General features: G+C 45.7%; 2 protein-coding genes across 4 annotated transcripts; both read right to left on the minus strand.

Annotated features, from left to right (window-relative positions):
• Window positions 1-14,440: 14,440 nt before the first annotated feature.
• ORP1D (OSBP(oxysterol binding protein)-related protein 1D) lies at window positions 14,441-41,787 on the minus strand. Of its 3 annotated transcripts, none has more exons than XM_048673230.2 (8): window positions 41,223-41,787; window positions 40,544-40,900; window positions 39,726-39,810; window positions 38,930-39,378; window positions 19,426-19,449; window positions 17,066-17,374; window positions 15,469-15,813; window positions 14,441-14,892 (listed from the first exon to the last, which is right to left on the minus strand). In XM_048673230.2, exons 1-8 carry the CDS (start codon window positions 41,607-41,609, stop codon window positions 14,734-14,736), a joined length of 2,115 nt encoding a protein of 704 aa, XP_048529187.1. In that variant the 5' UTR covers window positions 41,610-41,787; the 3' UTR covers window positions 14,441-14,733. The 3 variants fall into 3 exon arrangements, with proteins under 3 accessions (XP_048529187.1, XP_048529186.1, XP_087381979.1); XM_048673229.2 differs by having other exon boundaries at window positions 19,337-19,492; XM_087525853.1 differs by lacking the exon at window positions 19,426-19,449.
• Window positions 19,531-20,861, minus strand: LOC147970977 (uncharacterized). The gene has a single exon (XM_087525854.1). It carries the CDS (start codon window positions 20,846-20,848, stop codon window positions 20,246-20,248), a length of 603 nt encoding a protein of 200 aa, XP_087381980.1. The 5' UTR covers window positions 20,849-20,861; the 3' UTR covers window positions 19,531-20,245.
• Window positions 41,788-72,089: the final 30,302 nt, after the last annotated feature.

Raw genomic sequence — 72,089 nt, forward strand, 5'->3', positions numbered from 1 at the left:
ACCGAGGGACCGAAAAGGCCTCGTGTGTGTTGCAGCCCAACACCCTTCCAATTTGGCCCAAAACCCACCTAAACCTCTTCCATCATCTCGGTCGTTCGATCACGATCGCATGGCCGCAAACCGCACCTCATTTGGACTCTCCTAGCTCCCTCCACCTATATATATGTGTTCCACTCCGAAATTCGCGGTGCAAACCCTAAAAAACCTTCCCCTCGCGTCGCCGGACGCGTCCACGCCGCGCCGGACGTGTCCATCTGGGAGCGTGCCACCTCAGCGCCGCCGCCTCCCTCCACCTATCCCACGCCACCACGTCACGCGCCCCGCCTCCTCTCTCTTGCCCCGCGCCGCCGCGGCCCTGCGGGCCCGAGGCAGGCCCACCGGGCCCGATCTTCTCCGCCGCCGCCTGCACAAGGCCCGCGCCCGCTGCTCCCCGCCGCCCACGCCGCCCGGCTGCCCGACGCTGCCCGCCTCCGCCGCCGCCAGGCAACGCCGCCTCGCCGCCCGACCGCGCTCGCCGGCCGCCGCGCCGACGTGCCGCCGTGCGCCGCCACCTCGCCGCGCTTCGCCGCCATCTCCGCCTCCCGGCCACACCCCCACATCGCCTCGGCCTCGCCTCCTCCTCGCCACCAGGTCGCCGGAGCTCCACCGGCCATCGCCGGAGTTCGCGCCTCGTCTCGCCGGAGCCCGTCCCGGCCGAATCCACTCGGGGTGGACCAGATCCGCCAAGCCCACCAACCAAACAACCTCGCGCCGCTCGGATCCCTCCGTCCCGGGATATCCTCGTCCCGTTGACTTTTTACACAGGGTATAAATTTCTACTAAGTCCTCGGAATTCCCAGATCCTTGTGCTCCTGTTCGTGGCCTCGTAACTTTGCATCCATAGTTCCGATTCTTGCATATAGCATATCAAAATGTTCATCTCAGAGAGTACATCATTTCATTCGACTGCATCATTTTCATTTGAGTTCATCTTGATGCCTGAAATGCTGTTAGAAGAGGGCTACTTGAGTTAATTGTCAGATCTGCTACTTCGTTTAGGTTTTTGTCATTTTTGTCATGATTAATGTGTGCATGCTATGCCCATGACTTCTACACGTGTTTTGTTAAGGGTTTTGTCATCTTCACAGAGGTGCAACCCATGTATTTTTGTGATGTGCGTGGTGACTTGTGCAAGCTTGCAAAGTGGTGCACTTGTTAATTCTGTTTTCAGGGACTTAGTAATTTCACTAAGTCCTGCAGCTTTTTACCTCATGTTGCCATATGTTCATGTTGTTTCCTAGTGATCCGTGCCTCTTTTGAGGATGATCAGTAAGGATGTTTTGTTAATTTTGTAGTTCTCTTTCCATCCATGTATTTTTTTGCAATTATGGAGCACCCTAGCTTGAGTCAATCGAGCTCTACTTTTGCTACTTTGTGAATCTGGGCAGATTGTCAACTTGTTTGCAATTTTGCCGGTGATGTTGTAGTTAATCCGTGCATGCTATGCTATTGTTCTTGCCATGTCTAGAGTGCATTTTGTGCCTTCTTGATGGGTGTATGATTGTATTGCCATGACTTGCACCGTATTGAGTGCATCGAGCTCGTAAACATGCCTACTTGAGTTATGTTTCAGCATGTGCCAGTTTTCACGAAGTCTGTGATCTGATTCTGTTTTTTTGCTATGTTCACATGCTTGCAATTGTATTTTCTGATCCCTTTTGGCTCAAGGTCACTAAGGGACTTTTGTAAGCTCTTTGAGTAGCTCCATGCCATGCTTTACTTTGCCATGTTCAGGTCCTGTAGCATGTAGTTTTGTTGCTTCGAAGAGGGCTACCTGATCTGAAATTCCAGACAAGTGTTAATTTCACTAAGTCTGAGATCTGTTTGTCATATGCATTTTTGACATGCTTGTTTGAACCTGTTAATGGGTGAATTGGCCGTAGCTCAGTGATAGACTTTTGTTAAGAATATTGTGTGCATCCCTGCCATGTATTTTGTTGTCATGTTTGGGTGCTATAGCATGTTCATTTCGTTGCATTTAGATGCCTACTTGCTGTAAATCGCAGACCGGTGTCATTTTTGAATCGCTTGCCATTTCCAAACCGTAACTCCGATTCCGGCGTTCTTTATATCGTTTTCAAGCGATTTCATCTCATCTTTCCAGTGGCACACTTGGATTTCCAAGCTGAGGCCAGGTTCATGCTTCCTTGTCAATTCTTGCATATGCATCGCATCCCGCATCTCGCATGTCATATCATGTTCATGTGTTGGTTGTTTACTATGTTGTGTGCTTCTTTTTCGGTGTTTGCTTCTTCGGGTTGGTTCCGGTAACGTCGCGTTTGTGAGGACCCGTTCGTCTACGTGCGTTTGTCTTCTTCATGGACTCGTTCTTCTTCCTTGCGGGACTTCAGGCAAGATGATCATACCCTCGAAATCACTTCTATCTATGCTTGCTAGATGCTCGCTCTTTTGCTATGCCTATGCTGCGATACCTACCACTTGCTTATCATGCCTCCTATATTGTTGAACCAAGCCTCTAACCCACCTTGTCCTAGCAAACCGTTGATTGGCTATGTTACCGCTTTGCTCAGCCCCTCTTATAGTGTTGTTAGTTGCAGGTGAAGATTGGAGTTGTTCCTTGTTGGAACATGGAGATGTTGTTCCTTGTTTGGAACTTGTTTTACTTGTTGGGATATCACTATATATCTTATTTAATTAATGCATCTATATACTTGGTAAAGGGTGGAAGCCTCAGCCTTATGCCTGGTGTTTTGTTCCACTCTTGCCGCCCTAGTTTCCGTCATATCGGTGTTATGTTCCCGGATTTTGCGTTCCTTACGCGGTTGGGCTATAATGGGAACCCCTTGACAGTTCACCTTAAGTAAAGCTCCTCCAGCAATGCCCAACCTTGGTTTTACCATTTGCACTAACAACCTACCACCTTCCCTTGGGTTTTCGCGAGCCCGAGGGTCATCTTTATTCTAACCCCCCCGGGCCAGTGCTCCTCTGAGTGTTGGTCCGAACTAGAGTCCTGTGCAGCGCCCCCTCGGGGAAACTCGAGGTTTGGTTTTAGTTGTACGGAGCGCTCATCTGAGTGTGCCCTGAGAAAGAGATATGTGCAGCTCCTATCGGGATTTGTCGGCACATTCGGGCAGTGTTGCCGGTTTAGTTTTACCCTGTCGAAATGTCTTGTTGTACCGGGATACCGAGTCTGATCGGAACGTCTCGGGAGGAGGTCTATTCCTTCGTTGACCGTGAGAGCTTGTGATCGGCTAAGTTGGGACACCCCTGCAGGGATTTGAACTTTCGAAAGCCGTGCCCACGGTTATGGGCAGATGGGAATTTGTTAACGTCCGGTTGTAGAAAACCTAAAGTAGACCTTAATTAAAATGAATCAACCGCGTGTGTAACCGTGATGGTCTCTTTCCGGCGGGGTCCGGGAAGTGAACACGGTTGTTGGAGTTATGCTTGACGTAGGTTGTTTTAGGATCACTTCTTGATCATACTTTTATCGACCGTGCTTTGCCTTCTCTTCTCTCTCTCATTTGCGTATGTTAGCCACCATATATGCTAGACGCTTGCTGCAGCTCCACCTCATACCTTTACCTTACCCATAAGCTTAAATAGTCTTGATCGCGAGGGTGCAAGATTGCTGAGTCCCCGTGGCTCATAGATACTTCCAAAACCAGCTTGCAGGTGCCGATGAGTCCGTGCGGATGACGCAACCAAGCTCAGGAGGAGCTCGATGAAGATCTTGTCCTTTGTGTTGTTTCGTTCTAGTTGATCAGTAGTGGAGCCCAGTTGGGGTCGATCGGGGACTTTTGCCACATTTGGGGTTCTTCTTTTATTCTGGCTCCGTAGTCGGGCCTTGATGGTATTAGGATGATGTAATGCTTTATTCATGTAATTGCATGAAGTGGCGAGTGTAAGCCAACTATGTAATCTCTTCCCTTTTTATATTACATGGGTTGTGTGAAGATTACCTCACTTGCGACATATGCCTTCAATGTGATTATGCCTCTAAGTCGTGCCTCGACTCGTGGGAGATATAGTCGCATCGAGGGCGTTATAAGTTGGTAATCAGAGCCTTCCCCGACCTTAGGAGCCCCATTGCTTGATCGTTTTTAGCGGCCGAGTTGTGTCTTTTAGGAATTATATATCGGAGAGTTAGGAATTCTTTTTACTTCCCAGTCTCCTTCATCGCTCTGGTAAGGCATCGTAGAGTTTTGACTCTTCTCTTCTCAATTTCACTAAAAAAAATTAGGATCACGTGGGTATCTTAGAATCGTTCCGATGGTTTTATGATGAGAACATTGTCTTGGTGCCTCCTGTCAGGGGCTTAGAGGAAGTGTCCTGGGGAGTTGAGCTCTGAGGTGTTGTCATCATAATTTTATCGTTGCAATTCTGGAATACCTGAGTTTAGTACGCCGACATCGAAAATCTCTTTTATGCAGTTCGTTGGTGAGATAACCTCGACGCCACCCAGTACTGGGGCGGGAGTATGGGAGTATCGCCATAATTTGTATAACGGATGTTTTTCGAAGGTTGAGGTAGATGATTTCCGAAGGTTTTCTTGGTTATGTGTTGAAGGATGGATACAGCTGGATGTAGGATTTGCTAGATTTGGGTGAGATATTATGCTTCCCCTGTATCCCCAACACCTGATTGCATAACCGGAAAGGTTCAGGAGTTTCATAGGTGGGAATTCAAGTAGCTCTTAGGATATTTTCCCGACAGATGTATGATATGAAATTGGGGTTCGACGTCTAGTGGTCCGCCTATTCACGGTTGATTTTACAGTGGTCTCGTTGTGTCTTAATGTAACACCCCGGATGTAACTTTCCCTATTTGTACTCCAACTCTTGTCGTTTCCGGCGTTAAGTTATATTTATTCCTTGGGTTCGGGTCTTTTTCTCCGTGTGTTGTTTTCTTTTCATGCATCTCATATCATGTCATCATGTGCATTGCATTTGCATACGTGTTCATCTCATGCATTCGAGCATTTTCCCCGTTGTCCGTTTTGCATTCCGACGCTTCGTTCTCCTCCGGTGGCCATTTCTAGCTTTCTTTCATGTGTGGGGATTAAACATTTCCATATTGGACCGAGACTTGCCAAGCGGCCTTGGTTTACTACCGGTAGACCGCCTGTCAAGTTTCGTATCATTTGAACTTCATTTGATACTCCAACGGTTAACCGAGGGACCGAAAAGGCCTCGTGTGTGTTGCAGCCCAACACCCCTTCAATTTGACCCAAAACCCGCCAAACTCTGCTCCATGTCCTAGAGCGTTCGATCACGATCGCGTGGCCGAAAACCGCACCTCATTTGGACTCTCCTAGCTCTACTTATGCCTATATATACAACCCCCCTCGTAAATCCCGGGTCTCTACCACCCCTAACCCTAGATCCATCTCTCCCGCCGCCGCCGACGAAACCGCGCGAGGCGGGCATGTCCGGATAGCCCGCCGCCGCCACGTGTCACGTCGTGATTCGCCCTGCCGCCCCGGTCCACATCGCCGCCTCCTCCCACCGACGCGGGCCCGCAGGCCCAGCGCCGGCCCGTCCGCCGCCCTCCGCCGCCTGTCCTTCTTTCCCCGAGCCGACCGGCCGCGCCGCCGTGCTCCATCAACGCCGGTCGCCCCGCTCCGCTCCGGCAAGCCGCCGCCTCGCCCTCAAGCTGCTCCGCCGCCCGAGCCGAAGCTCACCTCGCCGCCGCCCCGCCCGACGTCCTCCGCCGCCGTGCGCCAACCAGGTCGCCGGATCCGGCCCCAGCGACCGCTTCCTCAACTCCGGCCGGCCAAGTTTCGGCAATCCCCATCTCCGTCCGGCGATCCTCGAAGGCCACACCGCTACAGTGCATCTCAGATCTGAGATCCGTTTTAACCTAACGGTTGACTTTTTCCTCTCCCCCTTAATCTTTTATGCATACTTTGACCGATGATATCTCCGCATCCGTAGCTCCGTTTTGTACGTACAATATATCAAAATGTTCGTATCGACGAGTACATCATTTCATTCCATTGCATCATTTTCATTTGAGTTCATCTTGATGCCCAAAATTCTGCTAGAAGGAGGCTTCGTTAGTTAATTGTCAGATCTGCTAGTTCATCTTAGACTTTTGTCATTTTTGCCATGATTAATGTGTGCATGCTATGCCTGTGAGACCTTCATATGTTTTGTTAAGCATTTTGTCTTCTTTCCATAGGTGCAACCCATGCATTTTTAGGATGTGTGTGGTGACTTGTGCAAGCTCGCAAAGAGAGGCACCCGGGAAATCTGTTTTCAGAGACTTAGTTGTTTTCACTAAGTCTGGGATATTTTAGTTCATGATGCCATATGTTCAGCTTGTTTCCTAGTGATCCGTGCCTCTTTTGAGGATGATCAGTAAAGGAGTTTTGTTAATCATGTTATGCTCTATCCATCCATGTCTTGTTTTTCAATTATGGAGCACCCTAGCTTGAGTCAATCGAGCTCTACTTTTGCTTCATGGTGAATCTAGGCAGATCGTCAACTCGTTTGCGATTTTGCCGGCGTTGTTGTAGTTGATCGGTGCGTGCTATGCCATTGTTCTTGCCATGTCTAGCTTGTATTTTGTGCCTTATTAATGGATGTATGCCTTCCTTGCCATGACTTGCACCGTGGTGAGTGCATCGAGCTCATTTACATGCCTTCGTGAGTTATATTTCAGCATGTCTCAGTTTTCACTGTCTGAAAACTGATTGTGTTTTAGCTATGTTCGTGTGCCCGTTAGTATATTTTTTGAACCCTTTTGGCCCCAGGTCACTTTGGTCTTTTGTTAAGCTTGTTGAGTAGCTCCATGCCATGTTCTTACTTGTCTTAATCAGGTCATGTATCATGTTGTTTTGCTGCTCCGAAGAGGGCTTCGTGATCTGAAATTTCAGACTAGTGTTAATTTCACTAAGTCTGGAATCTGTTTTGCATTTGCGTTTTTGTCATGCTTGTTTGAACCTCATAATGGATGAATTGGTCGTGGCTCAGTGCTAGTCTTTTGTTAAGCATCTTGTGTGCATCCCTGCCATGTCTTTTGTTGTCATGTTTGGTGGCTGTAGCATGTTCATTTCGTTGCATTTAGATGCCTACTTGCTGTAAATCGCAGACCGGTGTCATATCTTAAAATGCTTGCCATTTCCAAACTGTAACTCCGATTCCAATGATCTTTATATCGTTTTCACGCGATTTCATCCCCTCTATCCAGTGGCACCCTTGGAATTCCAGGTTGAGGCCAGGTTCATGCATTTCCTGTCATATCTTGCATTTTGCATCCCGCATCGCATTCAGTATAGCATATCATCATTTCATCATATTGCTTGGTCTTGCATGTGGTTGATTGTATCCTTGTTGCTTGTTTGTCTTGTTTGGGTAGAGCCAGGAGACGAGTTCGCTACCGAGGAGCCCGTTGAGTTTGCTTGTGAGGATCCAGTCAACTCTGACAACAGTGCAGGCAAGATGATCATACCCTCGAAATCACTACTATATTTGCTATGCTAGTTTTCTCGCTCTTGCTATGCCAATGCTACGATGCCTACCTTTTGCTTGTCAGCCTCCTAAACCCACATTGTCCTAGCAAACCGTTGATTGGCTATGTTACCGCTTTGCTCAGCCCCTCTTATAGCGTTGCTAGTTGCAGGTGAAGATTGGAGGCCGTTCCTTGTTGGAACATCATTTATTTACTTGTTGGGGATATCATTATATTGCTATGTTATCTTAATGCATCTATATATTTGGTAAAGGGTGGAAGGCTCGGCCTCTCGCCTAGTGTTTTGTCCCACTCTTGCCGCCCTAGTTTCCGTCATATCGGTGTTATGTTCCCGGATTTTGCGTTCCTTACGCGGTTGGGTTATAATGGGAACCCCTTGATAGTTCACCTTGATTAAAGCTTTTCCAGCAATTCCCAACATTGGTCTTACCATTTGCCACCTAGCCTTTTCTTTCCCTTGGGTTCTGCAGACTCAAGGGTCATCTTATTTTAACCCCCCCCCCCTGGGCCAGTGCTCCTCTGAGTGTTGGTCCCACTGAGCGATGTCCGAGGCTACCAGGGGAAACTCTGGGATGGCTTACCCGACGTCTGGCTCATCTGAGTGTGCCCTGAGAAAGAGATATGTGCAGCTCCTATCGGGATTTGTCGGCACATTCGGGCGGTGTTGCTGGTCTTGTTTTAACCTGTCGAATTGTCTTGTCGGATCCGGCCCCAGCGACCGCTTCCTCAACTCCGGCCGGCCAAGTTCCGGCGATCCCCATCTCCGTCCGGCGATCCTCGAAGGCCGCACCGCTACAGTGCATCTCAGATCTGAGATCCGTTTTAACCTAACGGTTGACTTTTTCCTCTCCCCCTTAATCTTTTATGCATTCTTTGACCGATGATATCTCCGCATCCGTAGCTCCGTTTTGGACGTACAATATATCAAAATGTTCGCCTCGACGAGTACATCATTTAATTCCATTGCATCATTTTCATTTGAGTTCATCTTGATGCCCAAAATTCTGCTAGAAGGAGGCTTCGTGAGTTAATTGTCAGATCTGCTAGTTCATCTTAGACTTTTGTCATTTTTGCCATGATTAATGTGTGCATGCTATGCCTGTGAGACCTGCATATGTTTTGTTAAGCATTTTGTCTTCTTTCCATAGGTGCAACCCATGCATTTTTAGGATGTGTGTGGTGACTTGTGCAAGCTCGCAAAGAGAGGCACCCGGGAAATCTGTTTTCAGAGACTTAGTTGTTTTCACTAAGTCTGGGATATTTTAGTTCATGATGCCATATGTTCAGCTTGTTTCCTAGTGATCCGTGCCTCTTTTGAGGATGATCAGTAAAGGACTTTTGTTAATCATGTTATGCTCTATCCATCCATGTCTTTGTTGGCAATTATGGAGCACCCTAGCTTGAGTCAATCGAGCTCTACTTTTGCTTCGTGATGAATCTGGGCAGATCGTCAACTCGTTTGCGATTTTGCCGGCGTTGTTGTAGTTGATCCGTGCGTGCTATGCCATTGTTCTTGCCATGTCTAGCTTGTATTTTGTGCCTTCTTATTAGATGTATGCCTGCCTTACCATGACTTGCACCGTGGTGAGTGCATCGAGCTCGTTTACATGCCTTCGTGAGTTATATTTCAGCATGTCTCAGTTTTCACTGTCTGAAAACTGATTGTGTTTTAGCTATGTTCGTGTGCCCGTTAGTATATTTTGTGAACCCTTTTGGCCCCAGGTCACTTTGGGTCTTTTGTTAAGCTTGTTGAGTAGCTCCATGCCATGTTCTTACTTGTCTTAATCTGGTAATGTATCATGTTGTTTTGCTGCTCCGAAGAGGGCTTCGTGATCTGAAATTTCAGACTAGTGTTAATTTCACTAAGTCTGGAATCTGTTTTGCATTTGCGTTTTTGCCATGCTTGTTTGAACCTCATAATGGATGAATTGGCCGTGGCTCAGTGCTAGTCTTTTGTTAAGAATCTTGTGTGCATCCCTGCCATGTCTTTTGTTGTCATGTTTGGTGGTAGTTTTTGACGCTGATAGTAGTGTTACTATCTACATAGCTAGACTTGTCGAAAAAGGTTTTGACAAAGTTCAAGGTGTTGACTACGATGAGATTTTCTCACTTGTAGCGATGCTTAAGTCTGTCCGAATCATGTTAGAAGATTGCCACATTTTATGAAATCTGGCAAATGGATGTCAAAAACTACATTCCTTAATGGATTTCTTAAAGAAGAGTTGTATATGATGCAACTAGAAGGTTTTGTCAATCCTAAAGGTGCTAACAAAATGTGCAAGCTCTAGCGATCCATCTATGGACTGGTGCAAGCATCTCAGAGTTGAAATATACGCTTTGATAAGTTGATCAAAGCATATAGTTTTATACAGACTTGTGGTGAAGCCTGTATTTACAAGAAAGTGAGTGGGAGCACGACATCATTTCTGATAAATATATGTGAATGACATATTGTTGATCGGAAATAATGTAGAATTTTCTGGAAAGCATAAAGGAGTATTTGAAAGGAGTTTTTCAAATAAAGACCTTGGTGAAGCTACTTACATATTGAGCATCAAGATCGATAGAGATAGATCAAAACGCTTGATAAGTTTTTTCAATGAGTACATACCTTGACAAGATTTTGTAGTAGTTCAAAATAGAATAGTCAAAGAAAGAGTTCTTACCTATGTTACAAGGTGTGAAATTGAGTAAGACTCAAAGCCCGACCACGACAGAAGATAGAAAGAGAATGGAAGTCATTCCATATGCCTCAGCCATAGTTTCTATAAAGTATGCCATGCTGTGTACCAGATCTATTATATACCCTACACTGAGTTTAGCAAGGGAGTACAATAGTGATCTAGGAGTAGATCACTGGATAGCGGTCAAAATTATCCTTAGTGGAATAAGGATATGTTTCTCAATTATGGAGGTGACAAAAGGTTCGTCGTAAAGGGTTATGTCGATGCAAATTTTGACACTGATCCAGATGACTCTAAGTCTCAATCTGGATACATTTTAAAAGTGGGAGCAATTAGCTAGAGTAGCTCCGTGTAGAGCATTGTTGACATAGAAATTTGCAAAATACATACAGATCTGAATGTGGCAGACCCGTAGACTGAACTTCTCTCACAAGCAAAACATGATCACACCTTAGTACTTTTGGGGTGTTAATCACACAGCAATGTGAGCTAGATTATTGACTCTAGTAAACCCTTTGGGTGTTGGTCACATGACGATGTGAACTATGGGTGTTAATCACATGGTGATGTGAACTATTGGTGTTAAATCACATGGCGATGTGAACTAGATTATTGACTCTAGTGCAAGTGGGAGACTAAAGGAAATATGCCCTAGAGGCAATAATAAAGTTATTATTTATTTCCTTATTTCATGATAAATGTTTATTATTCATGCTAGAATTGTATTAACCGAAAACATAATACATGTGTGAATACATAGACAAACATAGTGTCACTAGTATGCCTCTACTTGACTAGCTCATTAATCAAAGATGGTTAAGTTTCCTAACCATAGACATGAGTTGTCATTTGATTAACGGGACCACATCATTAGGAGAATGATATGATTGACTTGACCCATTCCGTTAGCTTAGCACTTGATCATTTAGTATGTTGCTATTGCTTTCTTCATGACTTATACATGTTCCTATGACTATGAGATTATGCAACTCCCGTTTATCGGAGGAACATTTTGTGTGCTACCAAACGTCACAATGTAACTGGGTGATTATAAAGGTGTTCTACAGGTGTCTCCGAAGGTACTTGTTGAGTTGGCGTATTTCGAGATTAGGATTTGTCACTCCGATCATCAGAGAGGTATCTCTAGGCCCACTCGGTAATGCACATCACTATAAGCCTGGCAAGCATTGTAACTAATGAGTTAGTTGTGGGATGATGTATTACGGAACGAGTAAAGAGACTTGCCGGTAACGAGATTGAACTAGGTATTGAGATACCGACGATCGAATCTCGGGCAAGTAACATACCGATGACAAAGGGAACAACATATGTTGTTATGCGGTTCGACCGATAAAGATCTTCGTAGAATATGTAGTAGCCAATATGGGCATCCAGGTTCCGCTATTGGTTATTGACCAGAGAAGTGTCTCGGTCATGTCTACATAGTTCTCGAACCCGTAGGGTCCGCACGCTTAACGTTCGTTGACGATATAGTATTTATGAGTTATGTATGTTGGTAACCAAATGTTGTTCGGAGTTCCGGATAAGATCACTGACATGACGAGGAACTCCGGAATGGTCCGAAGATAAAGTTTGATATATGGGATAATAGTGTTTGGTCTCCGAAAGGGTTCCGAAATTCACCGGAAGGGGTTTCGGATCTTTCCCGAAATGTTTGGGTACGAGAACACTTTATTTTGGCCAAAGGGGAAAGCCACAAGGTTTTTGGAAAGCGCAAAAGGAAGTTTTGCGGAGTCCAGCCCTGGCGTCTGGGTCCAGACGCCAGGAACCCTGGCGTCTGGTCCTGGAGTCCGAGAAGGACTCTTGCCTTTTGGGTGAAACTGACTTTGTGGAGGCTTTTACTCCAAGTTTCGACCCCAAGTCTCAACATATAAATAGAGGGATAGGGCTAGCACCCAAGACACATCAAGAAACACCAAGTCGTGTGCCGGCAACCCCGTCCCCTCTAGTTTATCCTCCTTCATAGTTTTCGTAGCGCTTGGGCGAAGCCCTGCGAAGATTGTTCTTCACCAACACCGTCACCACGTCGTCGTGCTGCCGGAACTCATCTACTACTTCGCCCCTCTTGCTGGATCGAGAAGGCGAGGACGTCATCGAGCTGAACGTGTGCTGAACACGGAGGTGCCGTACGTTCGGTACTTGATCGGGACGGATCGTGAAGGTGTACGACTACATCAACCACGTTGATAAACGCTTCCGCTTTCGGTCTACGAGGGTAAGTAGACATACTCTCCCCTCTCGTTGCTATGCATCACCATAATCCTGCGTGTGCGTAGGAATTTTTTTAAATTACTACGTTCCCCAACAGAAGAGGCGGTGCGAGAGGCCACCGAGGTGGGCACAACCCACCAGGGCGCGCCTAGGCCCCCAGGCGTGCCCAGGTGGGTTGTGCCCCCCTCGGGGCACCCCTCTTGTACTTCTTTGGCCCAAGTTGTGTCTTCTGGTCCATAAACATTATTCAAAAAGTTTCGCTGTGTTTGGACTTCGTTTGGTATTGATTTTCTGTGATGTAAAAAACAAGCAAAAAGCAGCAACTGACATTGGGCACTATGTCAATAGGTTAGTCCCAAAAAATGATATAAAGTTGCTATAAAATGATTGTAAAACATCCTAGAATGATAATATAACAGCATGAATACTTCATAAATTATAGGTATGTTGGAGACGTATCAGACGTCGGTCGTCCGATGACTGGGACTTGTCGGACGTCCGGAGGTTGGCGGTCATCCGGGCGCTGTAGTTGGCAGCATCCGTCCTTCTGGTCGGTTGGGTGTGGATGTGTCAGACATCCGGGTGCGCTCGGCCGTCCGGGCCCTGTAGTGTCGGACGTCCGGTGGTTTCCGGTCGTCCGGCCACTATAGACTCTACAGCTCCGTCTTCTTCCATCTTCGTTTCCATGCTTCCCTCGCGGATGGTGTAGGTGTTCCTTGGCGCTTGCACTCCTCCTCGTCATCCATGAAGCTCCGACAATACCTATGCATGCACACGAGAGGAATGTCAAGTAGTATACCATCCTCAAAGGGGTCAAGTGAGCACGTGTAAAGGAGATGATTCACCTTTATGTATGTGAAGTAGATGTCGCACATGTCACTTGCCAAACGGACTCTTGACATGGTGATGTCCGTAGAATGCTCCGCATCACATCATCTTGTGTTGATTCTTGCGCCCCCGATGTGTGGTAGCTGAATATTGTACTCACGATCCTCGTATGTGGAGTAACAGCGGCGGCAATTCATCGATTTCTAAAGTGGCAGCGGGGCGTCCAATCTCCTCGTCAGATGAGGCGGCTCTTGCGGCAGACATGGAGCGCTCGCGGCAGGGGCGTTCAATCTCCTCGTTAGATGAGGCGGCTCCTGCGGCGGAGACATGGCGCGCCGGCAGCGGGGGCGTCCAATCTCCTTGTCAGATGAGCCGGCTCCTGCGACAGACATGGAGCACCAGCAGCGGCGTGCGTGGACAGAGGCCGGAAGAGGAGAGCACTGGCAAGGGGGCGGCCGAGAGGAGGGATCGTGGGAAGGGATATCACGGACCCATTGCGCAATTGGTAGACGGTGGCAGAACATTTCCTGTGCACCGTTTGATGGGGAGGCGGACCACAAAGTAATATTAACTCTTAAATTTTGTTACTTGGATCAGATCGATGGATCCTGATTAACCTGTGTACACTTTGTGAGGTGGTTTTAGGGGAACTTAAGGCCCTGTTTGGAGTCACTCCAGCTCCTAGCCGTTCGATGGGGGAGACAGAACACAAAGTAATATTGACTCTCAGATTTTGTTACTTGTATCAGATCGAAGGATCCTGGTTAACCTATGTACACTTTGTGGGGTGATTTTAGGGGAACTTAAGGCCTTGTTCGGAGTCACTCCAGCTCCTAAGAATACGAGGAGCTGCCGAGCATCTATTTCCCAGCTCCGTGCTTTTTAACTCCAGCTCCGGGAGCGGAGTGGTGAAGTGGCGGGTCTTCGAATAGGGTCTAAGTTTGCTCTTTTAATAGTAATAGAGATGATTGCAGTTTCCCGCAAAAAAAGTATGATTACAGAATTCACAAAACTGCTAGACAAACATCCAGAGTGAAAAAAGGGATCAAATTGTTCCAAAATAAGTATATTTCAGCCGAGCCCATAATTGAATTTTGCATGCATTAAACCTACCTACTTAACCGCATTCCTACTACTACCTCCGTTTCAGTTTATAAGTCCTACGCGTATACTTAGGTTGTCAATTTTATCACCTTAATATAAACTATATAACACAAAAATTATACAGTTTGAAAATAGAGCATCTGAAGTTTATATTGGTATATTTTTTGTAATATATGACTTGTATTAAGTTGATCAAATTAACAACCTAGGGGCACGCACATGCCCTGTAAACTGAGAGAGAGGTAGTAACACAATCTCATCAAGTATTTGCCAGTACATTCTGGCTACGTGAAACCTCCAGTAAATTGGCATATATTCACATTTTCATTTTGTGCCAATCAATGTTCCGTGTAAAGGAAATGTGGACACCACTACCATAAAAGAAAGAGGCGCAGGGTTATAGCTGCGACTACCCGGTCGATGCACTGCTCTGGCCGAATATATGGGGGATCCCGTCCCAGTTTCCTTTTTCCCTCGCTTCCCAGTATCCCCCAAGATAGCAGTAGCTGTCGTCCTCGTCCTTCCTGAACCACCTTGGTTGCCAGCCTTTCTCTTGTAACCTTCGAGCCTGTAAATATAAGCCATTACATGTGGCACCAGCAGGAGTGAAGCCCAGCCAAAAAATGAGCCTGGTGATAAACACAAGTAATATGCTGCCAAATAGCATAAGCACCAAAGTTATGATTTCTTCCTCATTATGAATATGAATGTTTAAAATTCTCAAGCTGTCAGAATCTTGTCATCTTTGCAAATCAAACTAGAATAAAATTTAATAAACTGGGTCTCAATTGCTAGTTGCTACAACCAATTGAAAGAACTCCTGGGAAGTTTCTTTTCCAATGTGTAAGGAAGAACGCTTCGGAAATTACAATCATATTTCACTAATTCAGATATTGAGCTTTACAAACAGTGTGAGCATCAGATCCACGGAACAATTAGAAGATACTTCTTCATTCATGAGACTAATGAGTGCAAATTACACACGACAGATGAGATTCCAAACCCATGGTTTCTGACTTACAATATTAGCCACGGTACTTGGTCGGCCAATGTGACAATCTCAACTCCCATAAATGATGCTATGATAAAAAGAAACAAGAAAACACATTGATAAAAGATTAAATCAAACATAATACTGGAATACCTGCCGCTGAAGTTGTTCAAGTCTGAGTTTCTCCAAATTTGCCTTTTCGTATTCACCATTTTCCAGATGTCTCTGATCAGGCCTCAGGCGAGAATCAGTAGGAGGCAACATCGTCAACATGTGAAGTGGCAATTCATTTAAAGAAATTGCAAATGGAGAAAGGTTATATCGGGTTTGATTCAAAGACTTGTCTCTCTCCCACAAAAGAACTGCTTCTGACATTGGGTCGTACCACTTGGGTTTAGCGCTTGGATCCCCAAGCACATAATACATAGCTTCATCCCATTTTCCAATTAACATAGCGACTTTCTCTCCAGTCCTATTATCTTGTACAAATCCTTGCACCTGCGTGATTGATCCAAATTATTTAAGATGTTGACCCTATGTGTGCCCAAATATATTTAGACTGCAAATAAATTACTGACGATCAATAGCAAATGCATAGCTAAAGTTGACACTTATTTTGGGACGGAGGGGGTACATTGAAGTGACCATGTCGCCCTTTAAGGACGTCAGCCACAATTCTCTACGGAGGCCAGTTCTTTTGGCCGATTCTCTCAGAATCTTGAGAATCAGACCTCCCCCCAGATTCTCCAAGAATCTTGAGCTCGTATTTTTTCGACAATCCTAGCTAGTTAGACCACTCCTACTGTCCTATACAACAACGGAATGCATCCGAACACGACAAGGGGGGTTTTCGACAATCCTAGCTAGTTAGACTACTCCAAGAGAAGGAACAAAATCATAGTGCCTATATTGATGTTTTAAAAGATGCATTATCTTAGAATTACTACCTCCGTCCCATAATGTAAGACGCTAATTTTAATCAATTACTACTTTTAATGTAAATTATTGTTTAGCCTAGTAGGCATTTGCTAAAAACAGAAGTTTATTACATTTCAATACAACAACAAAGCCTTTAGTCTCAAACAAGTTGGGGTAGGCTAGAGCTGAAACCCATAAGATCTCAAAACCAACTCATGGCTCTGGCACATGGATAGCTAAACTTCCACGAACCCCTGTCAATTTGTAGGTATGTTTTGAAATGTCCCCATGGCAAATTGTAGATAATATTTTTTTTATGTATTGTACCATGGCAAATTTCTTTTTGTATGTAGCATGTCAATTTCATGTTACATATAAGCTGAATTTTTCATTGTGTTAAGGCATTTTTCATGTTACATATAGGTGACATTTTCATGTTACAAAGAGGTGGCATTTTCCTACTGTCATGGTAATTCTATCTCTGTTTTTATATATACATCCATGCATTTTTTTTCTCTCATGTCTAAATTATACATTTTTTTGGCAATTCCTGTATCATAATTTTTCGATTTTTTGTTGACGGCATTTTTTTGCAAAAAGCAGTTAATTGGGCTAGCCAGTTTTGTCCCACGCGCTTTGCTTTATTTCTGGGTCACAGGTCACGCGAACAAGCGCTTGGAGCGAACACCCAAAGGAACTAGGGCAGTTCACTCGATCGAACCTCTCGGGGGGGACGATCATTCGCTCCGGATCCCTCCTGAGCTGACCCCCCCCCCCCCTATTGTGGTCCAAATAAAACAGAGTTCATTTTGTACTGAAATTACAGATTTACCTGGTGTGCATTCCGATCAATAATTGACAGTTCTTTGAATTTAAGCTTGCAAGAGTAGCGACTACTTCCCTTGATGTGCATTGTGCCATAGTGGTCACAATAAATTTTCCCTATAATGATATTGTATATGGAAGTAGTAACTTTACTCCACTGGAATTTCTCCCCATCATCAAATTGAAGGGTTAGAACGCCTATTGGATCAAGCTGAATGGATCGACCCCAGAACTTGCCTCTCAGATTCGAATCACCCCAGAATTTCCAACCTCGACCATCACAGTGACATGCAACAACCACGGGGTGGTGACTGACCTGAAATAATCAAATTTAAAATAAGAACATATTTTTAATCAGCCGAGTGAGCACTTCACAAGACACAAAAAGATCGTACTTACATAAAGTTGCGTGGTAATAAGAAAAATAATGTCATGAACTAGGAATTGCTCTGTTCAGAAATAACTCATAATCTCTTCAAATAATGACTTTTTGGAGATCCCTAAGAGAGTGTTGAAGAGACTAGACTATAATTGTTCTTGGCTTCTCACTTCTTTTGGCAATCTGATCAGCATAAAAGAAAATATTGTTTAGCACGTTGTGAGATTATGTGTACTCCTGAGGACCAGGGTGGCCTCGGTATTCAAGATTTGGAGGTTATTGGATATTCAAGCTGTGAATAGAGGGTGGAGATTGACAACCATTGTCGCAAAATAAATATTTGGGGCAAAAACCACTCAGTTCGGTTAAAGACAAGCCAACAGACTCGCAGTTTTGGAAGGGCCTTATGAGGTTGAAGGACGCTTTTTTACAAGTTGGTTCACTCAGTATGAAAAATGGGGAATCGCCTAGGTTTTGGGAGGATAAACGGATCGGCATATGCCCTTTTCAGTTATGTACCCGAGATTATTCAACATTGTCTGACATAAGGATGCCATGGTAGCCGCTGTTCTCCGGGTGGCTGTCAGACCGACCAAGGTCTGAAGAACAAGATTCAGACAACTCTCACTCAAATCACAAAACTTAGCAAATTTGGAGCTTAATTGCGGGAATATAGGTCAAGTTAAGATACACCTAAGGGCCAGCCAGGAACACTGGCGGCTAGGGTTTACCCCAATACAGGGAGAATGATCCCGATGTCTCCAGATACTTGGCTTTACTTACAAATGAGATAAGAACGAAGAAAAAGTAAAACAGAGTAGTTGCCTACTGTAGCCTTTGCGGTAAAGTAACAGCGACGCCTCAGAGTCTTGTAGCCGTCCGATGCCGGATCAACATTGACTGCTTCATCATTACACGCGAAGCGGTACCGAGGAAGGAGGGGCGTAGGATGGTAGATGGACAGCTTGCTTGACTTCACGCGCTCGATAGACGATTCAAACTTAACTGACCAAGAACATGGCTGTCAAATTCTTCAGAGAAGTGTTGGCTGGGTCCTGACAGTGGCGAATCCACTGGTTGATTTCCGCTGACCCTCATTGGATAGCATTTAAATGACTGGAATGAGATTGTCCTCAAAGTAGCAGAGGTTCAACTAACTCAGTGGCAAGATCTGTTTAAGTGGGATCTTCATACCACATGAGTTTTTTTTCTACACTCCATGTATAGGCTTTAATGTTAAGTGGGTCAGATTTAGATCAAAACAGTTATGGCGTCTGAAACTGCTTCTAAAGGTCAGAATTCCTGTGGTTTTAATGCACGAGGGTAGTCCTTACAAAAGGACAATCGAATAAGTGTAAGTGGCAGGGGGGGACACATGGTGTAGCTTTTGCTGTGAACAGGAAACTATCCAAAATCTTTTTTTATTGTACCCCTGTCCATGGCTAGTTCTTTGGTGATATTCCAATCCTTCAGATCTCTCTTTACGTACTCCTTCCAATTTGGCTATGCAGGAATGATGTTGACAAAAAGAAATTTCACTCATGTATGCAGGTGCTACTCTGGTGTACCAGTTGGTTGTGGTCATGGGCATTGTTACAAAAGAAGCAATACAAGGAATCCATGAAGCTTGGCGCCAAGTGGCTCGAACGGATTAACAGGGAGTCTATATCGCGGTTTGGATGGTGTGCCAGTGCTAGGCTTCTTAGTTTATAGAGTAGTCTTGGATGCCATATTACTATCGTCTGGTGTTGGTTGATCTTGTTGTTTTGGTATCTTCCTTTTTCTGTTGAGATTGTTGTTTCATGATTATGTAACAAACAATGTAAGAAGTCTGGTTGGATGCATCGATGAGACCAGGGGTAATAATAACTTCAATTATCTAAGAAACAACTACACAACCTTCTCAGAGAAAAAGCGAAGTCCTTTATCTGGATAATCAGCTTCATATGTTTCACCAAGTAGAGGATTGAAGGGTTTGCATTGCCGACCTTCAGTTGAAGCATAGCTTGATACTGCAAAAGCCGCAACAAGAAGTGTCCTCATCAAGCTGTCACCCTGTATTGTATTTCACCAAGAATTTATTCATTGCAAAATACAAATGATGAGTCTCCAGTGCAAAGTAACCTTAGTGCAAAAGGTTAAACTGTTAAAAAGGCATTGTAAACAAGATTGAATAGTGTCTTCCTTCAGTAATCGGAAATATTAAAATAAAATACGGTATACAAGTAAAATAGTAAAATATTATCAAGTACTAAAATTAAATATTTACTAGAAAACCTCGGTCAGTTATAGATGACATATGGAAACCACATATTTTCCAAGGACAAAAGGAAAGGATTGACAGGAAAGCCCCAACTTAAGCAAATACTCCAGAATTTAGAATGAACCTGGTAGAACCAGGGATCCTACCGGACCTGCTCCGTAGGTTGTAGGGGAAGGATGGTGGAGGGCGCGGCGATGAGCGGGCGCGCCGGCGGCTGGGCGCCGTCGCGTGGGAGGAGGATGGCGGCGGCGGCTAGGGTTAGAGGCGGCTAGGGTTCCGGTTCCTCTGGGAGCCAGGCAATAGGGATAATAATATTCTTATTGCTTGATTCCAAAAGGAGTCTTACAGCCTATATTTATAACCTAAATAACTTGCATAAGAATTAACCTAAGATAACTTGCATAAGAATTAACCTAAGATAACTTGTGGGCTAAGATTGCCCAGTGGGCCTAGCTAAACCGGCCATAACACTTCTCCCCGCCTGCACAAACAGCTCGTCCTCGAGCTGTAAGGTGAGGAAGCGCTTGCGGAACTCCTCGAGGCGATCAACCAGCGTCAAACACCTTCTCGACAGCTGGGGCGGCCAGGTTGGCAGCGACGGCATCCTCCGGAATGTAGTCTGCAACCTCCAGGTAGAAGAGTCGCGGGCAGGCATGGTCGGGCGTGTAGGGTTCGTCGCAGTTGAAGCACAACCCTTGACGGCGACGCTCGAGTAGCTCGGCTGAGGTGAGCCGACGGAACGGGCGTGCCGCGGTCGCGGTGAGGGGTGCCGCAGAAGCCTGCGCAGGCCGACTCTGCGCGGAATCCGGCCCGGGTAGCGACCCAGCTGTCCGGGACGGTGATTCCTGCTGGATGGCCACCGCGCGGCGCTCGAACGCGCGGGCGTAGTACATGGCCGACTGGAGATCCTGGGGTCCCCGAAGCTCCACGTCCACGCGAATGTGATCCAGAAGTCCATCGACAAAGAGGTCGGCCCGCTGCTGCGCCGTCACACCCGACGCATGGCATGCCAGGGCCTGGAAACGGTCGGCGTAGTCCTGCACCGTGGAGGTGAAGGGAAGGCGGCCGACCTCCGCCAGGCGGCTCCCGCGAACCGGAGGCCCAAAGCGAAGGAGGCAGAGCTCGCGGAAGCGCTCCCAAGGCGGCATGGCGCCCTCGTCCTACTCGAGGGCGTAATACCAGGTCTGTGCCGCGCCGCGGAGGTGGTACGAGGCGAGCCAGGTACGCTCCGATGCGAGGGTGCGCTGCCCGCGAAAGAACTGGTCGCACTGGTTGAGCCAGTTGAGGGGGTCCTCCGTGCCGTCATAAGTGGCGAAATCGATCTTGGCGAACCATTGTTGCGTCTGGGTCGGCGCCATGGCCGACCGGCTCGGCGGTGCGGAGCAGTGATGATGACGACGCCCGGTCAACGATGGGGAGGCCGTCGTAGGCCCCCGCGGAGCCGGACGAGGCCCCAGACTGCAGCGTGGGTACCGGTGGGTCCCCGGCCTCTGTGTAAACTGGCGGTGGCGACGTCCCGGTTAGCCAGGTCGGGATTGGGGACGGTGACGGCGGAAACTGGACCTGCTGGATCGAAAGTCCTCCCGATGTGGACTGGCCCAGTCCGGAGCTGGGCGGCGGCGGTGGGAGCTGGACCGGCGTGGGCAGCGCAGTTGGCGCGGCTGGGGCCAGCGCGGGCCAGTGCGGCGCTAGGGCGGGCGCGGGAGACGCGGGTGGCGCCGCGAGAACCGACGCGGGCCACTGCGGCCAGGACGGCGCTGGGGCGGGCGGCGGCTGGAGCGACGGATGGGCCCCGACGATTGCAGCGGGTACCGAGTACCAGGGCAGGTGCAGCAGCGGCGCGGGCCCGCTGGTGTAGCCCGCCTGGAACGGCAGCAGGGGCGTCCCGCTCGGGCCCGACGCGTTCTGGATCGGCCAATGCGTCGCCGGGTGGCTGTAGGCGGGGGGCGCAGCCGGCGGGGTGGTGTGCGGGCCGGCCAAGTACAGGGAGATGCCCTGGACGGCCGTCACGAGGTCCAGCAGGGTGCTGGTGATCTCCTCCGGCGTGAAGACGGAGGTTGTCGGCGACGCGGAAGTGGCGGGGGCCGGCGGCGCAAAGGTGATCGGGGCCGGCGGCGTTGGGGACCCGGCAGTGGTCATCGGGGCGGTGGTGATGATGGGCAGCGGCGGCGTGGGTGTTGATGACGACATGATCGAACCTGAGTCTCTGGATACCAAATTGGTAGAACCAGGGATCCTACCGAACCTGCTCCGTAGGTTGTAGGGGAAGGATGGAGGAGGGCGCGGCGATGAGCGGGCGCGCCGGCGGCTGGGCGCCGTCGCGTGGGAGGAGGATGGCGGCGGCGGCTAGGGTTAGAGGCGGCTAGGGTTCCGACTCCTCTGGGAGCCAGGCAATAGGGATAATAATATTCTTATTGCTTGATTCCAAAAAGAGTCTTACAGCCTATATTTATAACCTAAATAACTTGCATAAGAATTAACCTAAGATAACTTGCATAAGAATTAACCTAGATAACTTGTGGGCTAAGATTGCCCGGTGGGCCTAGCTAAACCGGCCATAACAGAACCACTGGAGATTATACACTATTGGTCCATCAATTCTTCATAGCAAACTCAATTTAGACTCCGAAAAGAATTGATGGATGTAATAACTATTTTAAGGTAGAGAATCATGTACTATCTGACTCAACAAGAGTTAGAAGAAAAAAAATGTGTTCTTCATAGTAAACTCAATTTGGACTCCAACAAGAGTTGATGGATGTACCTTTCCCTTTTTGCCCCTCACTTAACCCTTCATGCCTAGGACTATATATATACTCTTCTCCCACCTTCTCTCCAGGGTTAGCAAAGATTATATCTAAAACTAAGAGAGCTTTGCTCATCTACCTCCCATTGTGGGATTCCTCCAATGCGGATATGGTTCCTCATGGAGAACAAGGCCACCTTGCGAGGTGAAGACTCCGAGGGGTTTCAAGACCTCTACTTGTCGAGAAGATTCCCCCATAGGACTTGGGGAAGAACCTTATCTTGCTCCCTCTCTCTCTCTCTCTTGGATGATTTGAATCAAGGATTAATCCATGTGTATCTTGTTTTCCAACTTGTGTGTTGATTTATGCTAGTTTCCCTCATAATTCCCCTCGTTTTCTCCCGAGTTCTTCGCGTTCTTCCTCAAATCCACCTCCAAATCGTGAAGAGCATCCCTATGGTTTCCCCGTATCATTTGGCATCAAGAACAAAGTTGCGACGAATTGGAAGTTCGGAACCCCCTCACCTCCCTTTGCTAGTCTTTTTTTTCCCAGCCCAAATTCAAAAATCCCCACCAAAAATAGCCCAAAGTCAATTTCAATTGATTTGTTAGATTTCGTGCAAATTGGTTGGTTTTGCTTCATGGATCTCTTGCATAGTTGCATATTTAGTTGATCTACCTTCCTTTTCGTGGATTTGGCCCAAGTTTTCTTTTCCTTGTCAAATTTTGACTTTGAACCCAAGTTTTTTTCCCTCAGGACCCCGCAGACTCGACCTCCCGCAGCCCTGGGACTACCCCGGATTTCCAAGCCTCTTTTGGCACTCTCTCTGGATAACCTCGAAGCCCCCCCCCCTCCCTCCCTTCCCGACTTAGCCAACACCATTCACCTTTTGGTCATAACATTTCATTCTAGACTCCAATTCCAGCGTTCTTGGGCTAGATTTGATGCTATCGACATGCCCAAGATCACCACATTGGTTTCCACATCATTTGCGTTAGACACTTTTGGAAGAATTTCATCGATGCCAACCATCAAGCTCGCTTCGTCGTCCAAGTTTCATCAGGTGAAGCATTCGGTCATCGCTACCGCTACATCGACCTCACAAACAACTACGACATCCACGACCACTAATTCATCCTTTTTGACACATTCGCCGGAAGCAATGCCGGTACACTCTCCATTCTGTCGTAACCTTACTCTTCCCTAACATTGCTTTTGATAGCCAATTGTTCCTTTGCGAAAACTTTGATCCCACTAGGACTAGCTATTTGAGTATTGTCGGCATCCTACACTTGAGTACCTTAGTGACATCTTTGTCATATACATCATTGCTATCTTGAGCAATAACATAGTAAGAATCATTTGATATCTACTTGGCGCATCAATTGGTATCTTGTGTACATGCTAGCCATTTCTCGTGATTGTTAGTCCTGTATCTTGGACTTGGCACAAAAAAAAAGCAAAGGAAGAAAAGCTTTAAAAAACAAAATAAAAAAGAAAGAAAAGCTTATAAGCAAGAGAAAGAGCAAAATAGATACATGTGCAAAGTATACTTATAGGAAAACATTAAGTTTGCAAGTCGTTACAGTGGTGCCAAGTTTACAAATCCATTGCCCTCTACATGCAATCAAGTTAGCATTTCTCCTTGTGTTTGTTTGTGCAACACGAGCATTAGTCTTCGTTTGGCCAAAAAAAACTGCTCATTCCTTTGGTTGCACAAGCCTGCTATCTTTGCATGTGTTCCTTTTGTTTCCTTCCTCTACACTTGTGATCAACTTGCATTGTTTTGAGTTCATTTGGATCTTGGCCAATTTTTTCCATATCTTGATCCGCTATTGCTTGATTTTGGTCCACTAAACCCTCTAAGCTCCATATATTAGCCTTTTTGCAAGTTTATAGGTGTTATGTTTGGGAACACTTATTAGCATATCAGCTTTGCTCACTTCGGTAACTTGATATTGTTCTTTCACTTTAGCCACTTACTATTTGCACTAGTGCCATCATGTAGGGACAGTGGAGCACTTGTGGAAGAACTTGCGACATAGCCTCAAAAACTTCATCCGCCAAGAACTCTATGCGAGGGACCCACACAAACAATGACAACTATGGTGGTCGTGGCAAATCTGCCCACAAGTCCCACAAGACAAGTACCTCCACATCAAGAGAGTACACCGACAAGGGCCACCACCAAACCAATCATCAAGTGCAATCTCAACAAGCCCCCCACAACAACGAACAAGAGATGCTTCTCAGGCTCAAGTCCACCACTCCCACGAGTTAAAATGACTTCAACGACACTGAGATACCATTTTATGGGACTCATGGCCACGAAGATTTTTATGGGAATGAAGCACAGACACATCTTTCATCCATCGACAAGTTCCCTATAAAGATCAAGTGAGGCACGCCACAAGAAACTTCCATCACTACGCGTCTGAATGGTGGCATCAACTTCCTTCAAAGAACTTACCTACAAGTTGGTCCACGTTGAAGAAGGCAATGTGGCATGAGGTTGTGCCATCCAAGTAAGTGGATACTCTTCTGCGCCAATTGGAGCGCACCACAAAAGGAACCAAGTCCATCAACAAGTACATGAAGTTGAAGCGATGAACAAAGCCTCATTTGGATGAAGTACTACTCCACAACGGGATTGAAGCATGGCATCGCCAAGGCTACCTCCCTCAAGAACTACATCCTCGAAGACCTATTCGATGGTGCTCTCAAGGCGGAAAGACACATCAAGAAGGCCAAGGCCACTTGCGCCCATGCACACTTTAGGGCGACCAACACCCAACAATACGAGCACTAGGATACTTCCATCAAAATGTTGAAGCTTAACGCGACGATATTCCAAGATGACGCTTTGAAGATCAATGTCCCCGATCTCCCTCGTCATTGTTGTAGTGTATATGTGGATTGCCTAGCCCTTTCCATCAGTTCGGACTTTTGGTTGCTTTGGCCAGTGCATGAAAGCTTAACATGGTATTAGGGCCTAAGGTCTTGAGTTCAAGTCCTGGCTTTCGCAGTTTATCCAAAATCTGTTGTTCCCCCTTTGTGTCCACGTATAGGCCTCTTGAACCATACCTCTGAGTCTATCCACGTGTTGACTTCCCGCGTCACACGTGGGACGGGGTGTTGAAGTGTATATATATGTGGATTGCCTAGCCCTTTCCATCAGTTCAGACTTCTGGTTGTGTTGGCTAGTGCATGAAGCTTAACAATCATGATAACAAAGATGCCAAGTCGAGCACAACTCTTTTTGAAGAAGGGGGCACGGTGAGGACGACAATGAAGCCAATCAAGGAACATTCTTTGGAAACAAGTGATAAGGTGGCAAGCAAGAAACAAGCTTCCACCCATGGAGGCGAATATAGTGAGACAGGCGAGCATGGGAATTTCCCTTTTGTTATGGATGCGAGTGATGATGAGCCACATCTTATAGTGTTCATCTTTGGCGACATGGTTGAGCATGGGGTCGTCCCTTCAACAAAGGAAACACATGATAATGACTACGGAGACATTTGTGCCCATATCAAGAGAGTGAGCGATCACCACTAACCACATATATGACGTGATGCCCCACTTCCCATGTGAGGAGAGCAACCACCACCACTTGAGTGACTCCACCAAATGAGCACTGAGATCATCTACTTTGACGGAGTGAGTGAACCACCACAAGAGTTGAGTGAGGTAGTTGATAGGTCATGTGGGGCCATTTACAGCTCTTAACAACTTAATCTCTACCGCTTCGGTGTCTTCTCATTTGGTGCTAGGTCTCATGCATGAAGAGCGCCAATCCCCGACAAGTTCGTCCCTCGAATGGACAAGATGATGACCATGGCACAAGAAGATGAAACCCCCAAATGGTTCCATAAAGATGAAGAAGATGGCCACAAGATGGTCCATTCCACCACACCTACACCACGTGAGTAGAACTACAAATGTAACAATATAGGTGATGTTCTTGTCCCACTAGTGGACGTGAATGAATTGGATTACTTGTTGATATTGATGATCTTCCTATTGTTATGTCACATGCTAGTTTGACTTCCCCATATGATGCTTTATTGCCCATTTATGATGAGTATGATGATGATCATATGGAGTATCATATGGAGTATATTAGTTGTGATGTTATGCTTCATAGGACATCTTGTGAAAATTCCATATGTCATGTCATGTTTGATAATCCTCGTCATATGTTGTGGATTAGATTTCCACAGTGTTCAAGCAAGCGTTTTTAAGCGGTGATTAATCACCCTTAAGCGCTAAGCGCTGCCTAAACACTTCACTTCTGCCCTGAGCGCAGATTTAAGCATTTACCTTTTTTGCGCGATTAAGCGGGCGCTTTAGCGCTAGGCGTTGGCTGAGCGTGCGTTGCGCGCACTTAAGTGATGGAAAAGCGCTGGAAACACTAGGGCGGGAACAAGGAAAGTGTAGGTGGGAGGGGAAAGGGGGGTATTAGGCCACAACACAAATTTCCCTGGCGGCTAGGGTAAGAATTGACGAGTAAGGAGAGGCTTTTGTGGCGGCACAGGAGGCACAGCTCCCTGGTCTTCCTCCTCGGCAGTCAGCAGACCTGGAGGCACGGCTCCCTGTTCCCCCTCTCCTCCTTAACGTCCACTCCATTCAGTTCAGGTGAGGATTGATTCACTCCTCTCCTCTCCTTTATGCAGATCTTCCTCCTCTGTTCTGCTTTTCAGCTCTTCTTCTTCCTCCTCTGTTCCTCTACTCCTCTTCCTCTTCTATAACTCTGCTCTAGATCCAGATCCAATGCTGCTCTGCGCTCTCTTCACTCGTAATTTGTCTAAGAATACTGGAATAGCATAAGAATGGAGGCAGGAGATGATGCTACTAATGCTGCTGCATTAGCACACGGGAGAGCACTAGCACTAAGAGAAACTCAAAAGATATGTGCTATGTTTCCTATTTTTCATGTGCATGTTACTCAAAAAAGCCAAATTCTAGCCTTAGAAAAACGCTTAATCGTGGTTAAGCTACGCTTAAGCGGCCATTACTCTAAGCTGCGGCCTTCCGCTCTGCTTACGCTTACCGCTTTTTTGAATATTGGATCTCTTAGTGACTATGCCATCCCCATTGAGTTCAACTTGATTTGTGAATATGGCATAGATGACAAGTTCTTGGTCAATGGCATTTGCATCACTTGTGAACATATTGGCATGCTTCCATCCTTTGTGTGACAATTTCCATATGCCATGCCATGACCACTTCATTATGAAAAATGTGGAGAATATCCCATGTCTTGCATCCAACATGTCGTATATTTGTTCTACTTGTTGTGTTTCTTGTAGGCATGGTGGTATTATACATTGTTCTTGCAATGTCCCTTCTCCATATGCTTTGATGACAATGCTTTGTGTGATGCACCGAGCATGAAGAACAATTTCTCTTTCCATCACTTTGGTTGCAATTGCATTGATGCTTTGGACATGCATTGCTTAGAACGTTACCCAAACACTCCTTTTGTTGCTTCGAGCATGATGAAATATTTGTCTTCTCATTGTCTTGCTTGCAAAAAATTGTTAATACTATCGCTCATGAGGAAGCCCCCATAGCTTTCTCATACATGATAGATGGTTTGGACTCATTTATGTGTTGTATGTGTGTGCACCATATGCTTTACATGAATGCACATGTTAATGATGCAACATACACTTGTTACACTCGTCCCCTTGTGTTATGCATAACAACAATCCTATAATGATGGATGATGTATTCTTGTATCATGCATCAAATTTCTTTGTGCATTACATATCTTGTGCTAACTAACGCCCACATGCACATACAGGCACACATCATTATGGATGATGTGTACATCTATCACACACATTGTTTCTTGTGTCTCGGTGTTGTGTAGGTGATGCGGAGCATCCTTCCATCATCCCCATGGACTCTACACCAACACATCAAGCACCACGTGGACCCATGACAAGAGCTCGAGCACGCACAATGGAAACCGAGGTGAACTCCTTCCTACTTGACATGCATACGGATACAGGTGGAATTTGGTTGCTACCTCACCGGAATGCTCTATGTATCATTAGGTACGAAGAGGAACGCTCCCAAGCAGCTAAGGAGCATCACCAAGGAGTAGAAGAACCACCCCAAGGCCTTGAGGAAGAAGAGGGCAGCACAAAGGAGCAGGACAGAAGGTCCCAGGCGACCCCGCGCCCATGGGCTACACAGGGAGCTACGGCTGTAGCACCCCGTGCGCACGGGCGTGTACCGTGTACACGGGCCCTACAGGATGGGCGGCTGAGATCTGGTTTGGGCCTCCACTTCATCCACCTCGCCCCCAAGCCTATATATTCTGTACCTAGGGTTATGTTTAGACTTAGCAAAGACATGTGAGATATTTTGAGAGCTTTGCTCCTTCTACCACTCCATTGGAGATCAAGGCCTCTTAGGAGAGGATCCACTTGTGGATTTCAAGACCCTCCTCTTGGAGAAGACTACCATCATCAAGACCTCATCTCCTAGGAGTGGGAAGAACTCTACCTAGTGCTTGTTTCCTTTGATTGTGCTTGTAATCTTGTGGATCTATGTGTTTGATATTCTAGTGGATGTGTGATTGGGTATTGTTGGAGTGAATTCCTCCCTGTGTTCTTGGTGTTCATCCCTTTTCAAGTGTGAAAAGATCCATCTTAGGGTTCCACCCTACAACATCTTGGTATCATGAGCAAGGTTGATTCACATCTTGGAGTCCCTACCCCCCATTTGCTAGCTTGATTTTGTTGTTTTTCGTCCTAATTCAAAAATCCCCACCAAAAATAGCCCCAAAATTTTTCTTGCAATTTGTTGGATCTTGTGAGATTTGGTTGATTTGATCCACGCATTTGGTGTTTGACAAGTGGATCTACCCCTTACCACCATTACCCACCCTTCCATCCATCGATTTTGGCCGGAAATTTGAGAAAATCCCATGGATCCAAGGTGTTCTTGCGCTCCCAGAACACCCCATGTCACGGGCCATCGGGACCCGTGCACACGGGCCTCGCTTACCCTTCCAGAAACTTTCGGCCAGCTACTGTTGTTCATCTTTTTGCCTTTCCACCACCACTTTTGACCTTCCGCAATATTTCTCGTGAGTGTTTGAGCTTTGGAGTTGCGGATCGTTGCGGTTCTCACGTGTCCTAAGGTGTTTCGGCTACTTAGGCGCGATTTGTATTCATCATCACCGCCACTCATCATCGGCTTGGACTACACTTGGACTACACTTCGACATCGACCACTTCGTCTTCATACCAACCGTAAGCAAGGATGGTAACCTCGACGACACCATTGTATTACCCTTGCCTTTACCTTGATAGCCTCGAGCCTTTTTGCGTAGCTTACCCATCGAGACTAGCAAGTTGAGAATTGCCGGGCCACGCTTATAGTGCACCTTTAGTGTTACGTCTCTCCCGTGCATATACTACTTGTTACCTCGCATTGTGGCTCGCATATCAAGCATTGTGGCATAGTCAAAAAAGAAAGCTTTTAAGCAAAAGAGAAGAGAAGCAAGAGCTTGTAAGCAATAGCATTGAGCCACTTTGCCTAGTTCAGCATCTTGGTTCATACGTACATAAGCATACTTGGGATAGTAGACGACCCGTTTCTCTATTAGGTTGGTGCACTAGCGTATCTAGCCCATTAGAGCAATCGAGCTAGCGTCTCTCTAGTATCCGTACAACAAGAGCATTCCCGTGGTTATACCTCTTAGAGCTCACTCCTTGGTTGTGCGGATCCCATCTATCTTCCGTGTGTGTGTTCCTAGTGATATCCTTGGGTTTGATCTATTTGTCTTACTTGCAATTTGTGCATCTTTTCAACTTTTTCAACATCTTACTAACATTTGCTTGAATTACTTGTGCCACTTCCTAACCGCGATCCTCCATAAGCCTTTTACTTGTAGGTGTGAGAAACAATACCCGACACCAATTCTACTATTATAGCATCACGTGGGATCGTACTTGTTGCATCCACAATCTTCGGAAAAGGTAACTTTGGTTTTGTTCTCTCATTTTCCTACTCACCACCACTTCCACATGATGGATAGGCCTACTTCTTCGGCGAACCCACTCTTCGAGGATCAAGATGGAGAACGCGACTACGTTACCAAGAACCACTTCATCGCACAACAAGCTCTACATCAAGAGAGTGAAGCTTTGGGTGATCGCATCAAGCAACTCGCCACCGACCTACGACAATCGGAAGCACGTCCACGGGACTATTTGGACGCCAAGCTCTCCAAACAAATGGATGAATTCCGCAACATGATCGTGAGCCGCGCGTCTTCCTCAACCTCTTCTCCAAGACGGCGCCACTCAAGTCGCCACTCGTCGTCATATTCTTCTTCCGACGCGAGTCCTCCTCGACGCCATGACACTCAAAACCACCAAGCGCAAGAGAATCCATTCCATGGCAATGGCCTACAAGACCGAGTTCGAGCACGTGAGCAAGCGCGACGCCAAGAACGAGAAGCCATGGATCAAGAACAACTACCGCCACATCGTCCACGACAAGCATCTCAAGATGGCGATGCAATCCGGCAAGAGCAACAAAGCTGGGAAGCTCAAGCTCAAGCGGCTCAAGACGCACTCCGAGAGTCCACTCGAGCCGTTGCCCAACGCAGCCGTCAAGTCCGTGAGCAAGAGGAAGCACTTCGTCAAGCACGAAAAGAAGAAGCCGCCCGACGTGAAGAACAACAAGAAAGGCGAAACCGAGCACATATGCCTCGACCTCCTCTACGCCAAGAGCGCAACCACGACGAAGATCCTCCTCCACGTCAAGAGCGACACCACGTGGATCGAGTGCTTGAAGACCCTCCACGCCAAGAGCGACATCAACATCGTCACTATGATGAAGAACTACGATACGGCAAGCTCAAGTTAACCATGCCCAAGTTCTCCGAAAGCAACGATCCTGAGGAGTACCTCTCATGGGCATTGAAAGTCGACAAGATATTCCATCTTCACAACTATGACGAGGAAAAGAAGATCGCCATGGCATCCCTCGATTTTCAAGACTACGTCCTCATTTGGTGGGAGCAAGTGATCGAGCGACGCCGCGAGAAGGACGAGCCACCCATCACGACTTGGACACAAATGAAGGACGCCATGCGAGCTCACTTCGTGCCCACATACTACACACGAAATCTCTTCAAGAAGTTACAACTTTTCAATCAAGGCACGAAGACGGTGAAAGAATACTATCAAGAAATGGAGATCGCCATGATACAAGCTAATGTCAAAGAAGATGATGAGCAAACAATTGCACGCTTCTTGAACGGCCTCAACCACCCAATAAGGAAGATCACCGATTTCCAACCCTACTCCAACCTTCTCAAGCTAGTTCATCAAGCGACCAAGGCGGAGCGACAAGTACACGAAGACTTCAAATACGCCAAGTACTCATCCAAGACCTACGGCTCATACACTCAAGCTACCCCTACTACGACTTCGGCACCTCCTACCTCGACTAGAGCATCACCAAGTACCGGTGACAAGTCAAGTTCCAAGCAAGCGACGCCCTCCTCGACTCATCCTCCGACAAGCAACTACAAGAACAAGACTTCTTCATCGGCGCCACCGGACAATCCCGTCAAGGCAAGTTCTATCAAGTGCTTCACATGTGGTGGCCGTGGACACAAGTCTTTCCAATGCATCAACAAGCGAACCATGATCGCCAATGATGATGGCACATATGACTCCATGAGTGAAGACGAGATGGAAGCTCTCGAGCACGTCGCCATGCACCGTCAAGTGAACGAAGAAGATGCTCAAGTCTATTGTGACAATGATTCAAGTCCCGCTCTCGTGGTCTCCAAGGTCTTGACATTTCAACACCAACAAGGCGAACTTCAACACCAACAAGATGAAGACCAAAGGTATCACGTCTTCCACACCAAGGCCGGCATCAACGGACGTTCCGTGAAGGTCATCATCGACGGAGGAAGCTGCCACAACTTGGCAAGTGATGAGCTATGTTCCAAGCTGCAATTGGTCAAGAAGAAGCATCCTCGCCCTTACAAGGTCCAATGGCTTAGCGACTCCGGCACCATACAAGTGGAGCACAGCATGCAAGTTTCGTTCAAGATCGGCGCCTATGAGGACACCTTGGAGTGTGATGTGGTTCCTATGTCTGTGTGCCATCTTCTCTTGGGAAGACCTTGGCAATTCGACCGCGGCGTCATCCACAACGGGAGAACAAACCACTATAGCTTCAAGATGAAGGGAACGGAGTACGTGCTACGACCTATGTCACCAAGCCAAGTGATTGCCGACAAGCAAGCATCCACCCATCGTGGAGAGACTAGTGTGAGAGTGAACCACCACAAAGAGCGAGCGCCACAAGCCCAAATTGAGTGACTCTTCGCCAAGGGAGAAAAACTTGGTCCTCCTAACCACAAAAAGAGAGATGAAAGAAGTGTGTGAGAACCCATCGAGAGTCATCCACTATGTCCTAGTGTGCAAAGATGAGGTGGCAAAGAATACCACTTCTAATCCTCTTCCTCTAGTGTTGTCTAATTTGTTGCAGGAATTCGCGGATGTCTTTCCCGATGAGCTACCTCCCAGTCTTCCTCCTCTACGTGGCATCGAACATCGGCTCGACCTCATCCCTGGTGCACCTCTTCCTAACAAAGCACCGTACCGCGTCAACCCCGAAGAAACAAAAGAAATACAAAGGCAAGTCCAACATCTCATAGACCAAGGACATGTGCTTGAAAGTTTGAGTCCTTGTGCCGTACCGGTCATACTTGTGCCAAAAAGAGACGGTAGTTTTCGCATGTGTTCCAATTGTAGACCCATCAATGCTATCACCGTTCGCTATAGGCATCCCATCCCACGCCATGATGATATGCTAGATGAGCTTAGCGGCGCCACTATTTTCTCAAAAATTGATCTTAAAAGTGATTATTATCAAATCCGCATACAAGAAGGTGATGAATGGAAAACCGCTTCCAAAACAAAATTTGGTTTGTATGAGTGGTTAGTTATGCCTATGGGTTTATAAGAAGCACCCGGTAGTTCCATGCGTGTTATGCATTATGTGCTTCGTCCTTACATTGGTGTGTTTGTTGTGGTCTACTTTGACGACATTCTTGTGTTCAGCAAATCCCTCAAAGAGCATGTGAATCATCTTAGGGCCATTTTGCAAACTCTTAGAAAAGAACTTCTTTATGCCAATATGGAAAAATGCACTTTTGGTGTTGACAAGATTGTTTTCTTCGGCTTTGTTGTGTCTTCAAAGGGTGTTCACGTTGACGAGTCTAAAATTGAAGCAATTAAAACTTGGCCACAACCCACTAATCTGCAACAAGTGCGTAGTTTCCTTCGTCTTGCGGGTTTTTATCGTCGCTTTGTGAAAGACTTTAGCACTATTGCCGCACCGTTGCATGCTTTGAGTAAGAAGAATGCACCCTTTGTTTGGGGTCCATCTCAATCTACCGCATTTGATGAGCTCAAATCTTTGCTTACGCATGCCCCAATTCTTGCATTACCCAATTTCAACAAAATTTTTGAGGTTCATTATGATGCTAGTGGTCATGGAATTGGAGTTTTAATGCAAGAAAAGCGACTCATTGCATACTTTAGTGAAAAACTTTCCGGTGCTCAACTCAACTACCCCATATATGACAAAGAATTGTATGCTCTAGTGCGAGTATTGCATGTTTGGGAGCATTATCTTCGCCCACATGAATTTGTCATACATACCGATCATGAGACACTAAAGTACCTTAAAGGTCAAACCAAGTTGAATAAACGGCATGCTAAATGGAGTGAATTTATTAAATCTTTTCCTTATGTGATCAAGTACATTAAGGGTAAAGAAAATGTTGTGGCAGATGCTCTTTCCCGCATATGCATGTTAGTTACTCAACTTGAGTTGGAGCATGTTAAAGATCTTTATGCACATGATCCTACGTGTGCGATTCCTTATGCCAAATGTCTTGCTAACCCTTGTTGGGAGAACTATTATCTCAAGAATGGCTACCTTATGCGCGCTAACAAACTTTGTATACCCGAGTCTACGCTTCGTTTGTTACTTTTGCAAGAGGCTCACGGCGGAGGACTTATGGGACATTTTGGGCGCGACAAGACCTTTGCCACACTCTCCTTCAAGTACTTTTGGCCAAAGATGTTCCGCGACATGGCACGCTTCACCAACAAATGCTCTACATGCCGCAAAGCTAAGTCACAATCTCAATCTCATGGTTTACATATGCCACTTCCAATTCCATATCAACCATGGGAAGATATTAGTATGGATTTCGTATTCTCAAAAATGGCACATTTCATCCCATGCAATAAGATAGACGATGCTTCACATGTTGCAAATCTCTTCTGTAGGGAAATATTGAGGTTGCATGGAGTGCCAAGGACCATTGTGTCGGACCGTGATGTCAAGTTCCTAAGTCACTTTTGGAAGACCATATGCGCCAATCTCGGCATCGAGCTACTATTCTCCACGGCCTATCATCCCCAAACCGATGGCCAAACGGAAGTCACCAACCGGATGCTATCTACTCTCCTACGCGTGTTGATAAAGAAGAACATCAAGGAGTGGGAGGAGTGCTTACCAATCGCCGAGCACGCCTACAATGAGCCCGCCACTCTACTACCGGCAAGTCCCCCTTCGAGGTTGTCAACGGCTTCAATCCATTGTCCCCATTGGACATTCTACCTCTTGCGCTCCAAAAAAGCGCAAACATGGATGCAAATGCAAGGGCAAGCTTTCTCAAGAAGATGCATGAAGATACCAGGGTTACGATCGAGCGTCAAGTACATCGCATCGCCAACAAGCTCAACATCAACAAGTCACCCATGGTGTTCCAACCAGGAGATCTCGTATGGCTTCATCTTTGCAAGGACTGCTTCCCCAACGAGCGCAAGTCAAAGCTACTACCACGAGCCGGCGGACCCTTCAAGGTGCTAGCACGCTACAATGACAACGCCTACCAGATCGACATCCCACGCGACAAGTACAACGCAAGCGACATCTTCAGTGTCAAGGACTTGGCCAAGTACCATGGTGATGAAGATCATGATCGGGGGGGGGGGGGGGGGGGGGAGATGATGACGAGCATCCTTCCATCACCACGTGGACCCATGACAAGAGCTCGAGCACGCGCAATGGAAACCGAGGTGAACTCCTTCCTACTTGACATTCATACGGATACAAGTGGAACTTGGTTGCTACCTCACCGAAATGCTCTATGTATCATTAGGTACGAAGAGGAACGCTCCCAAGCAGCTAAGGAGCATCACCAAGGAGTAGAAGAACCACCCCAAGGCCTTGAGGAAGAAGAGGGCAGCGCAAAGGAGCAGGATAGAAGGTCCCAGGCGACCCCGTGCGCACGGGCCCCCAAGACCCCGTGCCCACGGGCCACTTACCCCGTGCGCACGGGCCCTACAGGATGGGTGGCTGAGATCTGGTTTGGGCCTTTACTTCATCCACCTCGCCCCCAAGCCTATATATTCCGTACCTAGGGTTATTTTTAGACTTAGCAAAGACATGTGAGATATTTTGAGAGCTTTGCTTCTTCTACCACTCCATTGGAGATCAAGGCCTCTTAGGAGAGGATCCACTTGTGGATTTCAAGACCTCCTCTTGGAGAAGACTGCCATCATCAAGACCTCATCTCTTAGGAGTGGGAAGAACTCCACCTAGTGCTTGTTTCCTTTGATTGTGCTTGTAATCTTGTGGATCTATGTGTTTGCTATTCTAGTGGATGTGTGATTGGGTATTGTTGGAGTGAATTCCTCTTTGTGTTCTTGGTGTTCATCCCTTTTCCCCCTCCAAGTGTGAAAAAATCCATCTTAGGGTTCCACCCTACAACAATAGGTCACCACGCTTACGTGTCAACGTCGCAAGCCCAGGAGTTGACAAAACCACGGAGTATTTGTCCTCCATTCGTCATTTCGACAAGTCCTCACGATGTTCGTCTGCACGGCCCTCACATGGTTATTGGGTATTGTCCATTCCATACCTTGTGCCCATATTACCATATCCACTTTGCATGCTTTGAGCACTTCTATTCCGATGACATGCCATTGTGACCCATGTCTTGCATTAAACATGCTCCATACTTCTTCCACTTGTATGTTTATTTGTAAGCATGGTTGAAGTGTGTTGATAATGTCGAGAGGTCAAGGTAGAGCAAACTTGACATGGGAGGACTACGTAAAGAGAGATCCGAAGGACTGGAATATCACCAACTAGCCATGGACTAGGGTGCACGGAAGTTAGCTATCCATGTGCCAGAACCATGACTTGGTTTCGAGCTCATGGGTTTCAACTTTCAACTCTAGCCTACCCCAACTAGTTTGGGACTAAAAGGCTTTATTGTTGTTGTACCATTTTTCAACAAACCATTAATGATGCTTCTTGTGGTAGGGGAGTCATGATGACACAATGTTCTTTACATAGGACTTCTCACCAACACAATGATACTTTGGCCATGCTTTGTTTTGACCATTTTGATTATGCTTACTTTGTTGCATCAAACTTGTTTCCTTGTTCTCTCCATATGTTTGATTGCAACAATGCCCATGCTTTGCACATGCCATGCCATAATTGTTGTCAAAATTCCCCCATAGTTGCCTCTACCATGTTGAACAATTGCTCTTTTCTATGTGTAGAGTGCAACAATGCTTTTATTGTTGAACATGAGAATGCCCCATAGCTTCTTCACATGATTAGGAGATTTTGATCCATCCCATGTAAAGCATGTTCCTTGTCCTTCTTTGCTCAATATGCAAGATGCACATATTGCCACGACTTGTGACATGCATACACAATGCATTCAATGCACATGTTTTGTACTAACAGTGATGTGCAAGACAAGCATTGCATCATGATGGATGATGCATTTTTCTACCATGCAAACACACTCTTCGATTTGTCTTGTGCATGTGTAGGCCTTAAGTACATGGTGAGTGTCCCATACCACAATGTTGAGTCATCTTTTTCAGATGGTGATGTGGATTTCGATCCGAGGTCGAATCTAGTCGAATCATTTTCAAGCGGGGGAAGATGATGTGGAGCATCCTACTGACATAACCATGGCAAGTGCCCCGTCGTTAAGAGACATGTGCATCATACACTTCATATATGCAGAGGTGAATTTCTCTTTTACAGGTGTCTACTTGGTTCTCTCGCGGATGATATAGTACTTGGCACTCCTACCATGTGCACCTTTCGGTTTGTGTCGAACGTCACACATGGCATGGAGAAGGTCAAGCACAAAAGAACGCCTACACCATCTAAGAGGGGAACTTGGAAGCATAGAAGCAACCATGAAGACGAAGGGGAGCTTCTGGAAGCATCGACAAGCAAGTCCAAGGGAAGACTATCGCAAGTTCTCGACACCCCAGAGATTCGAGCCTTCAAACCATAGGAGCTCCGGGCACCCCGGAGCCCCCCCCCCCCCCCCCTGACTTTCATCGGAGGAGTATCAAGACCTCTACATGTGGAGAAGACTCCATGGAATTCAAGCACTCTTTGTCTTAGGACCTTATAGTGCATCCTCTCTCTCTCTTGTGGATGATTTGGATCAAGGATTTATCCATGTGCATCTTGTTTTGCAACTTGTGTGTTGATTTGTGCTAGTTTCCTTTGTGACTCCTCTCTCTTTTTTTCCTTCACAATCTTCCTCAAATTCACCTCCAATCGTGAAGATCGGGCCAACCCCACGGTTTGCCCCATATCTAGGGAGGGGAACTTGAAGGAAATATTGGTGCGACAAGAAGCTCCAGTGTGTTGTCCGGGCAGATGACGAGCAGAAGCGCTTGCGTTTCTTCGGGCTTTATTGCAGACGAAGTGCAGTCTTCGTAGGGAAGACCGAGAGATAGAAGGATACATGGTCTTCAGTTAAAGCATGTGTGGGAACCCCTCCTAGGCCAATGTGGAAAGCCTAGCAACACCGCTTATCAGCTGCCAACCCCGCATTGCCACTTCTGCACCAGCACCAATACGGAAACACCGATGCCTCTCTGCATCAATGTCACTTGCCTTAACGCCACTTGACTCTGCTCACCCGCGGAAGCACCATCTCCTCCCCTTCCAAGCAGCTCCATAGTAGGAGCAAGGCCGCCTAGGCCAAAGAGGAGAAGCAAGTCTCTGCCCAAATCCTAGCGAGGGCTTAATGCCTCTCTTTTTTTAACCTTGCAAATCCTATAGTCATGTTTTAGAGCTGATAAACTCCATAGCTTGCGGCATTCAAGTCCCAAAGAGACTTTTATGTACAATTCCCCAAGTGTCTTGCAATACAACGAGAAATGATGCACTAACCATAAAACTACAGTCAAATTATCTATCAATATTTAACAAAGGAATATAAACCTGAAAGCTTCGAAAATGGAATGTACGGGCAAATATTTATTGAGCATATAGGGGGGTATCTTATACTGAGATGAAAACAGAACTGTTTTGCATCAATGAGCTATACAGAGAGTTGGAGTGGATTATCAACTATACCTGCTTTCCCCACTGTAGTGCATTGTCAACCAAGTAAGAGTACTCCAGATCCTCAAAACATTTTTGCAAAGAAGACAAAGGCTCATTGAAATAAACAGGGAGACAAACACCGGAGAGATCTTTCCCTATATTTTCTTTAATTATTGACCATAATCCTATTGGTTTCTCTTTCTCCTTTGGCTCAGGTAACTTATCTCGACGCTCAACAATGGGATATTTGGTAAACTTGGCAGTATATGATCTGGAGTCTCCAATAGATTCTAATGCATTGCAGCCATTTGTCACAAGTTCCCTCCTTCGAGAAGCACTTCGTAGAGATTCTACAGACAAAAAATCTCTTGTATCAAAGTATGTCACTTCGTCTTCATCAGATTCAGCATCTGCAACTTGACTTGCAGTGTCTGGATCAGATTCGCTTGCACTCCCGCCTGATAGAACTGAATAAAAATCTGCACATTCAACAATGCAGTAAAGAATTAACTGGAAGCGTAGGGGACAGCACTACATAAATTTAGCACTCGAATAAGATTAGAATGTGCCGCTTGCCAACAGAGAATATCATGTTTCAATACTAACGTGAAGACTAGTAATATGAACAAGCTGCTAGAAGTGTAAGAAGATTATATCTCTAAAGCAGTATGAATGCATAAGGTGTACTAACTATAATATGCAGTGCAGGTGGGTGGTAGGATGACTCAACTTGTTAGGACTGAAAGGATAGAATGCCAGGTTAGAAAGACAAAGAAAAAGTGGGATCACAAGCAAGATATGGTAATATGAAGATGAAACTACTGACCACTGTATCTGCCATTAACATAACCATGTGCTTCCCTCTCTTTAGTTTCATGCACAACCGTTCTCTCCAGCTCAACTTTCTCTGTCTACCAAAAGAACTGAACCATCTTAGTCCTTCAGATTATGTTTAAAAAAGTTGTCATTTCAGACTAAAAAAGAAAACGCAAGTTACAGAACAGAAGAATTTTATGGCAGCTAGCAACAATGTACAGCTTATATAATTGAAGTGTGCTCTATGCATCTACCACTAATCCATACTTCCATAACACGGGCAGTTATTTTAGTTTCGGCCATAAATGATGTCATATGCTGTCAATTGTCAACCTTTGTCCAAATATATGAATAAAAATCAATTAACCACGACTGGTTCTCAAATGAATGAAAAAAATTAAATGAATCTCACACTTATCACAGGATTTTATAACCATCGACAGTTTATATCCCAATGTTCACCAAAATGTCTCAGACTTACACATAAACAATACATGCACAAAATGTCCATGCATACAGAGTATTATCCTGTCTCAAGAAAAGTAGAAATGCTCGTCTGCAAGGTTACAATTATGCAACAATCAGAACGAAACTAGTGGTGGTGATGGTATACAAGAAGCAATTGAGACAAAAAGGAAATGAAAATCCCTGCTAGTATTCAGTTCATCACTAATATGTGATGTGAAGAACCAAATGCTACTGTGTGCTAAAATAATAAAATACCTTTAATATTACCAGGATTCTGGAAAGTGCATTATGTAAGTATGGTAAACGCAATAAAAAGTACAGAACATTGTCAAGTAAACAAAACTAGAAATAGAAAGTTACCTCAAGCTGACGGAGCCGGTCTACTAAAACAGAGTGCTGCTGCTGCTGAGACTTTATCTGACTGTGCAGTTCCAGCAGCTCAGTCATCATAATAGACTCACATTCATTGACCACTGTTTCATTCAGTCCCTCATGTAGCAGACGCATCCTCAGCTTCTCAGTGGACAGCATAATATCAGCCACAGGAGCAAAATCATTGGTCATTAGCGACCTCGGAAACCGATCCTTCGCCACCAACAAAGCCTCTAGCCATGCATTCCTGTCCTCCTCAGTTTCACACCTCAAGTGTAATGTCTTAGTTCCACTGAATATATACAACCTCTTATCATCCGACCTGCTTGCACGGATAGATGAAACCTGAACACCAGAGCAGGAAAAAAAATTACTGTTAAGCAATGCTGGTCTTGTTCTTCCCTCTAGCATTCTGTCAAAACATTCGCATAACCCCATAAAAATGGTAAATTTCAGCACTAAACTAAATTCTTTGCAAACAAAATCATTGATAGCCGTAAACACATCTAGCCCAGTAATAAGAATACAATATTCCTTCGGCCAATCATTACCCGAGCAATGGTACTTCAACAATCTAACTGGTACTTCAACAATCTAACTTCCTAATGGCGCAACCCCAGGTTTGAACAAACCCAATCTAGCGCTGCCAAACACAAGTGTAACGTACCTTGAGGTGTATATCCCCGAAGGGCTTCCACTGCTTCCCAGCAGCTGCAGCGTCCTCCCGCGCCCGCCGTAGGGCGTCACCCTCCCCGATCACCCTTGCCGCCGCTGTCGACGCCGACGATTCACCGCTTTCCCCTCCGCCGTCGCGGAGCTTGTAGTAGGAGAGGACCCCGTCCTCGAGCACGAACCACCTCGACCGCCACCCCTTCCCGTAGTTCACCCACTTGTGCAGCACCCCCGAAACGACAGGGGGCGTGGGCTGAGGCGGAGCCGCCTCTGGCGTTGCAGATAGTGTCGCGGCTGCGACACTGCGAGGTTGGTGGTGGTGGTGGTGGTGGTCCGCGGCGTAGTCGACCGATACGGGCGCGATGCAGCAAAGCGGATTCATGGGGTAGCCAGACCCAGCCGCCGCGATGTGGTGGATCGGTCGCTCAGGAGGATCTTCTGCCGGCGGCTAGGGTTTGCGAGGCCATGGAAACCGTAGTTGCATTCCCGCGAGAGTGGGAGTGGTACTAGCCAGTAGCCAGCGGTGGTGGTGGACTGTAGTAACGATGTGAAGTGCTGTTTCGATGGCGAAGTGACCGCGGTAATATAATGCGTAGGAAAAAAGTTTGGACACGGATCAGTATAAATAAACAATGTGATTTTGTTTCAAGTTTGGACACGGAGTATGATGAAGGAGTGCGCTTTACCAGTACTACTAGATCATTGATGGCGCGCGTTGCCGCGCCCGTCTATTTTTATGATTAATTGTAGGATTTTTTGTAAATATATGGACACCTAAAATATAATATAATTGTACAAACATAACCTTATATTAGTTAATAATCAATAAAAATCTCATATATATACTTAGATTAAAAAGAAAGGTTCACATATATAAATTGGCTTGGTATGAGAACATACACATCAATGTATTCAGCAAATAAGACCAATTCAAATTGCCGAGACTGATAATAAGGCGCAGCAAAAATAAACATGCAACAGTAGGCATAAATTATCATTATAGATTGCATACATGATGCATTAATGAAATGTTCACATGCCTCTCTACAAGTGCCGCCATGTTCCGCACCAAAGAAGAATTAGGCAGGCCTGATACACCTAGACATTTCTTATAAGGAGTGCATCACACTCACAGAGAAGAGTGCTAACAAGGATTTTAGTTAGTTAGGAAATCAAGTAACTGATATACTAAATACCATAAATGAGATGTCTTTCGGTGAAATTAGGTAGAATAATAAGAATATATTTACATAAGCATAAATGAACATTTCTATTATAAGTGGAACACTACTTCCATTTCACTTCACATACTCAAATTTGATTATTTGTCGGGTTATCCCAGATTTCTGGCCGCTGTAGTCAGGCGAAGTATGTGCAGGTGGCACATGTCCCAAGGCCTCTGGCCCAAGCACCTATCAAGATTTTTATAACGTCTTATAAACTGGAACATGATTCTAGAACATGATAATTATTGTAGAAGGTTAATAGGGCCGCACTTGGTCGTACATTACAAATTTAAAATTATATGAAAGCAATGAGAAGAGTTACCACGACATGGGCTACAAAATCAATAGGAATTTTAGTTGATTTAGTGGATGCATAGCAATCACCAACACTTGAAGGTGCAACACCATCAAGCTTTCACTGAAACTGTGGAAAACACACATGTCAAATATAATTTGTACGTGCATGCTCCCGAATGCTGAGATTCATATAAGGGAAAAAAAGGCATATCACCCACTATAAGAAAAGAAACACTACCACTATAGTAGATTGCATATTTATGTTCAACACTTTCTTTACATAGTTCTTCTCAAAAAATTGGGGTTCGCCATCATCATGTTTCCAGTAGGAGTTCTGTCAGTATTCGAACACAAGGAGAAGGTGTAGCATATTATGAAGTGCCAAATTTCAAAAAACTGCTAGGCCCTAATTGCATGTTTTGACACTGACTCACACCTAGCACGTTTAATCGTCGCCTAAGCACGCCTAGGCGTTCTGTACAAACACTGTCTGGCAGGTACAACAAGAGCTCACTTGGCTGAAGAAATCAAGGGAAGACCACAAGAACATCATGTACGCCTAGCCAACGTATCACAGCAACATCAGAAAATCTAGGAGACCAGAAGGGGAACCAGGATCTCACCTGCCTGAAGAAAGACACGGGAACGAGCTGGGAGGTTGGAGAAGGGGGCGACTGGGCGAAGACGGAGGAATCATTTCACCTCAAGCCATCAAGCGCATCGACTGAAGCCGGATCCCGGGCCTCCGGTCGATCCTTGCGCGAGACTCGCCTTGGCTCAATCCCGCGTCGCATCGGGGCTGGATCGTTGTAGATCGGCGGGTCCTCTGTGCGTGTGTCCCTCGATCCTCTAGAGTGAAATTTGGATCCAATCTCAAAATTGAATCCATGAAAAAATCGTGGTACATAAGTGATTACCGAAATCTCACCATGGACGATTGGAACTTCATCGCGGTCACCATGTCACCGTCCACCAGATCTCAAAACTGAATCCATGAAAAAATCATGGTACATAAGTGATTACCGAAATCTCACCGTGGACGATTGGAACTTCATCGCGGTCACCATGTCATCGTCCACCGGTGTCTCGGTACAAGAGGACGACAACGCATCCTTCTCCTTGTGTCCATGTCACCCCCCCCCCTCTGACTCTGAGCCGTCTAGAGGAGGTCCTTGCATAGTGGATCCAAAAGAACAATCTCGGTTTTGGGTTGTGGATCGAGGAGGAGCTCATCATTCCCAGCGTCTGGGTGCTCAAGCAAGATTGGATCCAGTAATGGCGCGACACGAAGGAAAAATCTGGTTCGGTTCCTAGTGGTGTAGAGCCTCAACCGATCTGAGAGTGGATTCCCTCCCTGTTGGAATCTTAAGGGTAAAGAAGTCGGCGGCGGCCGGCCGGAGACGAGAGCGGCGCAACCGGTGTCGCGGAGGTCGGGGTGGAATGGAGAGAAGCGGAGAGGCCAGGGATATTGGATCGATGCCTCGGCTGGATCCCCTCAGCGGTCGTTTTGGACTCTCTGTGGGCTGAGAAAACAGGCCCATTTAACCAGAGGGCGCGGTTTCGGCCTCCGGAGCACCAGCCCATTAGGACAGCTGAGCCACTATTTAACAGATGCGCGAGAGATGGCAGTAGACATCAGATCGAACGACCAGAAACGCCCAGATCCCGAAAATGAACAGTCGAAAACGCAAATCGCTGTGAGGGCAAGGATTGGGTGCGGTTATACTGTTCTTAATTGGTGTTCGCCACTTCTAGGCACGTTGGTTAGAGGAGGAAATTATTAATGAAGTGGTTAAATCTGCCTGGGATTAAGCAAAAGCGACGGGGATTGGTCCTTCACTCGCCGATCGGACCAAGGTAGTTCATGAAGATCTTCATGAATGGGATCATGATATACCCAAAAGCCCGGCGTATTAAAAACTTGAAGAAATAATTTGAGAGGATTTGGGCTGGACCAAACTCGGAAGAAGCTCGGGAAAGACAGAGAGGTTTAGTTGTTATTGGAGAACTTATGTAACACCCACGATGCGGCTATATCTCCCACGTGTCGGAGCACGACTTAGAGGCATAACCGCATTGTAGGCATGTCGCAAGAGGGGTAATCTTTACACATCCCATGTACTGAATAAGAAAGAGATAAAGAGTTGGCTTACAATCGCCACTTCACACAATACATAAATATAACATTACATCAACCAGGATACAATCAAGGTCCGACTACGGAACCAAATAAAGAAAGACCACCCCTATTGCTAGGTTCCCGATTGACCCAACTGGGCTCCACTACTGATCAACTGGAAACGAAACAACACAACAAACACAAGCTTCATCGAGCTCCTCCTTGAGTTGTGTTGCGTCACCTGCACGGTATCATCAGCACCTGCAACTGGTTTTGGAAGTAATCTGTGAGTCACGGGGACTCAGCAATCTCACACCCTCGCGATCAAGACTATTTAAGCTTATGGGTAGGAAAAGGTAGTGAGGTGGAGCTGCAGCAAGCACTAGCATATATGGTGGCTAACTTACGCAAATGAGAGCGAGAAGAGAAGCAAAGCACGGTCGTGAACTAGAAGTGATCAAGAAGTGATCCTGAAACTACTTACGCACAAACATAACTCCAAAACCGTGTTGACTTCCCGGACTCCGCCGAGAAGAGACCATCACGGCTACACACGCGGTTGATGCATTTTAATTAAGTTAAGTGCCAAGTTTTCTACAACCGGACATTAACAAATTCCCATCTGCTCATAACCGCGGCCACGGCTTTCGAAAGTTCAAAACCCTGCAGGGGTGTCCCAACTTAGCCCATCACAAGCTCTCATGGTCAACGAAGGATATTCCTTCTCCCAGGAAGACCCGACCAGACTCGGAATCCTGGTTACAAGACATTTCGACAATGGTAAAACAAGACCAGCAAAGCCGCCCGAATGTGCCGACATATCCCGATAGGAGCTGCACATATCTCGTTCTCAGGGCACATCGAATGAGCAAGACATCGGGTTGGCATAGAACCTGGTTGCCCAGGGGGCGCCGGACATCGCTCAGGTCAGACCAACACTTAGAGAAGCACTGGCCCGGGGGGGGTTAAAATAAAGATGACCCTCGGGCTCCGAAAACCCAAGGGAAAAGGCTAGGTTGTTAGTGCAAATGTAAAACCAAGGTTGGGCCTTGCTGGAGGAGTTTTATTCAAGGCGAACTGTCAAGGGGTTCCCATAACACCCAACTGTGTAAGGAACGCAAAATCAAGGAATATAACACCGGTATGACGGAAACTAGGGCGGCAAGAGTGGAACAAAACACCAGGCATAAGGCCGAGCCTTCCACCCTTTACCAAGTATATAGATGCATTAAGTAAATAAGATATATTGTGATATCTCAACAAATATCCATGTTCCAACATGGAACAAACTCCATCTTCACCTGCAACTAACAACGCTATAAGAGGGGCTGAGCAAAGCGGTAACATAGCCAAACAACGGTTTGCTAGGACAAGGTGGGTTAGAGGCTTGGCATGACAATATGGGAGGCATGATATAGCAAGTGGTAGGTATCGCAGCATAGCAAAAGAGCGAGCAACTAGCAAGCAAAGATAGAAGTGATTTCGAGGGTATGGTCATCTTGCCTGCAAAGTTCTCAGAGGTTGACGAAAGCTTGATCCTCGTAATCGTACTCAACGGGTTCCTCGGACACGAACTCGTCTCCCGGCTCTACCCAAGGCAAGAACACAAGCAAGGGAAAACACAATCAACCACGGTGCAATGCGCAAGCAACATGATGCAAAACATGGCATGATATGCGGGATGTAAAATGCAATGCATATGCGTGCTCCGGAAGGAAAAGATTGAACCAGGCCTCAACTTGGCAAACCAAGTGTGTCGCTGGAAAGATGAGTTGATTTCGGTCGAAATCGATATAAAGATCACCGGAATCGGATGCACGGTTTGCAAATGGCAAGCAAAACAAGAATGGCACCATTCTGCGTTTAACAGCACGATGCCATCTAGAATGCTACAAGAAACTAAGCTACTGCACTCCATCATAGCGACAAAGCACATGGCAGTGATCTACTCAAGATGCTTGACGAAATATGAACACTGAGCTATGGCTAATTCACACAAGAGCAGGTTCAAACAAGCATGGAAAAAGGGCAAAAGATATCAGCATCACAGACTTAGTGAAAATAACATGTCAGGAATTAACATCAGGAAGCAATGTTTAGAGCAAGTTATCAACGTGCTACAGGAACATATCATGGCAAATCAAGGCATGGCATGAAACTACTCAAAGCATATAACAAGAGTCCCTTACTGACCATAAGCCAAAAAGGATCATAAGATATGATGGCACCCATGTAAACATAGCAAGTTTCGTTAACAGATTCAGACTTAGCAGAAAACTGGACATGGCATAAACAGAATTATGAAGGCATGTTTGCGAGCTCGATGCACACAACACAAGGCATTGCATGACAAACTAAGGATACACCCAGCAAGAAGACATGATTATGAAGCTAACAATGGCAAGAACAATCTCATAGCATGCATGGATCAACTACAACAACCTTGGCAAAATTGATTAACACGTAAACAATCTGCCAGGAACATTTTATAGCAAAAGTAGAGCCAGATTGAGTCATGCTAGGGCACTCCATAATTGCAAACAAATACATGGATGGATAGAGCATAACAATATGTCAAAATAATCCTTACTGAACATGCTCAAAAAAGGCATGGATCACTCTGTAGCAACATGAATACATGGCATAAAAATAACAGCAGACAAAGACGGTGAAATTCTAGGTCTCTGAAATCAGCAACATCACGAGAGCTACTTTGCATGCTTGTGCTAGTCACCACATTGATCACAAAAATACATGACATACACCCCTGCAAAGATGGCATGGCATATAACAAAACACATGTAGAGCTCATTACTATATGCAGCACACAATAATCATGGCAAAAATGACAAATGCTCAAGATCTAATAAGTATCAGCACCTAACATTATGAAGCACTCTTGCAACAGTCATTAGGGCATCAAGATGGACTCAAACAAGCATGGCACAATGGAATGAAATGAAGAGGGCATCATGATGAACATTTTGATATATGGCACGCCCAAAACGGAGCATCACACAGGAAGTTATGATGCGATGAACATGGCATAAAATCATCGCAGAAAAATGACTTAGAGGAAAAATCAACCTCTGGAAGAAGTCAACGCGGGATGGGGATATCCCGGGACGGGGTGGATCCGGTTCGCGGGACGGAGCGTTTGGTTCGGATCCGGGTGGATCTCATCCACCCGGGGCGGATCTGGCCGGGACGGGCTCCGGCGAGGAATTCTGACGAGGGGTGGCTGGCGCGGCTGGCCGGAGTTGCCGGGGACGGCGCGGGACGGGCGGAGGAGGCCGGCGATGGGCAGCGCACGTCGCGGCGGCGCATGGCGGCGATGTTCTGCGCGGGCGCGCGGGCGGCGATGGAGTCGGCGGCGCGGCGATGGTGGCGGAGCTCCGGTGAGGTGGCGGCGGCCAGAGCGGCGGAGCGAGGCGCGGCGCGCGGCGGCGCAGGCGGGCGCGGGCGGCGGGGCACGGAGGAGCGGGCAGCGCGCGGCGCTCGGGAGCCGGGCCGGGGAGGGCCTGACTCGGGCTCGCGGGCCCGCGGTGGAGAGGCGCGGGGCGCCGGGACGCGTGGCGACGCCCGATGGGCAAGGGCGGCGGCCGGCTGACATGGCGGCTTCGTATTGGCCGGAACGAGGTGGCCGGCGGACATGTCCGGTGGCGGAGTGGACATGTCCGACGCGCAGAGGAGGAAGATCTAGGGTTTCATCTGCGCGAAATTTCGGGGAGGCACACATATATATAGGTAGAGGGAGCTAGGAGAGTCCAAATGAGGTGCGGTTTTCGGCCACGCGATCGTGATCGAATGACCGAGAGGATGGAGGGGGTTTGGATGGGTTTTGGGCCACTTTGGAGGGGTGTTGGGCTGCAACACACGTGAGGCCTTTACGGCTCCCCGGTTAACCATTGGAGTATCAAACGAACTCCAAATGGCACGAAACTTGACAGGCGGTCTACCGGTAGTATACTAAGGCCGCTTGGCAAATCTCGGTCCAATTCGAGAATGTTTAACACCCGCACATGAAAAGAGGCGAAAGGGGACGCCGAAGGACATAGGAGTGTCAGATTGAGAAACGGACAACGGGGAAAATGTTCGGATGCATGAGACGAACACGTATGCAAATGAGATGCACATGATGACATGATATGAAATGCATGACATGCAAACAAATGACAAGGCAACAACAGCAAATAACTGGAAGACAACTGGCGCAACGGTCTCGGGGCGTTACAACTTACTGGACCAAGAAGAAATATATTGGATCCAAAGAGATAGAGCTAACTCGTTACTACACGAAGACCATAATACCTCTTATTTTCACAATGCCACAACAACCAGAAAGAAGAGAAATCAGATAAAGAAATTGTTGGATGATACATGTGTTTGGCACAAAGTTACGGATCAGCTTGAATCTCATGTGACTGGTTATATTTTCTAATCTTTTCACATATAAGGGTTTTAGATCCAGTGGTTCTATCTCGCATTCAAAAATGTGTAACTTGTGAGATGACTGAAGCTCTATGAAAACCCTACTAGGTCGATGAGGTCCGGAAGGCACTTTTGATATTGGGGACCTCAAGGCACCAAATACTCATGGGTTACACTCTAGCTTCTATAAACGGTTTTGGCCAATGTTAGGTGATGATTTGACTGCAGAAATTCTTGTTGCTCTTAACTCCAGAAGGATTCCCGGAGGATGGAATGACACCACTATTGTTATGATCTCTAAGGTTAAAGCTCCTGAGAAGGTTGCATAGTTCAGGCCAATTAGCTTATTAATGTGGTCTACAAGGTAATCTCAAATGCTTGATGCCTGTCTTAAGCTTATTCTACCGGATGTTAATTAGTCCTACATAGAGTGCCTTTTTGCCGTGTGGCTTATTACAGATAATGTGTTAGTTGCATATGTAAGCTTCCATACTATGAAAATTAAATGTGTGGGTAAAGAGGGCTTCTGTGTAGTTAAGTTGGATATGCATAAAGCCTATGATGGTGTGGAATGGGTATTTTTGGAAAATATTTTGTTAAAGTTGGGCTTTCATGCCAGTTGGCTGGACATGGTCATGCAATGTGTGACTTATGTGCAATATCGCATCTGCCTAAATTCTGGAGTAACGGGGAGCTTTAAACCAACCAGAGGGCTTTGACAGGGTGATCCACTATCACCGGGCTTGTTTCTTTTTATGCACTGAAGGTCTCACGGCTCTATTGAATCATGCTGAAGAAACAAGTTTGTTGGAAGGAGTCAGAGTTTGCAGAGAGGCGCCCACTATTACAAACTTGCTATTCGTAGATGACTCTCTGATTCTCATGAAGGAAAATTCAAATAATGTTAATACTTTGATAAATATATGGGCACAAAACTTTGAATCCTTGGGTTACATGATGAGTGCTGACAAATCTTGTATTTTTCTTAGCCGATGCACGGATGTTGAGGTGAGGGTGCAAGTTTGTAACATCCTACATACCATGACTGAAGCTCTTAATGATAAGTATCTTAGCCTACCAGCACACGTGGGTTTGGATAAAACTTATACTTTTCAGCATTTGATTGATCGCGTATGGCAAAGAGTTAATGGCTGGAAAGAGAGACAACTCTCAACAGGTGGAAAAGAAGTGCTCCTTAAAGAAGTTGCTCAATATATACCATCATATGCAATGTTAGTCTTTAAAATTCCCAAACAAACTTGCAAGGGTATAACTGATGTGATGTCGCATTATTGGTGGGGAGATGGTGATGTTTAGAGGAGAACTCGTTGGTTTGCATGGTGGAAAATGTGTGTACTAAAACAACAAGGAGGTGTGGGTTTTAGAGATATCCATTGTTTCAATCTTGGTCTTTTGGCTAAACAGGCTCGGAGGCTTACTGAGAACCCAGACTCCATGTGTGCATGTACTTTGACAACGAAGTATTTTCCGGATGGTGATCTATTTGTGGGTGTCTAAGAACCGGACATTGTGTTGTTAGCTACAACACTTCGAGAGTTTAGCTAGGGACTGAACGCATCTAGCTTCCTAGGTCATGATCGATCAAGGAAGGAAGAAGAGAAGGTAGAACACACAGAAAGTACACACAGGTTCCGGCCACCTTGTTGGTGTAATACCCTACTCCTGCATTTGCTCTTTATTTCATATGGAATCTGGCTACAATGTGTAACTTGTGTTGTGAATGAATCTGACCCCTTCTCCGGTCCTAGCTTGCCCATATTTATACTACTCTTGCCTCTCCCTCCTCCCCTCGTCCTTGCCAACCTCCCCACTCTGCTCATAACTAGGGAGCAGACAAGGGGGGGAAAGAATCCAACGGGCCAAGTGGATCGTCCTTTCTTATCCTGATGGTTAAAAGAGGGCGCCCCTTTTGACCATCCTAGGCATGGCGCCACAGGGTGCTCCTGTAGCACGCTCACATGGGTCCTCCTCCAACACTATAGATGATCCATTTGACACAGGGATGCCAACATCTTCTCCCAACTCAAACCATGTCCTTTCGGTCCCTTGTCTTGTCCTTTGGCATGGATCACCTTGACTACTTTCATCATGGCTTCCCTCTCCCGGGCCTCCCTCCCTCGTCCTTCCGCATAGGGAGGGGGGAAGAGAAAAAGATCTCTCGATAGATTCCAGAAAGTGGTTCCCAGGGCATTTTTACAGCTGAAAGTGCAACTAATCCCCGGGTGGTTTTGGTAGTTCATAACAACATATATCTCATTGAACTAATGTCCATTTAAGATAAATATTTCAGGATGTTCAATGATTGGCATGGCATGGACTAGAGATGTGGACCCCTCAAAATGCTAAGAATAAGGATCGGCAAAAGCTCAAGACTCTATATTTTTTTAAATGATCCAAGATCACACTGAGTCCATAGGAAAGCCAATACTATTAAAAGGGGATGAGGTGTTCTAAATGATCTATTTGCTCAAGTGCTTCGTGATATTGCCACTACAGGAATCAGGCACTTTGTCATCAGCCACGACAAAGGCATGGATGGCTGACGGCAAAGACCTTTGCCGTCAGCCAGCAGACGGCAACGGGTCCGACCGAATAGGTTACGGCAAAGGCCTCTTTGCCGTCCGTTGGCGGACGGCAAAGATGCAAAGGGCATTGTCGCCCGCTGACAGATGACAAAGAGCCTGGATGGCACACGTGGCAGTTCAGGTCTGTTAAGTGGTTAACGGCGTGCTTTGTCGTCTGCCAGACGACAACGATGCAAGGGCCTTTGCCGTCAGCTGGCGGACGACAAATCTGCCAAATAGGCCAGCCCCCTACACCCCAGGTTGTACAGGTAGCTGCCACGTGGAATCTTTGCCGTCTGTTGGCGGACGGCCCAGCGGACGGCAAAGTGGCTATATAGCCCCTGTTTTTCCTGTTTTTTCCCTAAATTCATCCAATTTGACAGAATTTCACACATATATATACACATATTTCATCATAATTTCAACAATCATACCAACAATAAGTTTCCAACAACATATACACGTTTCCAACAACATGAACATATATATACAAGTTTCCAACAACATTTCCAACAAGTTTGCAACAAGTTTCCATAAATAAAAAGGAAGCACAAGTAAAAGTTTGCAACAAGTTTCCTTCAATGCTAGCTGCTTCCTCATCTCAAGCAAATCTACAAATTAGGAAAGATGAAAGTTAGAAGAAGACTAGCTAGAAGAAGAAGAAGAAAATTTGCAAATCTGCAAATTCTTCTTCTTCTTCTTCTTCTTCTTCTAACCAATGTTGACGATATCTCTTATCGTAATCGTCTCGGTCAGCTAGGGATTGGATATTAATCGGAAATCGGCTAATTATTCAATTTTATTGGTCGACTATTAATCAAATATTTTTTTTGCAAATCTTAGGTTTCCAACACCAAAATACGCTATGTTCAACACCATAACAATATTTGACATAAGTGTTACCTTGATTCCTATCCTTTGAATCCTCGTATAATGACAAACAAAATAGGACAACACTACATATTGCGTAACAAGCTCCACAAAACGTAAATAAACATAGTTTTTGCAAACATAGTGATATGAATAGGTTAGATTTATGAGTAGATTCCCCATAAATCGCTTGTCAGAGCAATAAATCGGTCCAAAAGATAAACGGTGAAGATAAGGCATAATCTTATCGGTCACCCCTCGATTAGCAATAAATCGGAAGATTAATCGTTGAATCGGAAGATTTTTTGAACAATGCTTCTAACTAAGGTAGGTAAAAATGCCATTTTATAGCTAAGGTAGGTAAAAAATGCTAAGTGTGTAGGTCATTTTAGAGCTAAGCTAGGTAAATAGGTCATTTTGGAGCGAACCTACGTAGTTATGCCATTTTTTTAGCTAACTAAGCATATTTATTCATTTTGTAGGACAAAATGGTAAGTGTAGGTCATTTTAGAGCTATCCTAGTTAAAATCAGTCATTTTGGAGGTAGGTAAGGTTATTTTGTCATTTTGGAGGAAAATAAACTAATTACATGATAGTTTGGAGCTAAACCAAGGTTATTATGCCATTTTTACCTAAGTGCGCTAATTATGTCATAAATGAAGTAGCTAAGCTAATTATAGATCATTATTGAGCTATCCTAGGTTGTTATGCCATTTTTTACCTAAGTGCGCTAATTATGTCATAAATGAAGTAGCTAAGCTAATTATCGATCATTATTGAGCTATCCTGGGTTGTTATGCCATTTTTACCTAAGTGAGCTAATTATGTCATAAATGAACTAGCTAAGATAGTTATAGATCATTATTGAGCTATCCTAGGTTATGCCATTTTCTAGCTAACAAAGCATTTGTTAAGCAAAACACTTGGGAAAACTTACCATAATCCGGGAGGTGAAGGACCGGTCGGGGTTGCGCCACCGCGAGACGGAGAAGGATCGGTCGATCCTTTGTGGGAGGCGTGCTGCACGAAAGATCTGGCTGGTTTTCTTGCACACGGACTGCACATTTTGTTTTCACGAGTCAGTCATATTAGTTAGTAATGAAACAAACATTGCGTGCATGATTTGGCTAGTATGCGGGAGAAACTTACCACGAGGAGCTCGTATAGGGCCCGGTGACCTGCGTTGTTCCGGTTCCTCTCCGCCTCCAACAAAATAGCCATCCTCTCTTCCATCTCCCTCACCTTCTCCTCCGCCTGCCTGCTTGCCTCCGCCACAAGCTCCTTCGCCCTAGCCTTGATAGCGAGCTCCATTGGCCGTGGTCGAGGCCTCATCTCAGGAAGAGACTTCGTCTGGCGCTTCTTGATCTCCGAGAGACTTCTAGGACAACATATGAGTCCATCCCCAATGGCTACTAAGCCATGTTTACTCCCATCACCAGATAGCATCACGAGCTCGACTCTGGCTCAGGCTGAACTCCTCACCTTTCATCTTCTTCCCCCAGTCTCTGTACCTCACAAGCTTGTCGTGGGAGGAGATGTTGGTGAAGCTCTCTAGATGATCGAGGTCATCCTCCGAGAATGCCTTGGCCTTCTTGTACGGGGCACTATGGGCCATGGCATAGAGGTCTTACAGCGGCAGCACCTCCTTCTTGTTGTGTCGCGCCTGAAAGAGAGGAACAGTGTAAATTAGTAATTAAAGCAAGCATGAAGAATGAAATTGCATGAATCGTTAAGGGCTCGAACCACATACCTAGTGATCCCCATACTCAAACAGGTTGGAGCTCCCTTGATAGTGCAGCACACCTTGCATCTGGGCACGCTTGTCCATGTTCTTGTTGTGGATGGCTAGCCATTGGGGAGAGCACCACTCATCCATCAACCTCTCCCAACAGTCCATCTTATCCACACACCATCTCGGGGGCGCCTAAGTTAGACAATGAGAAATTTCAGCGCTACGCCTATGAATCAATCAAGGAAACTAGTACAAGTCCTTAAGAATAGGTAATTACCTTCATGTACTTGTCCTTACTAAGATACTTGGCGCGACACTTCTTCTTCTCCCTCCTGATGTTAGTCGAGGTGTAGTAGTCTCGAACAGACTGCACCCGAGCCTCGTGCCGTATGTTATGAAGTAGGCGCTTGCACTCAGCTTCGAGAACCATAGCCGCATCCGCCTCGTGTTCCTCAAGACACCTGTAGAAGGTCTGCAATCAAACAAGACAACACTGATTAGTACAATCACTAGGTATTGTTGATTTTTAATTCTATAAAGGAGAAATTACCCAAAACCGCTGTCTCACAATGTCGGCCACCATCTTGCACACGACACCGTCGACCATCTCCCCCGGCGGGGCCAGGGCAGCCTCGTACAGCTCCTAGGTCAGTGCTAGTTATGGAAGCTCACCCTCACCGGGCAACGTGACCCACCCCGGGAAGTGGTGCCGGACTAGAGTACCAAGGACCTGGTTGGGCCTGCGGACACCATTTGCGTGTATCCAACCCCTGCAGCATGACAAGGCCAAGATATTAATTTGAACAAACATGAAGGCAAAAGGTTAAAAAAGACTAAATGCACTTACTTCTTCCCCGTTAGGCTGAATCAACCACCTCTATCGCGGGTCACCGGCACGGACGGTAGCTTAGTACCACCACGCTGGTAGACCTTCTTGCCCTCCTCAACTAGCTCGCCCTCGCTGTAGCTATCCTCAGATAAGGTCTCCTTGACACCATCACCATGGTCGCTAGTCTCCGGAGTCACGTGTGACGAAGACTTTCGGACCGAGTCTCCTGGGAGGAAGACTGTGGGACCCGAGTCTCCTGGGAGGAAGACACCGGGACCCGAGGCTCGGCGACCCGAGGCTCGTCGACCCAAGGCTCGTGAACCGGAGTCCGACATGGGTCCAGGTCAGATGGATCCACCTGAGACGGAGCACTCCGGTGGTCCGGAGACTCGGCGGGGGGTGGCAGCGAGGAAGGCAGAACAACCTTCCTACCTCTCCCAGCGCCCCGTCCACCTCTACCTACACCCCTCTTCTTCCCCCGACCTCCTCTCCCGGTCGAAGAAGAAGCGCCCGCAGAAGGTGCTGGGTGTATGCATGCTGTCTACCAGCGCTCTCCGAAGGTTCTGTGGTGCAATAACAACACCCCTCCCACGCGCCGAGGTAGGAGGCTCAGAGCGCTCTTGACCCAAGCCCACCATCTGTCAACACCTGCAATGACAAAGAGTAAACGAAATTAGTACAACATAAACATAATAAAAAAATTAGTGTGTATCATCATCATGAACATAATAAGAAATTAAATACCTAATAACATTAACTAATTAAAATCGGGGTGTCGGTGTCGGGGGTGCCGTGTCGCGATCTCGGGGTGCCAGGGGTCGGGGTGTCGGTGGTGTCGTGTCGGGGTGCTGTGTCGGGATCGGGGTGCCTCTCGGCAACCCTCGGGGGTCGGGGTGTCGGTGGTGTCGTGTCGAGGGTCGAGGGGTCGGAGTGGTGGGGTCAGGGGGTCGGGGTGTCGTGGTCGGGATGTCAAATCCTTGACCCCTTGACCCCTCGGCGACCTTCGACCCCTTGACCCTTGACATGACACCCCGACACCCTGACACGACACCCCGACACCTCTTCTTCTTCTTCCTCTTCTTCTTCTTTTACTTCTTTTTTTCATCTTTCTTGTTTATTCCTAAAAAACTACCTAATCTAATTAAACTAAATAACCTAAACTAATTAAACCTAAACTAACTAAACTAATTAAACTAAATAACCTAGACTAATTAAACCTAAACTAACTAAACTAGAAAACCTAAAACAATTAAACCTAAACTAACTAAACTAAACAACCTAAACTAATTAAACTAAATAACCTAAACAAATTAAACCTAAACCTAAACTAATTAAACCTAAACTAACTAAACTAAATAACCTAAACAAATTAAACCTAAATTAATTAAACAAAATAACCTAAACAAATTAATCCTAAACCTAAACAAAAAAACAAAAAAAGGGAGATGGCATGGCAGGGGCTCACCGTGGGGGAGGGGGCAGCGGCGACGGGTCGGGGAGGGGGCGGCAACGGGGCGGGGAGGGCGCGGCGATGGGCGACACTCCTCGGGGGCGGTCCACCGCCGGTTACGGCGGGGAGGCTCGGGAGGGGGTGGGGAGGCAGGGAGGGGTGGCGACCGGGCAGGAGGGGGGTGGCGGCGACGGAGAGGCGGTGGGCCGGTGGGGTGGCGGGGCCATGGGGCGACGACAGTGCTCATCGGGCGGAGAGGAGAGGAGAGGAGAAAGAGATAGGGCGACGGCAGGGGCGCTGGCCGTTAACTTATTTTGAAGCGTTGTCGTCCGTGTCGCCTTCGCCATCCGCAAGCTAAGGGCAAGGGACGGCGGACGACAAAGAGGGGACCCGTTAGGGCTTAACATCCAGTGGGACAAACACCCTCTTTGCCATCAGCTAGCGGACGACAAAGAAGCTTTGCCGTCAGCTAGCGGACGGCAAAATATTGGCTGATGGCAAAGCCTTCCTTTGTCGTCCGCTGCCTGTTAGCCGTCTGCTTTCCGCTGGCTGATGGCAAAGCCATTCTTTATCGTCCATTATCTGACGACAAATATGGGGCGGACGACAAATCTTCTGATTCCAGTAGTGTGCCCCAAAACCCTCAGCCACTTTCTCTACCCAAATATGTCCAAACCCTAATTTCCAACTCGGCCACACCGATATTTCCTACCCGGAGCTATCGAGTTCATCTGGACTTAGCCACTGCCAAAACCCTAACAATTCAGTCCCACCGATATGGATGTCGGTCCCACCGAGATGGCCTTTCCAGCTCTGTGTTGCTTGTTGCAATTAGTTTGGTTCCACCGAGATTTTGCAATCGTTCTCACCGAGATGGCTTGACTTATTCTCTGTTGCCTTGTTGCTTCACTTTGGTCCCACCAAGATGATGCAATCGGCGCCACCGAGATGAGGTTTGCCCTAAGACCTTGCACATCGGTCTCATCAAGTTGTTCCTGTCGGTCCTACCGAGATTCCTAACGTTCATATTTTTACACAGATCGGTGCCACCGAGTTTTCTGATCGATGCCACCGATATGGGTCAAAAGTGTGTAACGGTTGGATTTGTGTGGAGGCTATATATATACCCCTCCACCCCTTCTTCCTCATGAAAGAGAGCCATCATAACGTGCCCACACTTCCACCATTCATTTTCTGAAAGAGAACCACCTACTCATGTGTTGAGATCAAGAGTTTCCATTCCCATCATTTGGACCTTGATTTCTAGCCTTCCCCAAGCTGCTTTCCACTCAAATCCTTCTTCCACCATAGCCAAATTTGTGTGAGGGAGTTGAGTGTTGGGGAGACTATCATTTGAAGCACAAGAGCAAGGAGTTCACCATCAACACACCATCTATTACCTTTTGGAGAGTGGTGTCCCCTAGATTGGTTAGGTGTCGCTTGGGAGCCTCTGACATGATGTGGAGTTGAACCAAGAAGTTTGTAAGGGCAAGGAGGTCGCCTACTTCGTGAAGATTGATAACCCACAAGTATAGGGGATCACAACAGTTTTCGAGGGTAGAGTATTCAACCCAAATTTATTGATTCGACACAAGGGGAGCCAAAGAATAATTGCAAGTATTAGTAGCTGAGTTGTCAATTCAACCACACCTAGAGATTATTTATCTGCAGCAAAGTGATCAACAACAAAGTAGTATGATAGATTTGATAGTAGTAGAACAACAATAGTAATAGTAACAGTGATAGCAATGGTTTTGTAGCAAGTGTAATAGTAACAATAGCAGTAGTAACTTAGCAGGAACAATATGAGAGAAATTCGTAGGCATTGGATTGGTGAATTCGTTGGATGATATTCATCATATAACAGTCATAACCTAGGGCGATACGACACTAGCTCCAGTTCATAAATATAATGTAGGCTTGTATTCCGTAAATAGTCATACGTGCTTATGGAAAGAACTTGCATGGCATCTTTTGTCCTACCCTCCCGTGGCAGCGGGGTCCATAAGGAAACTAAGGGATATTAAGGCCTCCTTTTAATAGAGAACTGGAACAAAGCATTAACAAACAGTGAATACATGAACTCCTCAAACTACGGTCATCACCGGGAAGTATCCCGACTTCTGTCACTCCGGGGTTGTCGAATCATAACACGTAGTAGGTGACTATAACTTGCAAGATCGGATCTAGAACATAGATATAATGGTGATTACATAAACAGTTAAGATCAGAAATCATGGCACCCGGGCCCAAAGTGACAAGCATTAAGCATGGTAAAGTCATAGCAACATCAATCTCAAAACATAATGGATACTAGGGATCAATCCCTAACAAAACTAACTCGATTACATGATGAATCTCATCCAACTCCTCACCGACCAACGAGCCTACGAAGGAATTACTCACTCCCAGTGGGGAGCATCATGGAATTGGTGATGGAGGAGGGTTGGTGATGACGAAGATCGAAGATCCCCCTCTCCAGAGCCCCAAACGGACTCGAGATCTGGCCTCCCGATGAAGAACAAGAGGTCGTGGCGGCTCCGTCTCGTGAAACGCGATAATTCTTTCTCCCTGATTTTTTTCTCTGAAAATGTGATTTTATAGTATCAGGATTGAGGTCTGTGGAGCCACCGGGTGGGGACAACCCACCTGGGCGCGCCAGGAGGGGGGCGCGCCCTGGTGGGTTATGCCCACCTAGGTGCCCCCTCCGGTGGTTCTTCGCTCCAGTAATTCTCTTTTATGGTATAAAAATTCCTCGCGAAGTTTCGATCCAATCTGAGAACTTTTATTTATGCACAAAAACAACACCATGGTAGTTCTGCTGAAAATAGCGTCAGTCCAGGTTAGTTTCATTCAAATCATGCAAATTAGAGTCCAAAACAAGAGGAAAAGCGTTAGGAAAAGTAGACACGACAGAGACGTATCAACTCCCCCAAGCTTAAACCTTTGCTTGTCCTCAAGCATTTCAGTTCATAAACTGAAAGTGGAGAAGAAAACATTTTACAAACTCTTTTGCTCTTGTTTACATAAATAAGCTTAAGTAGCACCCAGGTTTTCAGCCAAGATGACAATAATTCTTAGAATTAATTTAACTCATATCAATGGCATAATCAGCTAGAGAGCAATAATAAGATATCTCAAATAACAACACTTTATCAAAACAACCATGATATAATATGACAATAGTGGTATCTCGCTAGCCCTTTCTAAGACTGCAAAACATAAATGCAGAGCACCTCCAAAGTTCAAGCAATGACTAAACATTGTAATTCATGGTATAAAAGATCCAGTCATGATGCACCCAACATTAGCTACACACAATGCATGAGGATGACAATAGTGCTCTCAAGATCTGGTGCTTATTTGATAAGGTGATGACATAACATAAAAGTAAACAGATAGTCCCTTTGCAAAGGGAAGCAGTGGTTTACAGCGGTGCCAGTGCTCAAGTTTTTATAATAGAGGTAAATGAAATTTTGAGAAATGCACCCTTCTTGTTTACTTTGCGACCATTAGTTATCGGTATCTTCCATGCTAAACACATTAGTGGCGGTTCCCAAGCGATAAAAGTAAAGGTTCACTCCCCCTCCACCAACAAACACACTCCACGGCTGGTCCGAATCCATGGGTGTCGGTGTCAAAACCGGCAGATCTCGGGTAGGGGGTCCCGAACTGTGCGTCTAAGGATCGAAGGTAACAGGAGGCAGGGGACATGATGTTTACCCAGGTTCGGGCCCTCTTGATGGAGGTAAAACCCTACGTCCTGCTTGATTGACTTTGATGAGTATAGGGGTTACAAGAGTTGATCTACCTCGAGATCGTAATGGCTAAACCCTAGATGTCTAGCTTGTATGATTATGATTGCCTCTACAGACTAAACCCTTCGGTTTATATAGATACTGGAGGGGGCTAGGGTTGTATAGGGTCGTTTTTACAAAGAAAGGAATCTTCATATCCGAATGCCAAGCTTGCCTTCCACGCCAAGGAGAGTCCCATCCGGACACGGGGCGAAGCCTTCTATCTCGTATCTTCACGGCCCACCAGTCCGGCCCATGTTACATAGCTCGGACGCCCGGGGACCCCCTAATCCAGGACTCCCTCAGTAGCCCCTGAACCAGGCTTCAATGACGATGTGTCCGATGCGCAGATTGTCTTCGGCATTGCAAGGTGGGTTCCTCCTCTGAATACTCCAAAGTAGTTGATCAAAAGAACTATATCTAGCTCTGTACAATAGTTACAACCCTGGACCATGAGGGAAAAATACTTTAAACAAAAATAGGCTATGTCTTCTGACAACTTTTCCAGCGAGGTATTATGTTCCGGCCTTATTATTATTTCGAACCGTTTTCCAGCCTCCCGCTTCACGTTTTGAGACGTGGTACTCATTGACATGTCTTGTCAAAGCAGAGATCGTGTCCCCTTATTGCGGGACTCTCATCAATACAGATTTGGGTAATCTAACCATGCCACTCGCACGACTCCTGTCAAACAGGCGAGTTTTAAGGCTCGTGGGGGGCGCTTGATATTCACTACCTTTATAAGGAGACAAGGATCCACCTTTTTACCCCCACGCCTTCTTCCTCCTCAGCCCATCTGCTCTCGAGATCTAGCGCCCAAGCTTCAACCCTTTCCGTCCCCAGCAAACGCTCCAACCATGTCCGGATCTGGAGTGCAGGGCAAGTGGATGGCCTCCTCTGTCACGGAGGAGCACATCAAAGAACTCCGGCAAGCGGGGTATTTAGCCAAGGAAATCGCCCATCGGCTCCCCGCCAAAAAGCAGATCATTCCCACACCAGAGCCCAATGAGAGGGTAGTATTCATCCCCCACTTCCTTTGCGGGCTAGGGTTTCCTCTCCACCCTTTCGTCCGCGGACTCGTGTACTATTACGGGCTAGATTTACTTGATCTAGCCCCAAATTCATTCCTCAACATCTCGGTGTTCATCGTCGCGTGCGAGGCGTTCCTCCGCATCCCCCCACTTTGGCCTATGGCTCAAGGTCTTCAATGTGAAGCCGAAGGTGGTCGAGGGTCAACACGCGGAGTGCGGCAGCGCCATGGTGAGCAAGCACCCTAACGTCACCTGGCCCAAGGGGACCTTCATAGAGACTGTGAAGGGGTGGTAACATGAGTGGTTCTATGTTACGGAACCTCGTGATGCCACATGGGCCGCCACTCCTGAGTTCAAAACTGGTCTGCCAATGCGGCTCACATCATGGCTCAAGAAGGGCCTAGATTGGGCGTCATCCGACAAGGTGATGACGCTGCAAAAGCGCATTAAGAGCATGGTGGAGAAGGACATCAACCTTGCCAGCGTAATCCATGTGATGCTGTTTCGCCGGATTCTCCCCTGCCAACGCTGAACTCTCCATAAGTGGGAGTTTGATTCGGCAAGTCCCCGGACCTTGCAGTGGTTCTTTGGCATGGAGCACGAAGATATATGGAAGCTGCTTTTTAAGACCCAAAAGACGTGGCCGCCAATGATCGAAGACCTCGGCCACGACAGCGCTCATCCAGCCACTCCAGTGAGTTTTTCAGATTTCTAATCATATCTTCAATTTGTGGATCCAAAGAGTAAGTTTAAACCTTCCCCTTGTCCCCCATGGCTGGACGAAGAAGGCAAAGCGGATCAAGTGTCCGGCTCCCTTGCCCGAAGACCCAACTATTCCTCTTCTGACGAAGATGTTGGTTCCGGAGCCGTACCAGGCGCCGGAAAAGAAGGCCAAGAAGAAGAGCAAGGAGGTCCAAAGTGGCCTTCGCCGCAAAGGTACTTCAGACATATCATCCGAAGCTACCGAAGCTCTCTCCTCCCACGATGAAGACGAGGAGGAAGTGGATGAGAGCAATTCTCCCCTTAAGGGGGAAAGAATAAAAGGGGAGCTTCCGCAGATCTAAAGGCGGAAGCGTCCAAGAAGGGGAAACTCTCCCTTGCAGATGATTCAGAATCGGACGCCGAAGCCGTCCCCGAATGGAACCCCAGGCCAAAGCCTTCGGCCAAATCGTAAGTATTTAAGGATAATGTATGTATCCGGTTTTATGCCTTGCGATCCTAACACACATAATCACGTATTGTAGTCCATCCCGCGATCTCCCCCGACAGTCATCATCTTCTGGGAATTTGCTGGGCTCACACATGATGGAGAGCGGGTCTCCTCCGCCGGCGTCCCCACCCACTGATATGGACAACACTGAAGTGTTGTCCCGAAGGACCCCTCCAGGCCATGGAGAGGTGTGGGAAGCCATCAAGGTGGTGCCAGAGGGTAATACCTCTGCTACCGAAAACATGGGGGAACCGACCCCCATGGAGACTGGCAACGGGGGCCATGCCCAATTCGGCCCCCAACCGAATATCATTCCGGAGACCCGTATGGCTCCGGAATCAGGCAAGCAGCCTCCTTCGAAAGAAGGGGGTGTGCCGACTCTGCCGGCGACCTCTGTCAATCCGGAGGCGCGGGACACTCTGGTGGAAGCGCTTCAGAGCGCCTCCATTGTTGAGGAACATCGTACCCTTATGGGTACGGTGGTTGAAAAGGTTCGGTCTGCTAAAAGCAGATTGAATGAAGCCTGTACCAGCCTTTTAACAGGCTTTGAGGTATGGGATGTAGTACTTTTTATCTATATAGAAGGATGCATGTGTATAGTTAGTAGCCCCTGAGACTCTGTTCGGCATTCGTGAAGAGTGGCCAAACAGAGGATCGAATATTTCGCAGGAGATGACCATACATGTCTATTGAACAAACATGCTTCAAAGTTAGCGGCAGCCGCTCATATCGCCAAAGTATCCGAACTAAAGCGGAGGCTGGAGCGGGCCAATGAAGAGCTCATCCTCACCAACAAACAACTGGAGGAGAAGCAAGGTATGTGATACTTATTCATATATGAAATGATATGAATTGCTGGTTATTATCTTGCTGAGTTTTGTAATTATGCTTACAGTTGATGCTTCTGAGGTCTAGACCCTCATGAACGCGCTGGCCGAGGCCAAGAAGGAGGCGGAGGGGGAATGAGCCGCCCGCCAAAAGCATGAATCACAGGTGCAGGAAGTCCAGCAAGAGCTCCGAGATGCCATAGGAAAATGTGAGTCCTTGGAGCATGATGTCTACTACACAACCTTCTTCTTGTAGACGTTGTTGGGCCTCCAAGTGTATAGGTTTGTAGGACAGTAGCAAATTTCCCTCAAGTGGATGACCTAAGGTTTATCAATCCGTAGGAGGCATAGGATGAAGATGGTCTCTCTCAAGCAACCCCGCAACCAAATAACAAAGAGTCTCTTGTGTCCCCAACACACCCAATACAATGGTAAATTGTATAGGTGCACTAGTTCGGCGAAGAGATGGTGATATGAGTGGTATATGGATGGTAGATCAAGGTTTTTGTAATCTGAAATTATAAAAACAGCAAGGTAACTAATGATAAAAGTGAGCGTAAACGGTATTGCAATGCTAGGAAACAAGGCCTAGGGTTCATACTTTCACTAGTGCAAGTCCTCTCAACAATAATAACATAATTGGATCACATAACTATCCCTCAACATGAAACAAAGAGTCACTCCAAAGTCACTAATAGCGGAGAACAAATGAAGAGATTATGGTAGGGTATGAAACCACCTCAAAGTTATTCTTTCCAATCAATCCGTTGGGCTATTCCTATAAGTGTCACAAACAACCCTAGAGTTCGTACTAGAATAACACCTTAAGACACAAATCAACCAAAACCCTAATGTCACCTAGATACTCCAATGTCACCTCAAGTATCCGTGGGTATGATTATATGATATGCATCACAAAATCTCAGATTCATCTATTCAACTAACACATAGAACCTCAAAGAGTGCCCCAAAGTTCCTACCGGAGAATCACGACGAAAACGTGTGCCAACCCCTATGCATAGGTTCATGGGCGGAACCCACAAGTTGATCACCAAAACATACATCAAGTGGATCAATAGAATACCCCATTGTCACCACAGGTATCCCACGCAAGACATACATCAAGTGTTCTCAAATCCTTAAAGACTCAATCCGATAAGATAACTTCAAAGGGAAAACTCAATCCATTATAAGAGAGTAGAGGGGGGAGAAAACATCATAATATCCAACTATAATAGCAAAGCTCGCGATACATCAAGATCGTATCACCTCAAGAACACGAAAGAGAGAGAGAGAGAGATCAAACACATAGCTACTGGTACATACCCTCAGCCTCGAGGGAGAACTACTCCCTCCTCGTCATGGAGAGCACCAGGATGATGAAGATGGCCACCGGAGAGGGATTTCCCCCTCCAGCAGGGCACCGGAACGGGTCTAGATTGGCTTTCGGTGGCTACGAAGGCTTCTGGCGGCAGAACTCCCGATCTATTGTGCTCCCCGATCGTTTTAGGGTATATGGAGATATATAGGCGGAAGAGGTACGCCAGGGGAGCCACGAGGGGCCCACGAGGGTGGAGGGCGCGCCCAAGGGGGGTGGGAGCGCCCCCTGCCTCGTGGCTTCCTTGTTGCTTCCCTTACGTGGACTCCAAGTCTCCCGAGCTACTTTCCTTCCAAAAATAAGTTCCGTGAAGTTTCGGGTCAATTAGACTCCGTTTGATTTTCCTTTTCTGCGATACTCTAAAACAAGGAAAAAACAGAAACTGGCACTGGGCTCTGGGTTAATAGGTTAGTCCCAAAAATAATATAAAATTGTATAATAAAGCCCATAAACATCCAAAATAGAAGATAATATAGCATGGAGCACTCAAAAATTATAGATACGTTGGAGACGTATCAAGCATCCCCAAGCTTAATTCCTGCTCGTCCTCGAGTAGGTAAATGATAAAAATAGAATTTTTGATGCGGAGTGCTACTTGGCATAATTTCAATGTAATTCTTCTTAATTGTAGTATGAATATTCAGATCCAAAAGATTCAAGATAAAAGTTCATATTGACATAAAAATAATAATACTTCAAGCATACTAACAAAGCAATTATGTCTTCTCAAAATGACATGGCCAAAGAAAGTTCATCCCTACAAAATCATATAGTTTAGTCATGCTCCATTTTCGTCACACAAGAATGCTCTCATCATGCACAACCCCGATGACAAGCCAAGCAATTGTTTCATACTTTAGTAATCTCAAACCTATAAATTTCACGCAATATATGAGCACGAGCCATGGACATAGCACTATGGGTGTAATAGAATATGATGATGGGGGTTATGTGGAGAAGACAAAAAGGGAGAAAGTCTCACATCAACGAGGCTAATCAATGGGCTATGGAGATGCCCACCGATTGATGTTAATGCAAGGAGTAGGGATTGCCATGCAACGGATGCACTAGAGCTATAAATGTATGAAAGCTCAACAAAAGAAACTAAGTGGGTGTGCATCCAACTTGCTTGCTCACGAAGACCTAGGGCACTTGAGGAGGCCCATTGTTGGAATATACAAGCCAAGTTCTATAATGAAAAATTCCCACTAGTATATGAAAGTGACAAAACAAGAGACTTTCTATCATGAGGATTATGGTGCTACTTTGAAGCACAAGTGTGGCAAAGGATAGTAGCATTGTCCCTTCTCTCTTTTTATCTCATTTTTTTGGGCCTTCTCTTTTTTATGGCCTTTATCTCCCTTATTTTTTTGGGCCTTCACTTTTTTATGGCCTTTCTCTTTTTTTCCTCACTTGGGACAATGCTCTAGAAAATGATAATCATCACACTTCTATTTATTTACAACTCAATGATTACAACTCGATGCTAGAACAAAAGATGACTCTATATGAATGCCTCCAGTGGTGTACCGGGATATGCAATGAACCAAGAGTGACATGTATGAAAGAATTATGAATGGTGGCTTTGCCACAAATACTATGTCAACTGCATGATCATGCTAAGCAATATGACAATGATGAATGTGTCATGATAAACAAAATGGTGGAAAGTTGCATGGCAATATATCTCGGAATGGCTATGGAAATGCCATAATAGGTAGATATAAGGAGGTTTATGTGTGAAAGAGCGTATCATATCACGGGGTTTGGATGCACCGGCGAAGTTTGCACCAACTCTCAATGTGAGAAAGGGCAATGCACGGTACCGATGAGGCTAGCAATGATGGAAGGGTGAGAGTGCGTATAATACATGGACTCAACATTAGTCATAAAGAACTCACATACTTATTGCAAAAATCTACAAGTCATCAAAAACCTCGGCACTACGTGCATGCTCCTAGGGGGATAGATTTGTAGGGAAAGACCATCGCTCCTCCCCGACCGCCACTCATAAGGAGGACAATCAAATAACACCTCATGTTTCAAATTTGTTACACAACTTTTACCATACGTGCATGCTACGGGACTTGCAAACTTCAACACAAGCATTTCTCAAATTCACAACTACTCAACTAGCACGACTTTGATATTATTACCTCCATATCTCAAAACAATCATCAAGCATCAAACTTCTCTTAGTATTCAATACTCTATATGAAAGTTTTTACTATTCTTGGATGCCTAGCATATTAGGATTATTTAAGCAAATTACCATGCTATTTAAGACTCTCAAAATAACATAAGTGAAACACGAGAATTCATCTATTTCTTCAAAATAAAACCACCACCGTGCTCTAAAAAGATATAAGTGAAGCACTAGAGCAAATGACAAACTACTCCGAAAGATACAAGTGAAGATCAATGAGTAGTCGAATGATTATGCAACTATGTGAAGACTCTCTAACATTTAATAATTTCAGATCTTGGTATTTTATTCAAACAGCAAGCAAAACAAAATAAAATGACATCTAAGAATAGCAAACGTCATGTGAAGAAGCAAAAACTTAGGATCAACCGATACTAAGCGATAGTTGTTGAAGAAGAAAGGTGAGATGCCAACCGGGGCATCCCCAAGCTTAGACGCTTGAGACTTCTTGAAATATTATCTTGGGGTGCCTTGGGCATCCCCAATCTTGAGCTTCTGTGTCTCCTTAATTCCTCTCATATCACAGTCTCCCTAAATCTTAAAAGCTTCATCCACACAAAACTCAACAAGGACTCATGAGATAAGTTAGTATAAACCATTGCAAAAACCTTATCATACTCTACTGTAGCAAATCACTAAAATTATTATTCAAAATTGCATACTAAATGCCTCTCCATATTTAATAGTCCTATCCTCAAATAGAATCATTAAAGAAGCAAACATATGCAAACAATGCAAACATAACAGCAATCTTCCTAAACAGGACAGTCTGTAAAGAATGCAGCAACATCCATACTTCCCTAGATACAAAAATTATGAAAGAAAATTCACACTGTAGTAAATTTATCAGAGCTTAATATGCAAAAGGTTTCAACATTTTATCACATTCTGACTTTTCTAGGGAATTATTTCAACAGCGGTAAACTTTCTGTTTTCAAACAGCAACATGTGGACTTCTAAAATAGGTATAGTAAAGGCTATCAATGCCACTTTTATTGAAATAAAAGATGCAAAACATTTTTCTAAATAACAGCAAGCAAATTATAACAAAATAAATTGACGCTCCAAGCAAAACACATATCGTGTGGTGAATAAAAATATAGCTCCAAGTAAAGTTACCGATGAACGAAGACGAAAGAGGCGATGCCTTCCGGGGCATCCCCAAGCTTAGGCTCTTGGTTGTACTTGAATATTACCTTGGGGTGCCTTGGTAATCCCCAAGCTTAGGCTCTTTCCACTCCTTGTTCCATAGTCCATCGAATCTTTACCCAAAACTTGAAAACTTCACAACACAAAACTTAACAGAAAACTCGTGAGCTCCGTTAGCGAAAGAAAGCAAAACACCACTTCAAGGTACTGTAATGAACTCATTCTTTATTTATATTGGTTTTAAACCTACTGTATTACAACTTCTCTATGGTTTATAAACTATTTTACTAGCCATAGATTCATCAAAATAAGCAAACAACACACGAAAAACAGAATCTGTCAAAAACAGAACAGTCTGTAGTAATCTGTAGCTAACGCAAACTTCTGGAACTCATAAAATTCTCAAATAAATTTCTGGAAGTGAGGAATTTATATATTAATAATCTGCAAAAATAATTAACTAAATAGCACTTTCCAAATAAAAATGGCAGCAATTCTCGTGAGCGCTAAAGTTTCTGTTTTTTACAGCAAGATCAACAAGACTTTCCCCAAGTCTTCCCAACGGTTCTACTTGGCACAAACACTAATTAAAACATAAAACCACATATAAACAGAGGCTAGATAATTTATTTATTAATAAACAGGAGCAAAAAGCATGGAATAAAAATAAAATTGGGTTGCCTCGCAACAAGCGCTATCGTTTAACGCCCCTAGCTAGGCATGATGATTTCAATGATGCTCACATAAAAGATAAGAATTGAAACATAAAGAGAGCATCATAAAGAATATGACTAGCACATTTAAGTCTAACCCACTTCCTATGCATAGGGATTTTGTGAGAAAACAACTTATGGGAACAATAATCAACTAGCATAGGAAGGCAAAACAAGCATAACTTCAAAACTTTAAGCACATAGAGAGGAAACTTGATATTATTGCAATTCCTACAAGCATATATTCCTCCCTCATAATAATTTTCAGTAGCATCATGAATGAATTCAACAACATAACCAGCACCTAAAGCATTCTTTTCATGATCTACAAGCATGGAGTTTTTATTACTCTCCACATAAGCAAATTTCTTCTCATTAATAGTAGTGGGAGCAAACTCAACAAAATAATTACCATGTGAAGCATAATCCAATTGAAAACTAAAATCATGATGACAAGTTTCATGGATATCATTATTCTTTATAGCATACAAGTCATCACAATAATCATCATAGATAGCAACTTTGTTCTCATAATCAATTGGAACCTCTTCCGAAATAGTGGATTCATCACAAAATAAAGTCATGACCTCTCCAAATCCACTTTCATCAATATAATCATCATAAATAGGAGGCATGCTTTCATCATAATAAATTTGCTCATCAAAACTTGGGGGACAAAAAATATCATCTTCATCAAACATAGCTTCCCCAAGCTTGTGGCTTTGCATATCATTAGCATCATGGATATTCAAGGAATTCATTCTAACAACATTGCAATCATGCTCATCATTCAAATATTTAGTGCCAAACATTCTAATGCATTCTTATTCTAGCACTTGAGCACAATTTTCCTTTCCATCATACTCACGAAAGATATTAAAAAGATGAAGTGTATGAGGTAAACTCAATTACATTTTTTTATAGTTTTATTTTATAAACTAAACTAGTAATAAAACAAGAAACTAAAAGACTCGATTGCAAGATCTAAAGATATACCTTCAAGCGCTAACCTCCCCGGCAACGGCGCCAGAAAAGAGCTTGATGTCTACTACACAACCTTCTTCTTGTAGACGTTGTTGGACCTCCAAGTGTAGAGGTTTATAGGACAATAGCAAATTTCCCTCAAGTGGTTAACCTAAGGTTTATCAATCCGTAGGAGGCGTAAGATGAATATGGTCTCTCTCAAGCAACCCTGCAACCAAATAACAAAGAGTCTCTTGTGTCCCCAACACACCCAATACAATGGTAAATTGTATAGGTGCACTAGTTCGGCGAAGAGATGGTGATACGAGTGGTATATGGATGGTAGATAAAGGTTTTTGTAATCAGAAATTATAAAAACAACAAGGTAACTAATGATAAAAGTGAGCGTAAATGGTATTGCAATGCTAGGAAACAAGGCCTAGGGTTCATACTTTCACTAGTGCAATTCCTCTCAACAATAATAACATAATTGGATCACATAACTATCCCTCAACATGCAACAAAGAGTCACTCCAAAGTCACTAATAGCGGAGAACAAATGAAAAGATTATGGTAGGGTACGAAACCACCTCAAAGTTATTCTTTCCAATCAATCCGTTGGGCTATTCCTATAAGTGTCACAAATAGCCCTAGAGTTCGTACTAGAATAACACCTTAAGACACAAATCAACCAAAACCCTAATGTCACCTAGATACTCCAATGTCACCTCAAGTATCCGTGGGTATGATTATACGATATGCATCACACAATCTCAGATTCATCTATTCAACTAACACATAGAACCTCAAAGAGTGCCCCAAAGTTCCTACCAGAGAATCACGACGAAAACGTGTGCCAACCCCTATGCATAGGTTCATGGGCGGAACCCGCAAGTTGATCACCAAAACATACATCAAGTGGATCAATAGAATACCCCATTGTCACCACAGGTATCCCACGCAAGACATACATCAAGTGTTCTCAAATCCTTAAAGACTCAATCCGATAAGATAACTTCAAAGGGAAAACTCAATCCATTACAAGAGAGTAGAGGGGGGAGAAAACATCATAAGATCCAACTATAATAGCAAAGCTCGCGATACATCAAGATTGTATCACCTCAAGAACACGAGAGAGAGAGAGATCAAACACATAGCTACTGGTACATACCCTCAGCCCCGAGGGAGAACTACTCCCTCCTCGTCATGGAGAGCATCGGGATGATGAAGATGGCCACCGGAGAGGGATTTCCCCCTCCGGCAGGGTGCCAGAATGGGTCTAGATTGGCTTTCGGTGGCTACGGAGGCTTCTGGCGGCGGAACTCCCGATCTATTGTGCTCCCCGGTCATTTTAGGGTATATGGAGATATATAGGCGGAAGATGTACGTCAGGGGAGCCATGAGGGGCCCACGAGGGTGGAGGGCGCGCCTAAGGGGGGTGGGCGCCCCCTGCCTCGTGGCTTCCTCGCTGCTTCCCTTACGTGGACTCGAAGTCTCCCGGGTTGCTTTCCTTCCAAAAATAAGTTCCGTCAAGTTTCAGGTCAATTGGACTCCATTTGATTTTCCTTTTCTGCGATACTCTAAAACAAGGAAAAAACAGAAACTGGCACTGGGCTCTGGGTTAATAGGTTAGTCCCAAAAATAATATAAAAGTGTATAATAAAGCCCATAAACATCCAAAACAGAAGATAATATATCATGGAGCACTCAAAAATTATAGATACGTTGGAGACGTATCAGAGCGTAGGATTGTGGATCAAGATGCTGAACGTGCTAAGGTCCTCCAAAGCGCATAAGAGGCTCGGGTTGAAGCCCAAGGCGCCTGCCGGGAGATTCAAGAGGCCAAGAAGATTGCGGCGGGTAAGGCCTTTATTATGGAGAGCAAATTTGTGAGGAGAAGGTACCTCTTACTGACCCGGGTTTGGAGTTCTCCAGGAGTGTTTGGGGATCTGCACCGGAGTATTGCTGATGCTGCGGAGTTCTTCCAAGCGAAGAGGGGAGCTCAATGGAGAAGCTGTTCTGGTCGCAGTACCTTGCACCAGAGCATCC

The sequence above is a fragment of the Triticum urartu genome, chromosome 5A (genome assembly GCF_056163025.1).
Source record: "Triticum urartu cultivar PI428250 chromosome 5A, HENAU_Tu73, whole genome shotgun sequence".
Taxonomy (NCBI): domain Eukaryota; kingdom Viridiplantae; phylum Streptophyta; class Magnoliopsida; order Poales; family Poaceae; genus Triticum; species Triticum urartu.

Excerpts from the sequence above, each read along its gene's own strand:
- ORP1D (XM_048673229.2), bottom strand. The coding sequence starts at position 41,609 with ATGAATCCGCTTTGCTGCATCGCGCCCGTATCGGTCGACTACGCCGCG. Across the intron at positions 40,901-41,222 it reads TCGGGGATATACACCTCAAG|GTTTCATCTATCCGTGCAAG; the intron begins GTACGTTACACT and ends TCTGGTGTTCAG. Across the intron at positions 39,379-39,725 it reads TGTTAATGGCAGATACAGTG|ATTTTTATTCAGTTCTATCA; the intron begins GTCAGTAGTTTC and ends TTGAATGTGCAG.
- LOC147970977 (XM_087525854.1), bottom strand. The coding sequence starts at position 20,848 with ATGCCGCCTTGGGAGCGCTTCCGCGAGCTCTGCCTCCTTCGCTTTGGG.